This window comes from Impatiens glandulifera, chromosome 1, assembly GCF_907164915.1.
Source record: "Impatiens glandulifera chromosome 1, dImpGla2.1, whole genome shotgun sequence".
Lineage (NCBI taxonomy): Eukaryota > Viridiplantae > Streptophyta > Magnoliopsida > Ericales > Balsaminaceae > Impatiens > Impatiens glandulifera.
The window spans coordinates 139,155,934-139,228,022 of NC_061862.1; the positions used below are offsets into that span (position 1 = coordinate 139,155,934).

A 72,089-nucleotide genomic window follows, 5' to 3' on the forward strand; every position below is an offset into this window, starting at 1 on the left:
TCGACTTGAAGCAACACAACGAGATTAGAGTAATACAATAGGAAAGAACACACGATACAAAGGATGTTTATGGATGTTCGGAGATAAAGCTCCTATATCACCCCTTCTTTTCAACCTTGAGAAAGATATTCACTAGAAAATTTGCTTGAATACAACACTTGTACACAACCCAGTCGAAGAGGCAGGACTTAGTTACTGCCTTCTTTCGAACTCCTAGCACACACTTTCTGTTGAACAAGAACAAATTCTGTCAACTTACAATGCTAACAAACTCGCATAGAATGGGTAGTATTGTAATACAACTTTAGAACTCTAGCACACTTGAAGGCTTTTAAGATTTGAGAGCTTGAAATAGTTGGTGGCAAAGATAAGATAGTATCTAGCTCGGTTGTCGTGTATGAGAAGATTGGCCTATGTCTTCTTAAGTAGGCAGGATATCAACAAATATATTTGATGCTCAACGGATATATTTTTGCTTCATAGAACATCAGTCTTGATCTTGATTGGTTGAGATTCAGAATAATACTTTAAATGAGATATCCTTTGATTTTGTCTGTACTTGGATGATAATAAGCCAAATTGTCATTAATTAGATTATGATTTACGAGGAGCGTAAATCTCAGAAGCTTTGACTTGTTTTGATTCTTTTATCATATCTCTACTACTGTCAAAAAGGTCTTCATCAGTCATTGCACCCAAATGGAAACAAACTGCCTTGTCTATACAAAGCTGATATTTGTAGCTATCGGAAATGTGTTTATATAGTACCGAGGCTGATAGGTTTTGAGAGGCAAGAAGTGTACAGAAAACGCTTCTAAGTAAATATCGATTCTATTGAAAAACTAATTTCAATAAAATATCGGGAATTTACTTCTTATATAACCGAAGTTATATAATACCGGAAAATAAAAACCGGACACGTACTTTTCAAAATACCGATTTGTAAAAATACCGGACATGTGCTTTTCAAAATGCCGATTTGCAAAAATACCGGACGCATGCTTTGATATAATACCGATGTTAGAAAATACCAATTTGAGAAAATATTGGTTCCCGCTTCACAGAATACCGATATCGTAAAATTTTGATTCCTCTAAAATATCGATTTGGGAAAATACCAGTTTTGCTTTTGTAAAATACGCATATGTTACAAAACTGTAAGGTTTTGAAATACGCGATTGGACCGGCGGTCTAACCGGTCTGACCGCAAAACGGTGGAATAGGCGGTTCGCTTTTGACTTATATACGCTAACCTTTTGAACCGGTCATAATCCGGTCCGACCGGACGGTTCAACTGGAAAATAGAGCTAGAAAATTCCGGTTAGAAAGGTTACCCTGTTCTGATGGATATGTGAGGAGAGGAGACTTAAGCTCCGATCTCAGCTCAAATCATTTTTCAGTAAGAGGATCAGATGTTTTCACTTCGTCTGATCAGATCAAAGTTAGTCGATCCTGTTAATCGATTCTATGTCGTCTTCCTTCGTCTGATCAGATCTGTTAAAGTTTAGTTGAACTTTGTCATTCTCCATGTGCTCCTTCGTCGGATTTTTATCTTTCCTCTAATAGATCTGTTAAGCTAAGATGGAGATTGAGCATAATCTTACCTTTGCTGGAAGATCAGACAATATAAAATCGTGAATCTTCGACCTGAATATGATATTTAGAGAGAGAGACAACAATGAGAGAGATGATAAGACAATAAATTAAAGTTAAAAAAATATAATAATGAAGACAACATTGGGGAAAGATGATAAGACAATAAATTAAAATTATAAAAATATAATAATAGAGACAACAGTGGGAGTGGGGAAGATGATAAGACAATAAATTAAAATTAAAAAAATATAATAATGGTTAAGTTAAAAAGTAAAAGTTTAATATTTTGCAATTATAATTTATTAGTATTACTTTTAAATATTTTTTTTATTTATTGGTTTCGGTTCAACTAGTGGTTCAACCGGTTGGACCAGTCGGACCGAAGTTTGCCTAAAAAATCGGGTTGATAACCGAAACGGTTTTTAAAACCATGCAAAACTGATCTCACCTAATGTCGGTTACTTGTTTATAGAAAACCGATATTTAGAATGCTGATTTCCTGTAAAACCGAACTTTGATACAATACCGATTTAATAAAAGGTCGAACAACTTTTTCTTCCGATTTTTTTTAATCTGCATAGGATTTAACACAATTAAGTTCTTATTTAATAGATAATTACTACTACTAATTAATTATCTATTTTTAATTAACAATTTCTCATTTTTTGATTATTTAGAATAAATATTCAAAACTTGGTAATTTTATAACCGTTGGCTAATTATCCTAAGTTAATTAGTTAATTTTATCTAACAAAGGAACATACCAATAGCTTCCGTATACGTATTTGGACCAAATAGAACCAAAATACGAATACTAGCTATTAGTTTTAACCAATTCAAAAACATGTGTTTTTCACATTTTTGGTTTTGGTATAAACATACTTCAAACCGATTGGAATTATCCAAAACTACTCTAACATCTTTTAAAAGGTGTTAGGAAGCTTTTTAAATTGTAATTCTTGAGTTAGAGATCAGGAAAAGAAACCCAATTTTGAAAATTTTAAAATCAAATTTGGGTATTTTCGATTTAGCTTATTTATTCAAATTGATTTCGACAGAAACCTTTGAAATTATCTTAGGATCGAATTCAAATCAATAACACAAACAATTAATTAATATTCAAGACTAGTCGAACTGAAATGTAAACTTTTTAATTTGAATTTGTAAATTGAATTATAAAATGAATTAAAGTTTAATGTGAGTTGGAGAGCACTCATGAACTCTTTGTGAAACTTTGTGATGATCTAGAAATAAATCTTAGAGCGTTACAAAAAAATTCCAAAATTGTCAAAAGCTTGAGAAAATTTCATGTTGGATTTTATAAAGTTTGGATTGTAAATTCGGGATTTTGATCATTGCTTTCGTTTTGTCTAAGGAGAGCTATTTAAAACCAACAAAGTCGATTGGATAATTAAGTGGTTCGAATTCAAGACAAAAGATCATTAATGGCTTTTGTCCTTATTCAATCATTCTCATCCAATTAGGGAATCATTGCACTTATGATCATAGGTGAAATGATCACCATGTTAGGGTGATCATTTCAGCCTTTGAATCATCGAATTTGGTTGAGTATCGGTCAAGTTTTATTTTTTAAAAATCTAAAGTTTCGGTCGATTTTATCTAGTTAGTCGAAAGGAAAAATACAATCCTAAAATGTCATCATTTTAAGCCAAAGCGCAAACGCGTGTCTGGGTACAGTGTTTCGTCATTGTCTGTTGGCATTTAGGCATTTCATCTGCATTCGGGCTAACGACGTTGAGGCGCACGTTAGTTGATCCGATGATGCACGGAAGCGCTTAACTTCTATTGTAGCGGGCGACGCAATCTGTTGATATCCATTAGATAAGGCTTGGGCGCCCATCCGATGGTTGTGTGGTCTACTGTAATTGTTTCTTTTATTTCCCGTTGTACTGGATCATGACCATTTTCCAGCATTGGAACTTGTTTGAAATCAATTTTTCTTCACACTTTTTGCCTTTATTTTCATCTTACAAAATATTTAAATAGACATACATGTTTATTTTGTCTATTTATTTTATTTTTTGTGATTTAAATGGATACAACTTTTATCTTAAATTATTTATTTAATTTATTTGAGCCCTTTTAATTAATTTGAGATAAAATTAATACAAGATTTATCTCAAATTATCTTATTTTGGTTATCTTTGCCTTTATTTTAATTAATTGGAATTTAATTTATACAATAATTATCCAATTAATTATTTAATCTTGGTCTGGCCTTAATGTTTATTATTTTGAATTTATCTATTCAAAAATAATTATTTAATTCATAAATTGGGTAGGTAAAATATTATTGCTTACAGAATGTCTCTCTCAAACCGAGTTTAAATACAACAAACTAGTTTTTTGAAAATGTGGGTTCGAGTCTAACATATGGACAATATACCTTCTTGTCCAATTTTATAGCTCTACTATGAGGGTGATAGAAAGATAGAACTTGGAAGTGGTGTATGTCAGTGTCATCTTCAGGTTGATGTGTGATGTTTTTCCATGATTATAAATATTTCTTTTGGTAGTTCTCTTAACAAAGATTAACTTTTGACCAAGGATCGTCTTGATTTTTTATTCCTTTTATGGATCTTAACAAAATATCTGTATAAGTTAGCATATAGGATGATGGTACATAAATTACCATATATATTATTGAGAAATCAAATTTTATCTTGATTTTCCTTTGAATCAGATTATCTACGTCGGATGTATTATTTAGAACTTTTGGTCGATAGTATTTGATTAATGATTTATTTTTCCATTGGGATGATCATATACAAATGGTCGTAATTAATGTCAATAAACAAAGTATGGTTTGCCATAAATATCAATAAATTATGCACGTGAGTAAGTAACGTAGAGAGAGATCATGTATAGGTGATCGTAGTATCATATGTTTGATTTTAACGTGAATATTGATAAACTATTCACGTGAGTTACTAACAAGTAATGTTAATGGGAGATCGTGTATAAATGATTAAAGTACTATCAACAAATAAGTTCAGATTTAACGTGAAAGCCGACAAACTTATGCATGTGAGTTACCAATAAGTAACGTTTAAGGCGATCATGTATAAATGATCGTAGTTCTATCAAAATATATGTTTAACGTAAAAGTTGATAAATTTATTCACGTAAGTTACTAATAAATAACGTTGAGGGAGATCATGTATAAATGATCATGGTATTATCAATAAATTTAACTTGAAAGTTGACAAACTTATTCACATGAGTTACTAATAAATAACGTTGTGAGTTACCAATAAGTAACGTTTAAGGCGATCATGTATAAATGATCGTAGTTCTATCAAAATATATGTTTAACGTAAAAGTTGATAAACTTATTCACGTAAGTTACTAATAAATAACGTTGAGGGAGATCATGTATAAATGATCGTGGTATTATCAATAAATTTAACGTGAAAGTTGACAAACTTATTCACATGAGTTACTAATAAATAACGTTGTGAGTTACCAATAAGTAATGTTTAAGGCAATCATGTATAAATGATCGTAGTTCTATCAAAATATATGTTTAACATAAAAGTTGATAAACTTATTCACGTAAGTTACTAATAAATAACGTTGAGGGAAATCATGTATAAATGATCGTGGTATTATCAATAAATTTAACGTGAAAGTTGACAAACTTATTCACATGAGTTACTAACATGAAACATTCACTAGTAAAAAGAGGGTCTTTCGCGACCAAAAAAATTATTGGTATAAGGATCAATTGACATTATAAATATAACACCGATTAGTTTGAAACCAATCGGTATTATATTCATAATATCGATTGTTCTTTATATCAATCGGTGAACGATTGTATATAACACTAATTGGCTTAAAAACCAGTCGGTACAACCCCATAAAACACCGCAAAATAAATGTCGCCATCTTTTGGCGCTTTTATGCAACATTATTTATGTCATACATTTATAAGGTGAAGGGGAAGAATAACGCATCTCTCTATCATTGCATTTGGGGAAAGGTTTCAAGGCCTCATGGAAACTGCGGTATTGTTCGTGCTAAGTTCAAATCCAACATTCCCCCTAAATATATGGTAAGTAATTGTATACCTAATGAATTTTAATTTCATTAGACTTGAATATGTGAGAAAAAGAAAAGTATAATGTAATTTTTATATGAAATGAGATAAAGGGAGTACATGTTAACACTACTGGTGTTGTCCCTCCATTGTGATGATTTCATATCAAAAACATGAAGTCAAGTTTCTCAAATGAGTTTTGGAGTCTTTTATTCTGTTTTGCAATGAAATTCCGAAATTTATTTACAATCTATTATTTTCTTATGAAGCTAGTTAATTGGTTAGTTTTCTTGTAAAAGTATGTTGTTGGGGTTAATTTGCAGTTAGGATTGAGATGGCTTATGTTCTCTCTGCAATGAGCGATAGTTTAGTTGTTACCTTGTTTCTAAACGACAAACCTTCTGTTGCATCTTTTGTTGCACTATTTTGATTTATTGGCATTATTTTGGGCTTGCTGCCTTATGTGAACAATGTTGGAAATATGGGCGGATTTATATCGGGTTTTCTTTTGGGATTTGTGCGGCTGTTTAAACCTCAACTTGGGGAAGTGACTTAAGGAAAAGGTGCTTTCTTTGAGTATGAAGTAAAATGTTCTTTGAGTCTTGGATCCTTTGTTTACTTTTGTTTTTGTTTTTCTATATGATTTAGGTTTGCTTGTTGTGTGCATAATGGTGGGGACTATTGTGGCTGTTTCTTGTGGTGTTAATATAAGGGAGTATTGTTGGTGGTGTAAATATTTAGAATGTGTTCCTTCCAAGTGGTGGAGATGTAATGGAGATCAAATGAAGTATGAGGTATTGATATAGTGATTTTGGGATTAATAATTAATACATGATTGAAAATGTTTATTCTAAATATGCATATGGGTGTGAGTACATGGCAATTGACACTGATTTGCATGAGTAATAGTGATAGGTATATGGACTCTCCATTCACTAATATATTGCAATCTAGAGTCTAGGATTTGTGTGATATGATATGATCCTCTCCTTGTTTAGGATTCTTCCTTTTCTTTCTTTCTTTGTATAAGAATTTGTGACAAATGACATGCTCTTAGGTTATACAGGAGTTTAATTTGGCCATATACAACAGATTTATATAGTTAATGACATATAAATTAGACAAAAAAAAATAATATTATTTTATGATGTCTTGATTGCTTGTTCTACCTCTTCATTTGATGAAGATGATCAAAAATAAGAAGAAGATTAACCAGCCATAAGAAAAAGATTTTTTTTATTTGTAAAAAGTCTATGGTGATTGGTTAAATTACCAATCGTCATTGCCTTACTAAGAGCATCCCCATCCTTGTATCCATACATAGATACAAATATGTGTCACATCAGCAGCCACATCACAAATAAATTATATCTCTCAATTTATATCTCTATTCCCCAACCATCTCAAGTACAATTGTGGTCCCACCATCCACATCATCTAATTCATACAATATTTTTTAATTCAATAATTCAAGTAATCTTGTTTTATTTTTTATTATATTAATTTGTTTAAATTAATAAAACTAATATTTATAAATTATATTAAAAAATTAAAAAAAATCAATAATTTTTAAAAATAATTTAGGAAATTATCATCACAATAATACTTGAAAAAAATAGACTACTAAATCATATTTTGTTAAATAAAAAATTAAATAAAACGGTTTATTTTTTAAAATTTTTAAATGTTTATTTTTTTTGTATAAAAAAGTGGGGGTGGGACCACTTTTTTTGACTTTTTCTCATTTGTACCCAGTAGCAAAACTTTGCTACTCAATTTTTTCTCTCCTGATTTGTACCCATCTCCCCATTAGTGTACCCAGGTACAAATTTTGTCCACATTAGATTTGTACCTACCGATGGGGATGCTCTAAGCATCACCTTTTAACCAATCGTCATAGCCTTCCTGAGCAGCACCGATTGGTTGAGTAAGCAGCACCGATTGGTTGAGTAACCAATTGTTATCACCGGTTGGTTATGAACCAATCGTTGTTACCGTAGAGGGTAACACCGAGAGAGAACTTTCCCTTGATGCCTTATAAAAGAGAATAGGATTCTACCGATTGAGACCGATTCGAGTAAAACCAATCAGTATAGGGTAATACCGACAGGTAACCATGGTAGTATTGATTGGTAAACCAGTCGGTATAGACCATTTTTTTACTAGTCATATAGAGCGATCATGAATACATGATCGTGGTACCATCAACAAATAAGTTTAACATGAAAATTTACAAACTTATTCACATGGGTTATTAACAAGTAACATTTAGAGCGATCGTGTATAAATGATCGTGATACTATCAATATATATATTTATTTTAACGTGAATGTTGACAAACTATTCAAATGAATTACTAACAAGTAACGCTTAGAGCGATCACGTATAAATGATCATGATACTATCAATATATAATTTTTTTTAAAAAATTAAAAAAGAACTAACATGACACCCCGCAACTATGGCCCTCCGCTTAAACTCACAATATATATGTTTATTTTAACATGAATGTTGACAAACTATTCACGTGAGTTACTATCAAGTAGCATTTAGAGTGATAATGTATAAATGATCGTGGTACTATCAACCGATAGGTTTAACATGAAAATTAGTAAACTTGTTCACGTGAGTTATTATCAAGTAACATATGATGATCATGTATTAATGATCGGAGTACTATTGTAACTCCCGGAAAAACCCCTTTGCATTGGTTTCCGTGAAAATCTCGAGATTCAAGAATTTCAACCTCGGTTTGCGTTTTAAGAATTTTTTTTAAATAAAACATTATTTTTAAAAGATTTATTGATTTCTCACAGATTTTAAAATTAATTTAAAAAATAATTAATTTTAAGATTTAATTTTAAATAATCTGAAAATTTATGATAATCAGAATACAATTTCATTTTTTTTAAAAAAAAATTAGTTTAAATTAATTAAACATAAATAATTTAAAAGATTATTTATTTTAAAATAGAGTTTTCAAAAATGTATTTTAAACATATTCCTTTTAGCTTTTTTCATTTTGTTTTTCTTTAACATATAAATAAAGATCGAACCTTTACAAATTCAACTCAACACATTATTTGATAAATTTATTTATCAGGTTACTTATTTATTTATATAATTAAAAATATATCAAATCGTCATTTTAACTTAAACTTAATTTTTTTCTATTAAATAAGACTCAAACTTTAAATTATGTTACGTGGGGTTCTAACCATCACAATTTTAACAAATAAATAAATATTTGTCCTTTTATATTAACATAATATTTTATTTTTCTTAATTAATTTACAACACTTGAAAAACAATATAATAATTCTCTCCTTTTCAATTTTTTTAATTATTTCTACACATTACATATTTTTTAAATTATTCAAACCGTATTCGATAATTTTGAACACGTATATATTAAAAAAATACTATATTTAAAACACAAATACGTTTAAATTAGTAAACAATCCAAAAAAAATTGTCGTTATAAAAATATTTAAAAAATAAATACAAAATATATCTATATTCAAATTTCCTCAAATTTTTTCTTAGATTACCCATTGTTTTTAGTCACATAAACTAACTTCGATAAATTATAATTTGTAATCTCGAAAACAATAATAAATTTTAAAAAGTGTGTCGTCTCTAAATATTATTTTATTTAAAAACGCGACAAATTAATTAAGAAATGATTATGATACGTTAAAATAAGACAACATTTTATTCATTAGAAAAAAGTCTCAAATAGTTAATATTTTGATAGTTTAACATAATTTAAAGTTCAAATCTCATTCCACGAAAACGACACAAATTCAACTAACGATAGCAGTGGCCATAAAAAAAATAATAATTAGGGATAGGGTAGATCAATTTTGTGGGTCTGCACTAATATGAATACGTAACGTCTCATTTCTTAGGTTGTTCCATTTTAAGAAAATAAGGTCTTATATATTAGAAAGGGTCAAGGCCAACTATAGTTGATTAACTGTGGAGCTCCACGTGTCAAAAACTAACTCGTAGTGGAGGAGTTATATATGATTTTTATGATGTGATAATTATTTTTGATTAAAATATTTAAAGGTATTAATATATAAATAAAATAAAAAATAATAATTTAAAGTAATTTTAATATTTTAGTTAATAAATTAAGTAATGTAATAAATAAATTAAAAATTACATGTGTATGATCATTTATGCCTCCTAACACTTCTCTTCTCTTCAAGATCTAATATTATTTGATACTTTTTGGAAAATATTTATTTTTGTCAAAATCATGTTAATTTTTAAAAATAATTAAAATAAAAATAAAATTTATTTATTTGCATTTGATATAAAAGATATAATTGAATTAAATAAAAAGTTGAAAAAGTTACTTTCTCTTCTATAAACTTTTAAATCATTCTACATAAAAACAAATAATCAAAATATGTTCTAAATAATTTTTGTGTGATTTTTTACAAAATGATAATTGTTTATTTTTAGATATTGTGAAAATCAAATTTAAGTTCAAAATAACATCTTGTAATAAAATTGATTATAATATAAGTGTTTTCAATAATATAACATAAGAACAAGTTAATTATATGTTGAATTTACAATACTTTGTTAAAAAAAAATAAACACTATATACTAAATTACAATAAATAGGAGACCTTAAATATTTAAAAAGATATATATAATCCAATTATTGAAATATAACACAAATTCACAATAATTAATTAAAAATTATTAGCTTAAAAATAAAAGCATAATGTTATAAACTCTAAGTATTTGTGTCTATACTATTTTAGAAAAAAAAAACAAATTATTACAAGTGTTTGATAGATTGGAGATATTTTAGTTTAATTTTAAATAACTCACCGAACTAATTATATATACTCAATTATTATTAATTAAAATATTATTTATTTTCTTAAATAAAAAACTAATTCTTTATCTAAATATTTTATTTTTTAATAATATATACCGAATAACTTATTTAAAAAGGACATACTAGTTACATAAATAATTCAAAACCGACACCTAAGATAACAAAGTTAAATAAAGTAATCTTAATGTGGAAAATAAGTATTAAAAAATGTGATAATAACTAATAAGACAAAAGTCTATACCAGACAAAAGAAAAAAGTAAAAGGAAGAGAGACTTGAAGGAACTATCAAAGAAGTTTTGTTTATGACTATTAAAAAATAATATTAATTTTGTATCTTCATTTAAATCAAGATATAAAAGCAATTAAAAATTATACTTTAGTAAAAAAAAAAGCATTTTTTTATGTATCTAAATTTAATAGATAATGAAATCTAAAATGTGTTCAAAACAATTAATGTCCTTTGAGGATTTTGAGGGATTTTGTTCAAAACAAATTTGATTAAAGAAAAAGTAACTTATTTGAATTTTTTATTTATTAAATTATTATAATGTCTTTTATATTTAGAAATAATTTTTTTTAAAAGAGAAAGTAAGAATATTTTAATATTTAGTTGAAGAAATTAGTAATTTATATAGAGACTTGAAGGAACTATCAAAGAAGTTATTGTTTATGACTATTAAAAACAATATTAATTTTTGTATATTCATTTAAATCAAATATAAAAGAAATTAAAAATTATACTTTAGTAAAACAAATCATTTTGTTTATGTATTTAAATTTAATACATAAAGAAGAAATAGACAGAATACCATCCCCATCCTTATTAAGAAGATGTGTTCACATAGGATTTGTATCAGTTGGGTTATTTAATTTGTAAAAATAAAAAAAATAAAAAAAATTGTTTAACGAGAAAGTAAGTTATTTGAGTTTGTTTTTATATTAAATTACTAATGTCATCTTATTTAAAAATTGATTTTCATAAAGATGAAGTAATAATATTTTAATATTTTAATTAGTAAAACAAGTAATTTATATTTAAAATTAATTTTTTTAAAGATAAAATAAGAATATTTTAATATTTTAACTGATGAAATAATTAATTTGATTGTTAAATGATAATGACGTAATAAAGAGAATTTATAAAAAAATTTGTGAAATCCAAAAGAACTCATATCAAACAAGCTCTTAATCTTATATAAAAGAAGGCAAATACAAAAGTACTACCATTTATATTATTTTTTATTATTGTTAAATTTTATTTTTATTTAAAAAATTAGCTAAGTTATCCTCACATTATTTCATTTAGAACCTTTTAAATAAGAGTTGATTTATTATTAGTGAGTTAATTTTTTTTACATGTTCTTTTAGTATCCATCCAAATCTAAAAAAAAAAATCAAATGACCCAAAATTATTCTGACCCTTAGTTAATTAAATAAAAATTATACAAAAAAATTAGTTACCATTTATGTTTGTTACATGTACATTTATCTTAATAATTAACTTTTTCAAACTATGCCTACATCATTGTATGAACCGATTTTCTCGAAGATATGGACCGAATCGATATTCTAACCGACCAAACCGACGTGATCGAACATTCGACGACCCTAAAATCTGGTTTAAAAATGAAAAGAATATATAATAATTTAATTTATACCGGACAATATTGCCCTTCAACAGACTCAACCAGTTATATGTGGTGGAAACTAATAAAGAGATCCGATGCAATAGAAGAAGATTGGGGGTTTAAGGCCACAGTGTTTGTTCTTTTATTTTCATTTAAAACTGTTGAAGGGGTTTTCTAGAGAGAGAAAGAAAGAGAGAGAAGAGAAGACAGTTGTAAACTGTTTTCTTGACGGAGATTCAAATTCTCTTTACAGAACTCCACCGCATTTGTACAGAAGAATCACAAATTTACATGTATAATTCTATATATATATAACGATATACACATCTAACCGAAGATCGATTTCTCACAACTGGTAAGCAAATCGATTCTCGATCGATCCGTATATTCAGAATCTCTATTTGCTTTCTATTGCTTGTTACTGATCTGGATTTTCTTTCATTTTTATTGGATTTTGATCTGATCTGATCTGATCCGATCTATGTTGATTGCTTATCGAATCCGTATCTGTAATAAAGGTTTATTTCTCTGATGATGAATTTTACTTCTGGATTTGGAGATCTGATTAGATTTCTCTATCTACTTTTGTTTTTCGATGGACGACGATGATCGGAGGGGATTTGTGATTATATATTATGTCATGTTTGAAGTTCTTTCCGGTTTTTTCATCTGCATGCATGATTGAAACGTAGAAATCTCCTTAGGTCAACATTCAGGATTGTGTCTGGATTGGTTCAGCTTCGGTGGAGATCTCAAGTCTCAATTCATCGTGATAATACACGGTTTAATCCTGTAGCATCTATTTGGAATGTTTTATGTTTCAGTCAATCGTGGAAGTGTTTGAGGATTTGTAATGAAAGGATAGTATGATCTTGTTATGAAATTTGATCTTCTCTGCTGTTTTGATTTCTGCATCCAAATTTGATCAAAGTATATTTATTAGAATATGTGTCCCTCTGATTGATAGGCTTTCCATAATAGAACTCGGAGCTTTCACTTGGATTATCTTTCTATAAGAGTCTATATGTGTTGTTGATCTAGGTTTTACATGGAAAGAAATGGGCATAAACATCTTTTTTATTTATATGTTGGTGCAGATTTATTGGATTTCCTAAAATAACTGAAACTCTTTCCTCGAGCAATGATGTTGAATAAGAGGCTAAATTACGAATCTCGTGGCTATCAGCTTCCTTTCATACCTCGGGCTCCAAGATCTATTAGAGTAAGTATATGTGCACAATGCTTGATTATTCTTATTAATTCATCTTTAGGTTTAATCATTTATACTTATTGCATTTCTGTATTCAGCGGAGGACTTCCCAGAAAAAGAAATTGGAGGATGGCCAAATTTGTGCATTTGAACTATTAGCAACTGTTGCTGGAGAAATGCTGCTGGAGTGTGAAAGTTCTGCATCTAGCTTTGAGAGTGTTAAAGCTAAACAGGAAGATTCTAAGCTTGGTAGACCTGAATACCTAGATCAGACTAGTTGCATAGAGAGTGGATCAGTCGAACAAAAATCTCGAAAAGGCAATACAGAGAAAATTTCCAGTGTCATACCTAGTGCTGTGAGTCCTGAACCTTCCAATAAAGCTGTTAATTATCTGAAACTGGAGACTCTGAAAAGCCAAGTGGGAAGTAGCAGATGCTACAGTGATGCCCAATTAGGTGAAGGAACCATAGTTAATGTAATTAAGAAAGAGCATAACACTAAAGACAATAGTAAACCAGATTTCATATTGGGTGGTACAAGTGTGAATAATAGTCCTCTGGTTAATTCTAGCAGTAATGTACAGTTTCCATCATGCTTCGATCATGTTCCTAATGCTTCTTTTCTTAAGCAAGGGAACCATGTAAAGGCAGGGCGTAGAGATGATGACGAAAACTCTGTTGGATGTAATGGGCGTAGTGTCAAGCCAAGGATTTTTCGACCACATTCGCGGTTCGGATACAGAAGAATCCGGAGGTTACTTACATCCAAGTATTGGAAAGTGGCTCCAAAGTTGAAGGATTGTGACTTCTCCTTAACCAGTAAGTTATTGCATTTTCATTTTATGTTCTGCTGATCTTTTGCTAGGTTCTGAACTTGGTTTTATGGTTGAATATTAAGTTTTGAATGATGAATACTGAACCAAATGAAAAGATTTAGATTTCAAGTACTTTGTATAATAAACTCTAGAACTGATGTCGGAAAAGTACTTAAAAGACTATTTTATGTTAAGTCTATCATAGCCTACTAAATTAAGCCAGATACTTTAGCTTAATTTGAGCTGAATCTAAGTGATCAAGTGTATTCATTTTAAATTAAGTGATAAGCTGTGTTACTTAATCTTGATGGTAGATAAGGTACTGAAGCCTATTTCAGCAAATTGGAATACTAACATGAATGTGAGAAGTAAGCTTGAAGGTCCTTCAAGAAAAAGGAAATTCTATGACCATAGATATGAATGTGAGGGTAGCAGTGAAAGTCTTTCCAATTCAACCGAAAAGAGTATGAAGAGAAGCAGGAATAATGGGTCGCAGATAGGTTGAAACCTAATTTCCTCTCCAAGTTCAGGCTAATGCTTGTTTTCTCAGCATTATCCTGACTAGTCTTCTTTGTTCTGGCAGCAAGTGGACCATCAGCTGTTGTTAGGAGTCACCAACCATCCTTCCAGAAAAGAGATTCTCATGGTATTTCAACAAAACTTAGTAAGAATGTGCATATATTTTGGATACTCCTTAAGTTGAATAGGGTTTCTAATTTTCCTTTGAATTTTTAACCTTCATCTAGTGAAGCTTAGCATCAAGTCCTTCAGAGTACCAGATCTGTATATTGATGTCCCTGAAACTGCTACTGTTGGCTCACTGAAGGTATGTTAGATAGACCCTTTAATTTTTTTTACATGAAAGCTTTTAGTAAACACAAAGATCACGGACACCCTTGATAAGATTCGGACAAAAAATGGATAAGGGTAGAGATAGAAACATCAAGATAGCCCTCACCCCATTTAACTGTGACAAGATTTGTCTTCTTCCCCATTTTGATTTTGATCTGGTTTTCAATTAAGAAATTTAAAATTGCCATTTGATATGATGACAGATGAAAGTAATGGAGGCAGTGAGTGCAATTCTTGAAGATGGGTTACATGTTGGTGTACTCCTCCAAGGGAAAAAGGTGAGAGATGATAATAGAACTCTACTGCAGAGTGGTATTTGTGGCAATGGTGATCTCGATGCTCTAGGTTTTATTTTGGAGCCTCTCTCTTCTTCCTTGGCACCTTCATCTGTGTCGCCCAAAGATCCACCACCAGTTCTGGTTCCATGTGGAACAACACATCATGAAATCTCTAATGCTGCGATTACTCAGGAAGATGACAAGCAGAAGAAGGTTCTGTCATCATCCTCATCATCATCTGTTATTGATGAAGTAAAGAAGATTGAGGTTTGTGAGGATTCAAAATCATTAGTTCCTGTGGTTGCTGCTGAAATGGGAATGATGGAGGAAGCACTTGATATCACCCCCATAAACCAGAAACTTGCTAGACGATCTGAAATAGTTCAGCCACGTAGAACTCGAAGACCTTTCACTGTCACAGAGGTAGAATCATTGGTTGAAGCTGTTGAGAAACTTGGAACTGGAAGGTTGGTTGGAAACTTCATTAATCATTATTAAAAACACTTTTTTTTATTGTTTTTCTGTTAGATATCTCTCATTTGGAGTAGTATTTGGAATCGGTACTTAGTCAAACAAAGATTCAACAATTTATTGAGGGTTTCTGAATCTGGATTTGAAACAGAAAGGGTCAATAACTTGTTGAATCTGTGTCTTACAAACTTTTGTATCCAAACGTGATCTCATCTGGATGTGTTATGGATAAGATCACGTTAGGAATCAGAACTTAGTGATACACAGATTCAATAATTTGTGAAGAGGTTTCTCATCTGGATTCAGAAACATAAAGATGTTTTTGGATATGGATTTTGAAACAGAAACTGTCAATAAATTATTGAATCTGAATTGGTGTTTGACTAAGTTTTGTTTTCAAATGTGATATGATCTAGAGGTACTTAGTCATAGACAGATTCAACAAGGTTTCTCATTTGAAGCCGGATTCAGATCCAAATGTTTTTGGTTCTCGATTTGAAACAGAAACTGTCAATAGATTGTTGAATCTGTGTTTGACTAAGTTTTGTTTTCAAATGTGATATAAGTCATATTTGAAGTTTCAGTTGCTTAATATAATGGAGTGGGGATTGTTCTAAACTGTATTGTGGTTTATGTTGTTTTTAGGTGGCGAGATGTTAAAATGTCTGCGTTTGAGTATGCAGAATATCGAACATACGTGGATCTAAAGGTTTGTAATTATTCAATGAGAGTCGAAAACAAAACAAATATGGTTTTAAATTTGGTGTTTGTTTTCTGCAGGACAAATGGAAAACATTGGTTCACACAGCGAGCATTTCTCCGCAGCAAAGAAGAGGGGAGCCGGTTCCACAAGAGCTATTGGATAGGGTTCAAGCTGCTCATGCATATTGGTCCCTTAATCAATCTAGGCCACACATCATCAAAAACCAACAGCATTTCATCGTCGAAACCTAGGAAAAAATTGATTTCAAAATCAAATTTTAATAAAAAACAGTGTTCAACTTGTACATGGACAATCCAAATAAAAATATTTGAGTCTTTCTAACCACCCCTTCTACTACTGGTTATGATGACTTTGACAGTTGGTGTTACATTTTTACCATTTGTTTTTTTTTTTATCACTTTTTTATGATGAAAGCTCCTTGTAAGGAGAAGAGAGGAGGGGATTGATGTTGATTTTATTTTATTTTTGTACATTTCATCATTTATAATTCAATAAATTATTATCATTTATATTGTTCTTATTCTTTTGTTAGATTTATTGGTATTATTATATTTTTTTATGTTGTCATAACTTATTTGTACTTGTTTAGTTTTTTCTATGTTTAATATCACACTTTCAAAAGTTAATATGTTCATTCATTGAAGTAGAATGAGTATTGACTAAGAGATCAAAAATGTCGGTTTGATTATCACTAAAAAATGCTCTAAATTAAAGTCGGGACCATGAGGTCATGATTTAAGAGATAGTGTATAAAGTCAATTTTTTTAGGCTATTGATTATAACTTCTATGTTCATCTCAACAATTTTGTAAGAAGAATATAAAGATCAACATATTAGAAGTTTATATGAACTTGTGAAAAAACATGGAATATGATTATTGAACCAAGAATTTGGTTGAGTTTTGATTTCATAAATGAAATTGAAATGATCAAGAAGGTAGATTGAAGTGGAAGAGCCAAGATATTACAAAAGCAAAAACCATACATGCCAACAAGAAGTTAAGGAACCGATGACCTTTCCAAAAGCTTCTCCTATCGTCGGTTTGCTGACGTGGCAACATCATTGTCGAGACCTCAATTGCCACTGCCGTCGAACTTCCCACGTCCAACTCTGCCTCGCGTCCACCACCCAAACCACCCAAGACGTTACATGCCAATGACCCGCAAATCTCACATGTCCTGCAATACCATTTTTTACATGTTTTAAAAGATATTACATAATGGCCAATAAGCAAAAGTAGAAGTGAAAAAAATTGTGCAAGATAAAATATTGCAACAAACCAGAGAAAAAAATATATATATTTGTTGGCTTAGACATTATTTTGGATGGGGCCAAATTATATGAAAATTGAGATTATTGGACAAAAAGACTTAAAAAAAATATATAAATAAAAATATAATATTTTAAAAAAAGAATAAAAAGTATTTTCATAGTTTGATATCATATATAATTAGTTTATTGAAAGAATATATATGATTTGGTTGATAATGTTTGTTTCCAATTAATTAAGAATATTAAAATGATAAGTAAATTTATATTTTTATTAGAAAGTAGAACTTCTCCAGATAGTAAAAAAACAAATAACAAAAATGTAAACAAAATAAAGGTGAAGTGGTAGTTAGTGTCAACCCTAGATTTGGTTGCCTCCGCCTTGGATAGAAAAAAATTGATATTTTTGGTGTTGCCTTAAGTCTAATTTAAAAAATGGAATAAAAAATAGTTTTGGGTGAGATTTGAATTCATGATAACTAAAATATTTAAATACTTATGTTTCACCACTAAGCTATAACAAATTTAATAAAATATCTTACTAATTTAATAATTTGGCTGCCTTTGGGAATGGGCTGCCCTAGCCCAAGTGCTTGCCGTGCTTACCCTAGGGCCGGCCCTGGTGGTAGTGTATAATCACTTTAATTGAAATTGAAAGGGAATTTATTTTATTTTGTATCTAAAACTAATCACAAATTATGATGAGTGTTTTTTTAATAATTTATTATGATAACGTTATTACCTATATTAAACTTAAAAAGAGAAACAAATTGGAGATCTTTGATATCTTAATTACCAACTCTTATTACTTAAATTATAAATTATGGTGGAAATTGAATTTGTTTTAGTCTCTTAAACCAAACCATTTTCTTTAAACTTAATCTATTAGTGTATAGAAAGAAATCTTTATATAATCTTTTCTATCTAATGGGGGGATAATTTCAGTCTAATTTTTGAAGGTAATAGAGTGAATTATGTAGAAGAAATAATAATAAGAAGTTAAAAGAAAGTAAGAAAGAAACAAACTTGTTGCCTCTAATGTTGAACCAAGTTTGAGCACAATGGTTGTGTGCAAGAGCCAAATCACCTTTACAAGAACAACCCAACTCAGAATTTAATCTTTCTTCATCATCATCAAAGCTCAAATGGCAAATCCTACAACCCCTTCCTTTCCCATTTGAAGAATTCACCAATTCAAGAAAATCTACCTTTCCATCTAATTCCTCATGATCAACATCAACTAAACCACCTTCCAAATCCACTATCACCTCTAAAGATGCATACAAATCAATCCTCTTCTCCTCCTCTTCAGTTAAATCCACAATATTGGTCTCAGAGTTGTGATTAATGCCTCCTCCTTCCTCCAAATCAACATGGGTTTGGTTTGTAGTTTCCATTTTTTCATGACCCAATGGATGAAATTAAAGAATCTATCTCCCTTTAGTAGCCAAAATTAATCAAAAGTGTGAACTGTTGTTCTGTTTTGCAGTAGGTATGAGTTTTCAGGTGTACTTCATTCAGTCCATATATAGATAGATATACACAAAGAGTTTGTTTGATCTTGGTTATTTGAGTGTTTTTAATGGATTTAAAAAAAAACATTTCACAAAGTTTTAGATTATTTGGGTTTTTAATTAGTTATTTTATTTCAAAAATTAAATTTTAAAATAATAAAGTAAGTATATTTTAGTTGATAATTGAATTTTGGATAAAATAAAATAAAAAACAAATCAAACAAGCTCCAAAGTAATGGATCAGGATGAGAGGATGTGGACCATCTTTTTTAGTTTAAACTCAATTTCTTTTTTTTATTCAACTAAAATTCAAAATCTAAATATAACTTGTGATTCATAGTGGATTATTTATCCTATTTAAATTGTGTGGGCCTGAATTAAGAGCTTTTGTAATGTATTTATTTATTTTACTTTTAAAGAAAAATTATTTAAGTGAAATAAATGAAATAAAAATATTTTAGTTATTATTTAAATAAATTTATCTATGATAATGAAATATAAGATAAATTCAAGGCTTACTAGTATTAATCTTAAAGTTTGAATTTGAATGAATTTTATAGTATATATTCAAACTTTAAATTGTATCATTTTATATCAAATTTTAATAATTTTTTATTTTTTTGCTAAATGAACTACTAAAGAAAATCATATATTTTTTTTAATTAATAAAACATTTGATATTAAATATATCTAGTAAAGAAAATGACATATTAGAGCCCATAGATAAATGTCATTTAAATGACTAATGTTAAATTTTGTACCACAGAAGGAATCCAAACCCAATACTAAAATATTAATTTGACCGATATTCTTTGCAATAAATAGGTCTTTCATCTTTATTAAAGGAAAATAAACAGGGATTTCGTGTTAACCATAATCTAAGAAAATCTTATTCAAATATCAACAAAATCAAGAAAAAAATCTATGGAAAGTTTTTGCCCAAAAGTGACATTATGGATTATAAGTATCTCAAAATTAGATTATAACATAGCTAGAGATAATAGTAAGGATAAGTTGTTGACAAACTCTGAAAATTTTTAGAGAGACCTGGCTAATGAAATATAAGATTATACATTGTGTTTTTAACTTCTTTTTTATCTAACAAACAATTTTAATTTGAGATAAAATACATTTCACTTGAATTACCTGATAAATTTAATAATTAATCAAAAATAATAAAACTCGCTACACTAAGTTTTGAGTAAGGACAAGAAAGTAATTGCGGTATCTTATTAGACTAACATATAATTAAATTATGAGACATGAAAGTAATTATCCTCTAAATAATAAAAAATATTACTAAAAAGTAATTGTAAAATCAGAATTGTATAACCCTTATATACATTATAATCAAAACATTTGATAGTTATGAATTTTTTTTCCACTTCAAATATCCTATATGTTGTATTTACATTACACTATATATAGATTTAGTCCCAAATTTTAGGGTGTCCAAAGTAAAAAGAAAAACTATTCTTATATATATTTTTTAACTTATTATATTGAAAACATATAATAGTAAATATTAGTTTTGTATTTAGATTATCAAAATAATCTTGTCAATTTAATTAAATACAATAATAACACTATTAAGGTCACGGATTCAAATAGAGAGTATTTTTTTTAAAAATTTAGGGGGACGAGCTAGATCCATGAAGTCTAGGCCCCCCATCCTTTATAACATCTAACTCTAATCAAATCTCATGACTCAACCCTATATCTATTGAGAATCACATATGCGTGTATCAAACATAAACAAGCTTCCAATAAAATTCACGATAATGATCATAGTAAAACAAGTTTAAGTAACATTGACGGGAAGTAATATTAATCCATGAAAGTTTTCTCACCATTAGAGAAAAATGAACAATTTGATGTACCAAACAAACAACACAAGATTCCAAACACAAAGTGACAAAGAGAGCCCACATAATAATCCATAAAGAGAATACCAAAAGATGAAGAAGATACACACAATTTCACCATATGAAGGAATGCCCAAATCATGGGAAAAAAAATCTCAATTTTCGAAATAAGAGAGAAAACCTGATCAAGCATCTGGAACAACAGATGCAGCAGCTGTTGCTGCTGTTGCTGCTCGCTTCATGGATGCGCATTTAATAAGGTGGTTGTAGCTTCCCTTCTCCTTGAAAAGTTGAGAGAAATGATGCTTGCAGTACAATATTCCTTCAAGAGCTGCATAGCTTGATGGAGTTATGGCACATCCACCGTGAGAGCATTTGAAGCATGACTTGTGATATGTTAGACTCTCCACGGTTACCTAATTGATCATGAAAAAACAAACCAAGAATAAGAAAATGATTTGTGCATGAAATAACATAAACAATAGAATGTCTAGTAGTATGTTGGTTAGATGAATGAAGGAGTGAAAGATGTCTTTTGGGAGACTTCAATGCATCTTTTGGGACTTGTTGTTGAGTACAATGTAGGTGGAATGGATTGGGTTATTGATTTCAGTTATCATTTGGTGGATATCAAAGAATTTTCACAAACAAGTATTGCCCGGATAGAATTCTTCAGCATTTTTACTTGTCAATGGGAAATGAAGAACTCATAACAAAGAAAACCTTTCTGGAACACACCCTACTAAAGATAATATGGTCATATCATATCCATAGACGAATGACATTTCTTTAAATTTTATCAATTGTAAGATATGGTTAACTTATAATACCTTCTCCAATGGATAAGCTGTCTTAGCACAAGTAGCACATTTATCTTGAGTACCAGAAAACATGCTCGCTGCTTTGTTAGGCGACCTCGTCTGAGAAAAGATATAGCGAAAGAAATTACTAAACATTGTATTATTGAATGATCAAAGGGGAGAATGATTTCAGAAAAAAGTTATAATATACCTGTTCTAGACTTAACTTCTCAGCTGACTTTGCAGCTACAGGAAACAAAGAAAACAAAAAAGCATGAACAAGGGATTAACTAACAAAAAGAAAATCAAGAACCCCATAATAAACTAAACCAGCTAAACTGATAATACATACGTGACTGAAAATTCTTGTTGAAGTTGCCTGTCTCCTTGAAGAGCTGCTCAAAGTGAGGCTTGCAGTATAAAACACCTTCCATTGAGGAGTAATTGCTCAGCTGCAGAGAGATTTAGGTTAAATTGAACAAAATGAGATCAAATCGCCCAATCTACATCCAGATAACTCATAAAACCATCATACTTTGAGATTTATTCGAAAAAAACAACTTCTTTCACATCTGCAATTCGATCAGGATAGATTGATTCATTTACAACAAAACCATCAAAGAGATTTAACAAATTACCACAAGAGTTCCCTTGCAATGGGTGCACTTGAAACAAGACTTATGATAAGGAATTCCATCCGCAGACAAAAGTTCAACAGGATAAACAGTCTTCTCACAAGCCTTGCACTTCTCCTGTGTGCCGAGAAAAGACATTCTCACTTTTTTCCCCTAAAGATCTGATACAAACACAAATAAAAACACCCTTTACATCTTATGATCCGCCTTAATAAACTGCTTAAATTCAGGAGCATTACATTTACAGCAAAAGAAACGGAAGAAGAAGTTTGTTTGACTCGTTTCTCGATCTTAAAGACGTAATGCAGAAGCAGAACAATGGGTAAATAAAGATGAGAAGATCTAAAAGACATTGGTGATTGATCAGATATGCATACCTTTGCGAGAATGGAAGATGATGATCCGTAAAGTAGTTGAAAAGGCGACAAATGGATTACGGTTAAGGAAGCAAATAGTAGAAGGAGAGAGGTGGTGTTGTTGTCTTTGGCGATGAATGTGAGAAATGAAGGAGAGAGAAAGTAGTGCTTTTTGGGATTTTGCTGTGCAGGTGATGGAGCATAGTGGAGGATGACAGCCAGAGATGATGATCATAGAATAAAGGAACCGGAAGCGCACTTCCTTTTATTCCTTCTATTATTTTATTTTCTTTCATTTTTATAACATTCTTTATATATAATACATAATGAAAATTATTATTATTATTTTAAATATTGAAAACTAAATTATTCTATAGTTAATTATGACTCTCATTTTAATTTTAAATATTTAAAAAAAATTATACAACAAATACTTTAAAATTTACAATTTAGAAATGTGAGAAAACTCAAATTAAAAAAATAAAATCTTATATTCAATTTCTACTTAAGAATGGTCGCCAACTTCTCATTCCAAAAGGTTACAGGGTCATCCATTAGGCACAAAGTTGTATGTCATTACTATGGTGTCGATAGATTAACTACTGTAGTGCGTACATTGGACACTAGACGTAGTATCGATCCTGAAAATTAGGTTTTCTTAGCCCATTTAGAAAAAAACGTGAAAAATAAATTAGTTGCCATAATTTTAATTATTTTTGTGTAAATTTGCAGTAGGGGTTGTCTGACTAAATACTATAGAAAATAAGATCTTATTCACATTTTACGAATTTATTGCTTATTTATAATAAAAACAAAAATAACCAAATAAAATATTTTATTTTTCATTCTAAACTAATATTCTACACACTTTTATACACACTTTTATGTTAAAAAAAATTAATAAATTTATCTAATATTTTTATTATTTATTTATTAAATGAGCTAGGTTTGGATAGGCTATTCTAATCGGTAGACATTAGACTTACACAGAACTGGCTCTGAATACACACGGAGCAACTATTTCTCGTATAAAGTGGAGATCTAACATCAGAATTGACTGAAAATACGTCCTAACATATTAAATCGACCAAGAATAACTCATCGGTTAAGGTGGTTAGTATATTTCTAGAGTTCTGAACACCTTAATTGCACGCGTTTTACTATTAAAAAAATTACATCACCTTAATTTTAGGTGTTTCACCATCCAAAAACAAACAAATCAAACTAAATTGGAGTTGAGAATTAAAACTATTGTCAATTAATGTGATGAACCATAAACCCTTAAAGTTCTTAAGCTCAATTGCTGAAAAAGTTAGCATAAATATGATCCTCATTTTAACTCTAAATATTCTAAATAAAAATTGAACTAAATTATTAATACTTTTAGTTGAACTACTCTAAGAGTAGTGGATGATCATTAGTTTAATAAGAAACCCTTAATTAATATAAAAATATGAGAGTTGTTTTAAATTCAAAATTAGTTCTCAATAATTTCTCAAAAGTACATCCAAACACTAATGAATTTATTGAATAACTATGAAAATTTAAATATATAAATTTAAGATATATTATTAATGTTTTGGGTTTCATTGTTTTATTAAAAGTGCTCCATTTTGGTGGAGTTGTTGTTTAATTATTTTTTATTCAATTTTAATTTCATTTGAAAGTATATTTGAATATTAAAAACGGTGAAAATAACATTTTTTGGGGACAGAACTAAGATTTAGAGCAGAATTATTTGAATTAATCCTGAGTTTTTTTTTTTTCTAAAAAATTAGTTTTTTTTTTTAAATTTTATTCTTATTATATCCACCCCTATCTCATATCTCTCTATATATTATGATTAACAATATTTTTTAAATGAAATAATTTAATTTATATTAAATAAAATTTTAAAATATAATAAAATAAATATTATAAAAACTATAAATAAGTTAATATTAACTTTTATTAATACATAAATAAAATTTAAATAAATAATAATTTTATAAATCACTACTATTATAATTTAAATATTACATAAAACAATATAATATATTATAATTTTATTTATATTGTGTATTTATTTTTATTTAATATAATTGATATAAAAATTTTAGATGAAATAAATGTTATAAAATAATAACCAAAATTCAAACAAGTTTATTTGAATATACATTTAGAATAATTGTTAAAGTTATTATATAAAAAAAATTAAATAAATTTCTTTATAAATATTTAATTTAAATGAGATATATTTATAAATTAATTAATATTTTTATTTAAATATATTTTAATTTATTTTCTAATATAATTATTTATTTAAACTATTTAAAATTTAAATGGTATATAAATTTATTTATATTTAATATAAATTTTTTAAGTGAAATAACTTATTAATTTAATTTATATGAAAATGAATTTTATAATGTAATAAAATAAATATAAGATATACATATATATTTATTAATATAAAATAAAATATTCAAGTAAGGGTAATTTGAGTATTTTTATTAATAAAATAATTGATTTGATATATGATGGGATTGTTGGGTTTTGAGATAAAATTTGGGTTTTATCTCAAAACCCAAAAATCAAACAAGCTTTTAGAGTTAGGGTAGGATTGAAAAAAATTTAAGATAAACTTAAAAAAAATAATAAGAAAATTTTGAAAAAAATAAATAGATAAATATAAGTTTTACCTTTTGTAATAAGATGAGTGATATGGAGAGGAAATAAGAGAGAGAATATGAGGAAATAACTTATCGGTTATCATCGCATCACTGGTTCAATAAATATATATATATATTTCAATAAATAGATTGCTCGTAGTACATAATCCGTCATGGGGCATGTTCATACCAATAAAGTAAGAAATACATTTTATAAGATTGTACAAAATATTCATTTTATTTATCTTTTAAAAGTGACAATAAACATTTTATTTTGGGTTAAAAGTTTAAATAAAACTATCATCCACTTTCTTTATCATCCTCCATCTCTATCATTATATTTTAACTATTTTTCTTAAATATATAATAATACATATTATAAATATTATCAAATATTATTAAGCATTTTAAATATATATAATTTTATATATCATTCAATATAACATTTATCTCATTTTCTTTAAATTCTAGCATGATATAATGTTAACTTATATAATATTATATATTATAAATATTATCATAATATTGATGCATATATTATCACAATATTTATTAAGAATCTTAATAATATTATTATCATATTAATTAATTTAATTTGTATAAATTAAAATGAACATATATAATCCCATATGATTTTAATACATTACTATTTTCTGTTTTTCTAAATTTTATCCCTTAAATTAAAATTTTGAATAATTTTATAAGATAGTTTAAATAAAAAAATAATCTTACAAAATTCTCCTATTAAATTATCCCTATAAAACATTTTAAGTTTGAATTGAGTTGTACTACATTTTTTTTATGAAAACGATTTATCGTCATTTTATTAAAAAAACTTCTCAAAAAGAAAAAAATTTACATGAGTTTAGGCAAAACAAACATTTGCTTTAATTTCAGAATCAAACAACAAATGAATAATCCAAGCATGAAAAAAAAGAAATGAATACAACATTGAAACATCCAAACAACAATTAGTTTATCATCTCGCCTTGAAATTGTTAGGTTACGTGGCTTTATCATAATCAATGTTTCAATTTTGACATAAACACCAATTTGCTCATTCTTAAGTATTCGCCTTCAAATACAGATAATGGAATTGCAATCAAACATAATGCTCCTCCAAACTTTATTAACATCACATCGCACCCTAGAAAACGCTCTTGAATTTCATTCCGCCCAAACATAATAAACAATATAAGCAAATCAACATTTAAACACATTCGAATGAAATTGGTCACCCTTTGCTTTCCTAATAACAACTTCCTTTATGTACATCCACTTCTTAGGAAAATTGAGAGAACCATGAACTTAGCAAATTTACCTCACAAATTCAAAGAAAATGGACAGCCCCAAGCTTATAATTCAAAGTATCCTCATTACTATCACATAAAAGGTACTTTGTATCCGAAATGTTCATAAATCCTTTAAGTCTATCACGAGTAGAAAGTCTTTTCCGAAAGGCCAACCAAAAACTGAATTGGTGCCTAAGATAAATCTTGGAGGACCATACATCATGAAACCATCGAACAATATCCCACTTATCCCGAATAAGATCCCAAGACAAACTCACAACAAACTTTCCATCATACACAACCGTCCATCTATGAGAATTCCCACGATCACTAAAATGTAAAGCTTGTATAAATTCAAGGATTCTTATACTTTTGAAATTCTCCTTAGAAGGGTATTCCATTCATCATCTTTGATTTCACACACAGTAGCAACTTGACATTCATGTCTTATCCGTGTTCTTTCAAACTTCTCCTTAAGAACAATTAGATTTTTCTTACACCAATGATCATGCCAAAATAAAGTTCCACAACCATCACCCATTTGTATTTTAAATATGAACCCAGCCCTTTCTTTAAGGTTTAAGATTTTCTTGAGCGACCATGCCATATTTATTTTGATCTTATAAGTTCAAATACTTGTTTCATTTCTCATGAATCTCGAGTGAACCCAACGAACCTATAGTGAATCCTATTTCTTTTCAATAGCCTAAAAGTGCCTATAAATGAGTACCTTATTCCATTCCACGTAGCTTTTGAGCCCAATACCACCTTCTTCCTTTGGCTTATAAACATCAAATCATTTCACCTTTTGCCTTTTTCCATTGACTTCCTCAAATAAAATTCATCATCAACTGATCAAGCTCTTTCACAACTATTTTTGGAAGAACCATTTGCTGCACCCAATACCCAATAGTGCCCATTGTCACCTTCATGACCAATTCAATACAATCCGAATAGGATAACCTCTTTCTAGTCCATTCCATAATATAATTTTTTTGATTAGTGACCTACAATGAGATATTTGAAATTGCTTAGACAAGAGCGGAATTCCTAGATAATGGACCGATAATGTGCCTTCCTTGATACCCATGATGCCGAAAATATCTTCCTTTGTTTCCTCCTTTACACCATCATATAACGTCAAATTTTTTCCTTCATTGATAATCAAACCTGTAACACTAGTGAAAACAATTAATGCTTCCTTAATAATATTAATGGAGTTAACATCAACGTGTGTCACTATGAATAAACCGTCCCAAAACTAATATGTGTAATATTTTCCTCCCTGTATTGTGGATGGTAGATGCATGAATGATTCCTTAGTAGCATTATAAGAATGTAGTCTAGGAACTCCATTATGAGGAGAAAAGGGTATGAAGAGAGAGGTCTCCTTGTCTTACCCCGTTTTCATCTTTGAAAAAACCTTCATTAATTCTGTTAACGCTAACAATGAAATGGGGAGTGGAGATGCACTATCAGATCCAATCAAAAAGAATAACAGCAAAACAGAAGCACTCAATCACGAATAACAAACCACTTAATCGAGTCAAAGGCCTTATGAATGTCAATTTTAAAATACACACGAGGTGAAATGGATTTCTTACCATAGCCTTTTAGAAGCCCCTACATAAGAAAGATGTTATGCGATATAGTTTTACCTAGAATAATTGTAGATTATCTTAACTAACAAAATTATGCATAATAGTCTTAACACATTTATAAATGATTTTGAAATGATTTTATAAACAAAATTGCAACATGAAATAGGTCTAAAGTCTTGAATTATCTCGGGTATGAGGCATTTCGGGATCAGATTAAGAACAATAACGTTCCATTTTTTGAGCATTCTCCTCTTCTGAAAAATTCAAGAACACCTTCACATACGTCATATCCAACAACGTCCAATTTTTCTTGAAGAACCTTGCATTAAACTCATTAGAACCCAGTCTTTTATCCCATTCATATTGATCAATGCTTGTCTAATTTCCTCCCTACTAACAATCTCAATCATCATTCGACTTTCCTCTTGGCAACAATCTGACATAGCAAATGAGTCTGACTTATGGTCTCTTTCTTAGTCCTAATAAGCTCGTGAAAAAACTGAATAAACTCCCCCTAACCAATTGTTGTCCCTATACAAAAACACCATCATTCTTCTTGATTTTGTGAACACAATTCCTCATATTCCTTGTAGAACATTTCTTGTAGAAGAATGACGTGTTTTTATCACCAAGAGATAACCAACTTTGTCTTAACTTTTGCATGAGAAACTCTCTTCTTGTGCACCAAGAACTCGAAAGTTAGTTATCGTCTCTCTTTTACCATAATCAACCGATTGGACTCCTCATCACCAAGAACCCGCTTTTGGATATTTTCAAGAACAATTCTAGCCTCAAAAACTCTTGAAGAAATATTGTTGAACTTTTTCCTATCAAATTTATGAAGCTGACCTTAAGAATCCTTAGTTTCTCACTAATTTGATACATATTTGATCCTCGAACTTGTTTAGACCACACATCCTTCAAAATGACATTGAATTTGTTCGTTTTCATCTAGAAATTAAAGAACTTGAAAAACCTCTTGATTCTTTCATCTTTTCTTAGAACAATTTGATAAGATAGTGATTAAAATTGCCCGAATTAAGGATATAAATGTGTCTTCTTAGAAATCTCAAAGCCAATTCTCATTGATTTTTTCCTCATTTTCTCATTTCCCCTCGTAGAGGACCAAGTGAATGCATTGCCAGAATTGGTTGGCTTAATGAATCCATTGTTTCTTATGCAATCATTAAAATCAATCATAACTTGCGTAGTATCAAACTCCAGATACCTCTCATGACCAAACCTAATAAAGTTAAAATCTCCCAAAATAGCCCAAGTTATTATAATCAATTGAATTGTTTAAATTCCTCCATAATTGCTTCCTTAAACACTCTTAGTTGCTTCCATAAACCATTGTCCCATGAATATTCACCAATGTAACCCTGCATGTCACCTTCATCATGATAACCTGATCACTTGAAAAGATGCTCTTTACCTCCACCAAATCAGTGTTCCAACCAACTCAAATTCGACTAGTGCTTGCATTTGAATTATGTAAAAACTTCCAATTTTCATCAAAGCAAAGAGCCCTAATTTTATCCACATTCTTAAACTTGACTTTCGTTTCTAGAATTCCAAAAATTGTAACCTTATGCATTTGAATGATCTACTTGCATTTAAGGGGATCATTAAGACCCCTTATATTCCATGTCATAATGTTCATGAATGAGAATACAAATTAGTCTCTCTATTATACCCTTCCACACCATGTCGAGCTCTTCTCTTCCTTTCCTTCTTTTTAGATCTTGCAATTTTTTGAAAGATAAAATCTTCACCATCAATAATCCCCTCAATGGCTTAGTATGTTTGAGGCTTTGGGCCTTAGAAGTCGGGAATTATATCATTTACTTGAACATGTTTTATTATAGGAATATGACTTTAATCACTAGTTTGTTCCTCATCTTCATATTCTTGAATCTCACAAAACTTGATGAATAGTGATTGTGGACTTTTTTTTTGAAATTAAAAGAGATAACTAGCATGACACCCCACAGTCATGGTCCCCACTTAAACTCAACCCACTTAAACTCAAAGTGATTCCAGATAGAATCGAACCCGTGACCTTTTGAGTGATTGTAGATTTTCAATCATACTTTTCATGGTTATTGGTCCATAGCATCCGGATCCATAGAATCCGGATAAAATGCCTCTTTTGATTCGCTTTTACCCATACCATTAGAATCACCATTTGTCCATTGCTGTAAGAAATCACTTGGCTTCACACGAATTGGCTGTTATTCCATTGCACAATCTGCATGGTCAATGCTTTATCAATACCAACCAACAGTTGCTCATCACTAATCAAATGTTGTCCTTCCTTATCCAATTTCTTCCCTACTATAATCGTGTTGTTCCATCATAACCTGTTGTTGTGCCAAACCCGGTTGTTGCCCCCACATTAATCGGACCCTACCTAAGAAAAACATTCTCAATACTGCCCATAATCTCCATGATTGACTACTGTAATTTTTCTAAAATTTGCTGCTTTAGAATTGAGTAAATACCCTCCTTAAATTCCAAATTCTTCTGCTGCATAATAGTGCCCTCTCCCTTCAACTCAGTCGAATCTGAAACCTACTGTTTAGGGATTGAGACTTCTTCATTTTGAACCACTTCCATACTCTGATTTTCAATCTGAGCATCACTAACCAGTCCTCTCGGGCACTTAAGTCCATAATGTGTAAAGTACCGCATCTTTTACATCTATCAGGCCTCCATTCATACTTAATCTCAATTTGGTTAATACCTCCATTTCTATCTTTCAGCTCAAGCGTATTAGGAAGAATGCTGCCCGAATGTACTTCGATACTCACTCTTGCAATTGACGCTCTTTCATAGTTGTTTATGGTCGGATCATATCTTAAAGTCTTTCCAAAAAGACTTGCAATATAGCTTAGGGCATCCTTAATGAAGTAATATAATATAACCCAGAAAACCCAGAAAACTAGATGATTCTTAATGCATAAGAGATCATGGTTAGAGATTTGGGAAGTCTTGCTAAGAAGACGGTTGAAACTGGGAAACATAGAGTTTTTACATTGGTATATCGGTTGATTGAGTTAGCATTAGTTTTACCTGTTACGACTGCTTTTGTTGAAAGGGTCTATTCTGCGATGAAAATTATCAAGACTGATTTACGTAATAGAATGGGTGATAAGTGGATGAACGACCATTTGGTATATACATCGAGAAGGAGATTTTTTGCCACAATTGAAAATGAACAAATTTTACAACATTTTCAACAAATGAACACCCGAAGAACTCATTTGTCTCCATTTGTTTGTACGTCTAGTAGTAGTTGAATTGTAAATGATAAATATTTTATTAGTATCGACGTGATTTTGTAACTTTATTATTATCATTATTAATTATACGTTTATTTTTTATATAAATGTTGTATATTAAAAAAAATTATACTTGATAAATTTTGGAGCACCGTTGAAATTTGACTGTCTATTCGCCACTGCCTATATTTGTTCTCTGGAGGCCGACAATTTATCTCCATTTTCTCCTTCCAATGGCTAATTTTGAAACCATGGTTAACAACAAAGGCACAATGCAGTCAAAATTGAAGTAAATATATCATGATGGAAATTTGTAATAACTTGTTCTAGGAATATTGATTTAGAAAAACAAAATTTTGATTTAACACTAATTGAAAACTAATTGCAACTTTTTTTTTTTTTGTTTTTTTTGGGTCAAAATGACATTTAAAATTAGTACTACTGTTGTATTATTGTATATGTATTTTTTTTATGTAATCAATATTGATGTTAGTGTTTGATATATTAATCTATAAATTTCTAAAAATGTTAAGCCTATATGTCAATAATTGTATCTCTGGTATCAATAATTCTGATAAAACAGGTAAAAAATCTCATTTTTAGAAAACGGACATTTTATTGTCTCTATTTTTAGACCAGACATTTGCAATTAGTATCACTATTGTATCTGTATATTTTTATTATTATATAATACAATTTTTTTGATGGGTTAGTGTTTGATATATTAATCTATAAATTTGTAAAATGTAAATAAATATAAATATCAAACTGATCAAATCGATCGAAGGCAAAATATATATATATATATATATATATATATATATATTTTGTAAACAAGAGTTTTTAAAGATTATATATTGTTTAGTTTTAATACTTACAAAAGCCTAGGTCAATGCATATGAGATCCTCTGCTACCGGATCCCACCTGTTCCGGTGTTTCCTCTCACATATATTTGAATATTAAAAAAAGAAAACATTTTTTTTACATTTTTTTCCTAATTTACCCTCTTCCTTGTGAGGAGGAATAGATGGAACATGGTTAATTAGTAGCAGATGATCTCTATCCAGGTCAATGCGGTATAAAATTAGTTATTTTGTTTTCTTACTATCTACAGATAATTTATTCATAATAATAATAACTTTGTGAGATATCAATAATAACAACTAAATGTTGTAACAATAGAAACCGATCAAATCGTTTATTCGAATGAATTGATAAACAAACATTAGTAAATTTTATAAAATGATATAGTTTCGAATTTTTTATGGAAATATTTACTTTACAAAAAAATAATAATTCAATCTCATTTGGAATTTATTGCACTATATGAAAACCATTATTTTATCTCTGTAACAATTAAAATTCCATAAAAAATAGTCAAAAGTTAAACTTCAAAATAATTTGTATAATATTTTTTTTTTAACTATGGTAAGTTTGTTTTTTTTTTGTTTCATTTAATATAATTTTTTATTTTGAATTAAATTATTATAAATTTTGAGGACAAACATGCACAAATAAAATGCTCAATTAATATAAAAAAGGCCATTTAGCAAACTGCCAATATATTAAAAAGAAAAGGGTTAAAAAGTACTTTTCTATTTATATGAATGAAGCAATAAAGTTTAGAGTTATATTATTCAAAATTTTGAAATGATTAAAATAAATGCATAAGTATTAATCTAATTAAATTTTTAAGAATTGTTGACATTCTCAAAATATATTCTAATGTTTGAACATTGAAAAAGTTTGTACAATTATTTATTTATTTTTGTATAGTGTTGTATTTTTCCACTTCTTTTCATTGGTAAAGGGTCTATTAACATTTTAAACAAACGTTTAGGGGCTCTTTTTGATAATTTTATCAATAAAAGCACATTCCAAATGAAGTAACGTACGTCTATTTCGTGAGAAACTAACATGTTGCAAAGTAATAGAATTATTAGAAACTAATTTAAAACAAAGGAAAAAAGAATGCTAAATTAGAAAGGGGAGAGATTAAGGCATCTATAAATTATTGAAATTTTACATGAGGTTCTATTCAAAAAAAAGAGAAAATTGGAGTACATTAAGAAAACAACATATGGTTAGACTCTTCATAAGTGATTTAGCTGCAGCTTGCGAAAGCAAAGGTTGTGCTGACTTAGCTTGGGTTTCGTCTCATGGTGGCATGTTCTTGACCCTTTTCATGGTTTTACTATCTCTTTCCATCCTTTCTATGGTTATATTTGCTTGTGGTAAGTCGAATCATCATGGTAAGAGTGACGAAGCTAAAACACGAGGTATTAGAAATGGTGGTGGTGGTAACAGTACTTTTGTTGGTGGCGTTGTTGTTGGTGGCGATGTCGTAGGTGATGGTGGTTGTGGTGGCGGTGGTTGTTGTGGCAGTGCCGGTGGCTATTGTGGTGGTTGTTGTGGTGGTGGATGTGGTGGTGGTGGATGTGGTGGTGGATGAAAATTCTTTAACTTACCTATGGGTTGTCACTTGATTTTAGTATTATAAACTTATTATTTAGAATAAATTACTATATTGTTATTAGGTAAGTTATGAATGTGTAACTATTTATGTAATGTGTGTGCATGTAATGAATATATATATATATATATGATCAATTTTAGTTTATTCAATGAGGTGATAGCTTAATTACCCCTTATCGATTAATTTAAGTCAATTTTTTATTTTAATTCTTAGATTTAACAATTTAGTTAATTTAAAATTATAAATATTTAATAGAGAATTCAATTTTTAATTGAAGTGTAATAACTTAAAATCAAGTGAGGGTGCCTTTAAAAAACGGTTTAATATCTAATTTTAAATTAATATTATACCATGTAATATTGTCAAGTATTTGAGATACTAATATATAAATTCATAAAATAAAATATTATATAAAATAAAATATTCAATAAATTAAATCTACTAAAATTGTTCAAGTGATTGGAGGGTTCTTGTTTGTGAGATTAAATTCCTAACAATAACAGCTTAAGAGCTTAACATTTAAGTAATTTTTTTTGTATTAAAAAATTTGGAATCATCATTTAAATTAAAGTATAATATTTGTTTCTTTGGTATAATTTTTATTTCTTAAGATCCAAATTATTTTCTAAAACATAATAAATTGGACAAATTTGTACCCTTTTTTTTTGTTGTTGTAATGTCTTATATAATTTTAGCTATTTTCAAAGGTCAAAAGGGAGAGAATTATTAGAAACTAATATAAAACAATGAAAAAAAGTAATACTAAATTAATTAAGACATGCATCTATATAAATTAATAGAATGTTACATCTTCTATGATCACAATTAGAGGTAATATTAGAGGAGTAAAGAAACCAACATATATATGGTTAGATTATTCTTCACTGATTTTTAGCTGCAGCCGGCGGCAGTAAATGGCCACGGCTTAGCTAGGTTTTGTCGCATGGAGGCATGTTCTTTACCCTTTGCGCGGTTTTACTCTCTATTTCCATTCTATCTATGTTTATATTTTCTTGTGGTAAGACTCATCATTGTAAGTCGTAAAGGAAAAAAAAACATAAAAGATGTTGTGGTTGTAGTTGTGACGGTGGTTGTGGTGACGATCACGACAGCGGCTGTGGTGGTGGTGGTTGTGGAGGATGTTGTGGTGGAGGATAGGTTTAACTTGCACTAGAGAAATTAAAGTCAATGCTACCAATTACATATATAATATTCAGTACTAGCTAAGTGAGTTGTCACACATGCTTTTGGTTTATGGATGAATTATTAGCTTATTTTAAAAATAAATTACGAGATGGTTATTAAGGAACATGAACATGTCCAACTATTTATGTAATTAATGTGTGTTCACGTAATATATATATATATATATATATATATATATATATATATATATATATTATCTGTTTTATTTTGTGATAATTTATAAGTGATGTTTATTATTATTATTATTACTATAACAGGACAGATCCAAGGAATTGGAGTAGGACCTTGAAAAAAATTGAGATGGGGGGCTTAAAAGAAATAAAAGAAAAAATATTAATAAAATGAGGTGAATAAACCTAATTAATTTTGTGTATTTTTTTTGGGTATAAATTAGAGAAAAGAAATAGTGAAATAAATTTTTTTTTTAAAGAAATTAGGAGTGATGTCATTTTTATCGTAAAAAGTATATATTATTTTTTTAGGGTAGAATTCCGCCCCCTAACCGACAATTAGAGATTACAATGTGGCGGGGAATGCAGTTACCATCCCATTTCATTTTTTTCGAAAAATTTTAATATTATCCCCGCCCTGCTCGGTTACAGGGAATCCCCGCAGGGCACCGTTTATAAAATATATTTTTAAAAAATAAAAATTTATACAATAAAATTATATAAACAATTTTTTTAATATAATATATATGATAATATATTAAAATTTGATATTATTATAAAGAAATAAACTTAGAACTCTTATAAAATAAAATGAATAAATAAATATATTGATAGTTTTATATATTTAATTATGTTTATAATGTTCGGGCAGAATCAGAGAGAAATCGGGACGGGGACACAAATACTATCCCCGTCCCATCCCCGTTCGATTTCGAGAAAAAACCACCCCAAATAGGACAATTCGATTACCGCGTAACAGTTTCAAATTGTCATCTTAGACTATAAGTAAATTAGTTCCTTAATCTCAAATTAAATATATATACAATTAACTTCATTCAACAAATTTGTAGCAATTTTATTTTTGTATGCATGGCATCTTTACTTCAAATCAAAACGTTTAAGTGATAATCGAATCTATAACATTTAAACTATTTTTGTCACTTAAATTATTTTAGTGCGTTTTTGTAGTATTTTATTATTGACAATTATAAAAATGAGTTTACTAAATGTTTATTTATGTAAAAAATAACTTTATGAAAATGATTTATAAAATATTAAAAAATAGAATTCGTTTAAACAAAACAAAGTATGAAATATGAAAAAAATTAAAATTAAATAAATACAATTATATATTAAAATTAAAATACTAAAAGTTTAAAATAAAATTAAAATTAAAATACTAAAAATTAGTTTACTAAATCTTTTTATATATATATATATATATTAATTATAACTATAACTATAACTATAACGAAAACAAAATTTTACAAATTAAAATAGCAAATTATACCTGACAATTTAATTATAAGTTAAAATTGTGAAGTAAACACAAATTATGAATGAAAAATTGTTATGTGAGAATGGTGTTTAATATATACAAATTTGTACCTTTTCTTTATATAGTATAAATGTATAAGCTGGTTGGATTTGTATTTTTTTAAATAATTTTAAATAAATCAGTTTATAATTTTATCTATTATTTCAATAATTTATTAATTAAAATATTAATATAATTTATAATTTAAAAAAAGACTTATTTATTATTATTCAAATCTACCCAACAAACTCTAAGATTATATAGTTTATTTTTTCACAGGTCACAAATTTTATAAAATCATACAAATTTGCTTGATTTTTTACATTTTTTTGACAAATGTTTATATAAGCTTTTTTGATCAGTTTATTTTTTCGAAATAAAGGAAACTCCAAATGAAGTACTAAGTGAGCAATTATCTTATTGGCAAGGTAATAGAATTATTGAAAATAGAAACTAATATATATAAAAAACCAAAATAAAAAAGTAATAATACATTAAAAATGAGATATTATCTATATATACATATATATAAAAAAGAATAGTAAAAAAAATGAAAGAATGATACAGATTCTAAATATGCGGAAAAGAGTGGAAGAACATGCATGGCTAGGGTCTTGGTTGATTTAGTCCGGCCAGCTGCTAGCAGCAACAAATTGGGTGGCATGATCTTCACCCTTTGCACCATTTTACTATCTCTCGTCGCCCTATCAATGATTATATTTGTTTGCGCTGAGTCTCATAGTCGTCGTAAAAGAAGAGGCGGAGGTGATACTTGTGGCGGCGATGGTGGTGGTTGTGGCGGTTGTGGAGGTGGAGGATAGGTAATTATAATTTGTATATATATGGAATTTTTTTTTGTGTGTGTAATACATGATCAATATGTATTAATTAAACATATCAAATCTGATATTATTATCACATAGTTGAAAATTTAGTTAGCTAAATGTTTTGTTTGCGATCGAATTGATTCAAATCGAAGACGGAGCTAAATCACTAAATATTTCTTACAAAATAATTAATCAAACAATAAGAAAAAATATATGTGTGTTAAAACTAATTAGCATTGTTATATATATCATTCGCTATCACTTTCAGAATGAATAATAACAAAGTGTTTCTTCTCAAATGCTCGGAAAACTCATAGCAAGATAAACTACATCCAAGAGTTTTCTGATTTGTATCTTCTCAAATAATATTTGGATTATAGGTTTGGTTTGTCTAATTTAAAAAGGAAGAAAGAATAATGTAAAATCATGTATGTATGTTTTATCAATGTCAATAAATTTGATCTTTTCTTAGTAAATATTAAAATAGGAATGTAATATGAAACTTTGAAGTTACTTTTTTTTAACTAGTTAACATGACATGTAACCTCTACTTTAATTTAAGACGTTCAAAGTAAGAACCAAACTTGTAACTTTTATCTTGTATAAACCACTTTGATACTTGAGTTACCTTTAAATTTGTGAATCGTAACTGGGTAAAATGTATAATACAAAAATATCGCAAAAAGTTAATTGGAAACATTTGGTCTAAATCTGAATAATGAAAGATAACTTAACTTTAGTGGTTTGTCCTTTCTCATCCAACTTCTCCAATTATTATGCATTAAAAAGATAAGGATGCGCCAACTTCTCTAATTAAAAAGATAATCTGAATCCCAACTTGTTATTCTTATCTTTGTTTTGTTTGTTTGCCATTTTAAGTATAGTGGTTCACATGTCTCTTTGTTCCCATTGCTCTCCGATGTTGAAAATACAAAAAGCTAAGCTTTCCAACTCAATTTACACGTATTTTCAGATTTAGCTAAACACTTTGGTCAAGTCATTTTGGATAATCAAGTTTATTGGAAAGGAAGAAAAATACATTAACAATGTACCCTTTGTTTTTAAAACTAAATCGATTGTATTTATCTAGCGGATTTGTTCAAGAATTTCAATGTTTCTCCATTTACAATGTATCACTGTTCACAACATTCACGGTTTCATCGTGGTTAACTTTATACACCTCAAAGTCAATCATTTTAATTTTCACTAAAACTGTTTTAAATAGAAGTGGAGAAAGAAGAAGAATCACTTTTAAAATAAATAAATTACAAAGTAAAAGTTAATATAAAATTAAAATTTTATAGAAATGAACAAATAAATAATCTATATTATCATTTCAATTATTTTCCACATAATATTTCATCAAAATTAAAAAATGTTAAGAAGCCTAATACTATGACTATAAATAAAAATTTACATTAAAATTTATTTGCATCTTGAACTCTTAATCCAAATATGATTGAATTAAATAGTGGCTTTGGTTTGGTCTATTACCTTCTTCCCAATCAATTCAGGCTGCTCGATGAATATCGGGTTTGGAAGCTTGAATTTCTGTCCTCCCAAATTCAAACCAGCAAAGGTATCCATATAGCTGCTTATAGTAGCATAAACGCGGAATCCCTCATCCAATAACAACCTCTTTTTTCTTGAGAAGTACTCATGGTTGTCCATTTTCGATTCATCTTCTGACCTGCACAACAATTTTCATTCCTATTGATGATCCATTTCCAATAAGGTTAATCTTTGGATATGTATCAAATCTATGGATTTTCTTTGAAGTAGACTAGCTAGCATAGCGATCTAGGTGCTTTTAGTGATAACCGAACTTGAGACTTCACATTTGAGTTCTACTTTGGGTGAGTTGTTTGGAGAAATCATAGAATTACAATTGCGAAATAAGAATGATGTAATTAGAACTGTAAAAATCATGTAAATTTTCAAAACTTCAATTCTAATCCCAATTCAGCCCTAACAAAAACATAGCATGAGTTGTGTTGTTGTATACCTCATTGATAAAGAATGCCAACCGCCGAAACCAACAGAAACAAGGTCTTCAATTGTGGTGTTTCGCTCCTTCTCGTGTCTCCTAGTTAACAATACGAGTTGCCACCTGCCAGCTTTAAGTTTCTCATACAGTCTTAGAATCGAAATTCGATTATGGGTTTTCACCTTCTCAAGAGAATCACTAAACCTGCAATTGAATCAGATAAACATAAGTGTTTCATTGCTGAATGATCCTATTCCAGACTTTACACTATTATGTTAAAGATGATCATTACCATTCTTGCATAGAGTAAATATGAAAACTATTTGAAGGAAGAAATGAATCTATATCCATCAACACAAAACCATCATCATCAACTGATTTCATATTACCCAAGTAATTCTCAATCAACTCAATTGTTACATTTAAATCTTTAGCATACTGTCCTCCTTTAACATAGTCTACAGCAATAACCCTACAGACGACAGGATACTGGTGAAAATCCAAATCATTGAGTTCTGCGTGCAGAGAAAACACGGAGCAGTAATTGGAAACGTCTGATGAATTTGATATAATCTCGATCACTCCCTTGCTTCTAGCATCACATGATTGCAACATCACGGTTAGGACAACCAGAAGAGTGACTAATAGAAGTCCGAGAGTTGCAAGTGCGCCAACGAATATAGTCGCGGCTAAGAATGACATGTATATCCCTGGTTCCATCACATAACTGTTGCTGCTGCTGCTGCTGTTACTGTTACCTATGCTTCCAGTTTCTGTAAGAACAAATCAAAATCTCAAATTCTGTAATAAAAAAATATAGGTTAAATGTTTCTTACCAGATGGACCTCTACTAGATAAGGATTGGGAGGAGAATTCCCGATCCAATTGATGGCCGTAAGCAGACATTTTAATATTCTCACAACAATGTCATCTGTAATTACCAAGTCGATCAGATATCTGCATATTCAAATATTGAAGGTAAAAAGAAAGAAAGTAAGCAACTTTGATCAATTTCAATCTAAGAACCTAGGAATCAATCAAGTCTAACACTCTTATAGAGCTATATAGGATCATTAGTATAGTCACCAGCTCACATCTGATAAGGGTTCTTGTAGAAATTCAACTATTTACTAAGGAGAATTTGATCGGACCGATAAAGGGTAATCGTTTATAGATGAAGATGGATTGATTGAATGAATTTGGAAAGAAGAGATAAGATACCTGGAGAATCTGATAGAAGAGATGATCCAGTTGAGAGAATCCTCAAACTTCAACTATCACATGGTTCCATGGCCAAGGCGGAGAGAAAGAGAGAGATGTGAAAACTGAAAATCAAAAACAATTTTAATTTTAAACTAACCAGTTGATTTAACCAAGGGATGATAAATTGGGAAAGGGTAATTTTACAAGTGTCTCCCATTCCTAATCATTGCTAATATATGTGAAAGTATTTGGCATCTTTGAGGTGTTTAGTATAGATAAAAATTAATATTTTGTATATTTGAAAAAACATAGCATTATTTGGTTTTGGGTAATTCAAATAATTCAATAAAAATAAATTTAACATTACTTTATTTTAATTCTTATTTATCAATTCATTAGTTAAAGTAATAAAATATTCTTTACTTAAAATTAATATTCTTTATTTTATTTATTTATTTATATATTCAATACCTTCAAGTTTTTTTATAAAAAAAAAATCTATCACTTCCTCAAAATAATCACAAATTATCATTTTTTCTCTACAAGTTATTTAAATAACATCGACCTATAAGGTAATAGGGATGTAATTTAAAGAGTTGTTTGTGAGCGGTTAGAATTTTGGTTCTATAAAAAACTCTTTAAGTAATTAATAGGATAATATATTAGACGTTTATATTTTATTAAATTATGTCACTTAAATATTTTATATATTTTACACAATTATATTATAAAAATAATGATATTTTATATTTTTAATTTAATAAAAAAATTAAAATATTAATCCTAATTTTAATAACAAAATTATATTTATAATATTTTCTTATAAATCCAAACATTATCAATGAAAATGAGAATTAATAAAAATTTTAACCAAAGACTACACTTCTATCAATCATACCCATTCTCATTCCACACATCTATCAATCTCAATCCTATTCATATTCCCTTATTTGAACCAAGCACTCTCTTAGTCTTAACGAGTCAATCTAGAGCTTTTGGATATTTGACGAGACATTTAGCTTGTCAAATCACAAACATGTTCGTTAATGGGTTCGCGAATATGTTCGATTAAATGTTAGTTTATGGGCTCGCGGACATATTCATTTAGAGTTTCGTAAAAACCTTGTTTAATATTTATTAATAAAATAATATTTATAACCCTAAAAAAATTGTGAAACTCTTAACTTGAAGCCTTTCTTTTAGGTTGTAAATGAGCTCTTAACGAGTTTTAAATCGACTCCTGATATAAAAATTTGAGCCCAAATATATGTTAAACGAACTGAGCTTAAACCAGCAAAATTGGTGCATATATTTACACTTCGTTTGGATGAAGTGAACAAAGATAGCTAGACTAAAAAAGTTTGGAAACTAATTTTTAATTTATGAATATAATATTATTTTTACATTTTTTAAAATGTATATTTTATTATTCAATAAAAAAGATAAATTATCAAAATTTAATATTACTCAACAAAAAGATATATCGTTTTTTTAAGATATTTTTTTTTATTGCCACAATATTGGAGGCTTTTAATGCTAATGAGTAATGCCCAATAAGTATATTATTGCAAATGACATCGTTATCTATGTGGTCATAATTTTAATATGTTATCCAATCTTCAAATACATTCAAAAATATTATTATAATCATCATTATATTAGTTGACATTTACGTTAAGACCTTCATAAATCATAAATGACATTCATTCCAAAAAAAATTTGTAAATAAATAGTTGTTACAAAAATAGTAAATTGTTATTGAAAATTCACCCCAATATTTCATATTTTAAATATACATTATATTTAGTCCCCTAAAAGAGTTTATATTTTAAATATACATATCCTAATTATACTCAAGAAATCAAACATATTTATCAAATTAAATCAAACTTTAGAATCATCACAAATGAATTCAAAATCAAAATCAAACCCTAATTAATTAATTAGATGGAATATCTAACATAAATATTTACAAAATATAACATAAATCTAACAAAATCTAACCTAATTAAAACATAAATTTAGCATAAATCTAGTATAAATCTAACATAAATCTAACCATAATATAAACTAAATTAACCTTGAAGTAACGACATTGAAGAGAAGGAAACAACGGTAGGAAGCAGCGACACGAGGAGCTCAAAGAGGCGGCGGCGAGAGGAGATCGACGTTAATCGGTTGGCATCGGTGGCGAGAGGAGATCAACGTCGGTGCGTCGTCAGTCATCAATCGCCTGTAGAGAGCTCAGGAGAAGAGAGGGAAGCGCAATCGGGTAATCAGAGAAGAAAGGGTTTATACAAATCTCTCGGTATTGACCTCATTCCAAAAACACGAAAATAATATTAAGTGTTGGATGAGGTCAATAAGTAGATATTTATATAAATCTCTCGATATTGACCTCATCTCAAAGACACGAAAATAATACTAAGTGTTGGATGAGTTCAATATGGAAAGATTTATACAAATCTTTTAGTATTTACCACATCCCTAAAACACGAAAATAATATTAAGTGTTGGATGAGGTCAATAGGGAGAAATTTATACAAATCTCTCGGTATTGACCCAGTCCCCAAAACACGAAAATAATATTAAGTGTTAGATTAGGTCAATAAGGAAAAATTTATATAAATCTCTCCCTATTGACCACATCCCAAAAATACAAAAATAATATTAAGTGTTGAATGATGTCAATAGGGAGAGATTTATACAAATCTGTTAGTATTGACCTAGTCCAAAAAATACGAAAATAATCTAAGTGTTGGATGAGGTCAATAGCGATAGATTTATATAAATCTCTCGCTATTGATCTCATCCCTAAAACACAAAAATAATATTAAATATTTGATGAGGTCAATAGGGAAAAATTTATACAAATTTCTCGGTATTGATCTCATCCCAAAAACACGAAAATAATATTAAGTGTTAGATTAGGTCAATAAGGAGAGATTTATATGACCACATCCCCAAAAACGAAAATAATACTAAGTGTTGGATGAGATCAATAGGGAGAGATTTATACAAATATCTCGGTATTGACCTAGTCCCAAAACACAAGAAAATAATTCTAAGTGTTGGATGAGGTCAAAAGCGAGAGATTTATATAAATAGAGAGGAAGATATTCAAGTTAATCAAGAGGAAGAAGAGAATTCCAAGGTTGATACAGAGAAATCTAAAGTTGTTGAGGATTCCAAAGCTGAAGTTGATAGAAATAAAGACAATGATCTCGAAATTCAAGTTGAGAACAACAAGGTGAAGAGCCCGAAAATCCTGAATAATAATTCTTCCTATCAAATCAGAACGGGTTCATATAAAGAAAGAAATCAAAATGAGAATATGCAGTATTCATCAACCTCTTCAGTTGACTCCCCTTTCATTGCAAGAGGAAGGGGAAGAGGAAGGATAAATGGAAGAAGAAGACAACATGTTAAAACATCAGGTTGGTATGAAAATAAAAATCCTGATTGGGATAATTAGGATTTAATACATTTTGTAATATTTGTTTGTAATCTCTGTTTCTTGTGTGTTTGATTGCTACTAATTAGGTTTTTAAGGTCGTTTGATTGTCATCATTTAATCATAGCTAAAATTTGTCTAGTTTTGATTCTTGACCCTCCCACTTTTGAGATTTTAATGAATTGATTTTAACCATTTTCCCAAAAAAATATTAACTCAGTGAAAGGTTCAACAGTTGAATCCTACATAAGATATATATGTGTAACCCTTTGAACCCACATTTATGAAAATATATAACTTTAGTAGACTCGATGTTTTAAAACTATTGTGTGAATGATTACACATTTTCACATAGAATTTTTTCTGATAAATGTCAGGATCTCATGGTTGTGTTCTTTTTTACCATGGAAAATGTGTTTGGTTCTATTAGAGGGTCTAGAATTGAGCCATATAATTCCTTCAAAGTGGTCTCACTTCTCTCTCAAACAGGTGATCTTTTTGCTCACAAATAATCATTAAAAACGATATGCTTATCCTTGTAAAATATATATTGTTTAACTATAGAATTAATTTCCAACAATAATCTTTCAAGTAAGTAAATTAGATTGTTTCATTGAACCTAGTTCTTGAAATTTCCAGTCTTTGACTAACATAGTCAAATGTGATAATCCTATTAGAGAGTATAGTCTAATAAAATTATGTCTAAAAGTTATGTCTAGACTTGTCGTTCACTTTAAGTTTGTCCAATTTCAAATTACTATCACAATAATTAGAAATTTCCGTTGTATATTTTTAGATAATCTTAAAATAAATTTAATAAGAAGCATTATCATTTGTACATTCTTATCATTTAAACATTTTTTTATGAAAAAATATATTATTTACTTTGCTTAACTAGTAGAGAAAATGTTTTTGAACTATCATGTCTTCGTGTAAACAATTACATATTTCATATAAAGATTTTATATTTTAACATGTGTCCAAATTTATGAATGCAGATTATATCGTTTAATCTATCAATTATATTTTCCTTAAAAGATTTTCATACGCATATTGTACTTCTAAGTATAAAAATATTCACTTGTAGTTGTAAAGTCTTTCATTTAATAATATCAACATGTCATTTGATAACAACATAATCTTTCGTGAAGTGCAATCCACATCTTTAGTTGACTTAATCATTTTTATCGTAATTTTAAATGATAAAAATATCGTACAAAAGACATATAATGAAATAACAACTTTTATTGTCTTAATAATATACCCCCAACTGTCAAATTCATTGACTTAAATCCACTTAAAATGATAGTATTATCAATTTTTCATGCAATTATTGTAAAGTTTATTATACAAACATTTTATAAGCCAATTTTTCATATTAATCTATTTTGAAGATATTAATTCTTTAAATTTGTATGAAAATAATGTCAAAATATAGACGTTTCTTGATTTCAAACCCTCAATTTGAAATATCGATTTAAACACCAACTAAGCAAATATAAACAATACATTTTCTTGTTATGTTATTTCTTTATGTTAGTTACACAACTTATTTTGTAGAGAACATATTTCTCTAAATTCATCTTTTTTATTTATCATAATATACACAATGATATTTGGTGTTATTATTAATAAAAATATTTGTCTCCACATTTGTGTTGGTACCCTATAAATCACATACATTTATGTAATTTAAATAAATAATTTTCTAATCAAGAGATTGTCAAGCAGATCTCTTACAAAATATTTTTTTGGTTATACTTTAATTCAATAAATAAGATAATTGTAAATATTTAATTGAATAAGTTATTCATTCATAATTTATATACAAGAAATTATAATGTTTATTCATATCAAAATTATTCTTCACATAATCTCTACATAAGAAACTATAATGTTTAATCAATTAAAATATTTATTTCATCATAATTATAATATTTAATCAAATAAATATTCACCATGTCACATGATTTTTACAAAACAAAATCAAAAAGTTTCAAGAATATTTGGCCGAAGTCGCTTGCACATTCGTTTATGCTTGCACGTTTGCATCTAATAATGTCGACACATATGTAACATAGCTTCTCAAATCAATCAAGATTTTTTTAAGACCAAATCAAACAAGTTCTAATTATTTGAATTTGGAACCAATCACACCCTCTTCTACCAGTGCCGTATAATTAAAAGTCTCCCTTTTGTCGTTTTAAATCAAAGCTAAACATCTCATTTATCTTATTGCCATTTTTAATCTTTATACCGTTGTTATGATCCTCTTTTTTCTTTATTAAGACGAATATTTTTTTTTCTTTCACTCAAATCTATAAAAATAAATCAGATATATTTATAATTAATTATTTTGAAACTGAAAACTATATAATTAATTTTATATAACATCATTAATTAATTATATTAATCATTAATAATTTTCTACAAATTAAAATTCTATTTTTTTTCAATTAAATTATATACTATCTTAGCATTATATATATAAAGAAAATAGTGACGATACTGCCCATTTTCATTCGTAGTGTTATTCAACCATAACTAATGACAAGTTGATCCCACATTTTTAAGCATTTTGAATCGGCTTCATCTTTGATCAACATTCATCAACTCTTGTGTAATATAGCGCAAACTATATTACACAAGAACAAAAAAAAATATAGCGCAAACTACTAAATATAATAGCACACTGAAACTGTTTTAAGATTGTTATGTATTTGTTTTTTAAATAATAGAAATTATGTATAAATACAATGTTACAAATAAATGAAATAAAATAAAATGTATGAAGAACAAAATCACCGAATAAATGTTGATTCGAGGCATATGATTAACACATTTTTCTTAAAATAGTTTCATCGTCTTTCCTTGTGTTGAAGTTTATCGCATATGGCTGACTTTTAGGGTACAACAAATTGAATATTGATTCAGCACTGGAATCACTACGCAGTGAACTTGACAAAATACCAAATTGATCACTGTATTTCAGTAGAAAAACATTGCGGGAAGAACTCGAATAACACTAAAAAAACAAAGAATTTTTTTTCGAATTCTCACATATATATATCCAAATTAACTACAACTCTCGACCCGATAATCCGGACACTTTGGAAATTAAGTATCATTATATAATATATATATACATATATATATATATATATTAGTTAGTTAAAAAGTTGAACTTATATTGTTAATAATATTTCGCGTCATCAAATTTGGTGTTGAATTTAAAATATAAAGTTTTATTATCCTAGTTGGTTAAAGGGGTATACTTGTTTTGTTATATTACAAGTTCGAACATACATATACAATTTTTAATTTTATTTTTAACCGTTTTAAGTTTATGGACGGGTCAACCCACAATCCGACACATATATTCATTTACTCTCACATATATATCCAAATTAACCACAACACTCGACCCGATAATCCGGACACTTTGAAATTAAGAATTATTATATATATATATTAGTTAGTTAAAAAGTTGAACTTATACTGTTTATAATATTCCGCGTTCATCAAATTTGGTGTTAAATTTAAAATATAAAGTTTTATTAGCCTAGTTGGTTAAAATGTTGTACTTGTTTTGTTATGTTGTAAGTTCGAACATACATATAGAATTTTTAATTTTATTTTTGACCGTTTTAAGTTTATGGACGGGTCAACCCACAATCCGACACAAATATCCATTTACTCTCACATATATATCCAAATTAACCATAACACTCGACCCGATAATCCGGACATTTTGAAATTAAGAATTATTATATATATATATATATATATATTAGTTAGTTAAAAAGTTGACTTATACTGTTTATAATATTCTGCGTTTATCAAATTTGGTGTTAAATTTAAAATATAAAGTCTTATTAGCCTAGTTGGTTAAAAGGTTGTAGTTGTTTTGTTATGTTGCAAGTTCGAACATACATATAGAATTTTTAATTTTATTTTTAATCGTTTTAAGTTTATAGACGGGTCAACTCACAATCTGACACAAATATACATTTACTCTCACATATATATACAAATTAACCACAACACTCGACCCGATAATCCGGACACTTTGAAATTAAGCATTATTATGTATATATATTATATATATATATATTAGTTAGTTAAAAAGTTAAACTTATATAGTTTATAATATTTCGCGTTCATCAAATTTGGTGTTAATTTAAAATATAAAGTCTTATTAGCCTAGTTGGTTAAATGTTTGTACTTGTTTTGTTATGTTGCAAATTCTAAACATACATATAACATTTTTATTTTTATTTTTAACCGTTTTAAGTTTATGGAAGGGTCAACGCACAATCCGACCCAAATATTCATTTACTCTCACATATATATATCTAAATTAACCACAACTCTCGACCCGGAAATCAGGACATTTTAAAGTTAAAAAAAATATATTCAAAAGATTTGATGTAAATTCAAATCTAGCCCACTCTAAAATATTACAAAAAAATCTTTAAAACATACCAATTATCATCCACAATAATATTGATTCTTTATGTCTACTTTTTTTTTAACTTCTTATATTTTTGGCGAACTTGTATATTTTACCATTATATACCCAACGTGTTTAGTATCCCATGTCTTTTGTAGATTGGTTCTAACATGGCCTTGTTCGATAATGAATTTTTTAAAAATTAAGAGAGAGAAAAATTGAATGAAGGGTAATGATTTTGAGGAGATAATAATTATTTTTAGTAAAAAGATTTAAAGGGTATATTAAAAAATAAAAAATAATAATAATTTAAAATAGTGAGTATTTTAGTATTTTGGGTAATGAATTGAGTGATGTAATTGATAAGAGTGAGTGAAATAATGTTTAATATGCAAAACTAATACTATAAAGTTTTAGTTTTATTTTAATTCTCTCTCCATCACATCCAGGGAAATTTGGGACCTATGCAAATTTAATTTTGGGCCCCTCAAATAGTAATTTTTTTTCTTTTTAATTTTAATAAAATAAACTGAAATATAGATAGTTAATATATTATAATACGGAAATAAAAGATTAAAATGAAGATAAAAATGTTATATATATTTAATATTAAATTAGAAAAAAATAAAAATAAAATATTTAAAATTTATAACATAATAATATTAAATATTAAAAAAAATAATGGGCCTATAAAGGTAAGGACCTATGCAACTTACCTAGGGCCTGGGCCTGATAACATCACAAACATTCTAGAAAATTATTTCATTTATTAATTAAAATGTTTTTATTTTATTTTATTAAATTTATATTTAAAATAAAAAAATATTTTAAAAAAATTATAAGAATCCATTAGTTATAAGAGATAAACATTACACCATTTTATTTTAAAATATTCAAATAGAAAAAAAAAAAAGTTTCAAACCAAAAGTCAAATAAATATATATTGATGTTTGGACAATAATTCCTACGTCATAAGAATCCACTAGTTATAAGAGAAAATCACATTACATCATTTTTTTTTTTAATATTCATATAAAATAAATAAATACTCAACACAAATCAAAGAAGTTCCCAAACCTAAAGACAAATAAATTTTGTTTGGACAATAATTCCAACATCATTGTAGAATTATGCAAGAGTGATTAAAATTTATTTGTTAACAGTTTGTTGATCTTGTTTTTTTTTTTATTTTGAGATATTGTTTTTTTTAAGAATTATAAAAAAAACACATATTGTTTAATAAAATTAAAATAAAAGTATTTTAATATATTAATTAATGAAATTATTGTTTTGATAGTATTTTAATATGATAAAGATAGAATTTATAAAACTATAAAAAATAAAACCAAGTCAGCAATCTTATTTGAGGGCACAAGGATAGATCGTAATGTTCATTAGATGTGAAATTGAATCAACGGCTGAGATGGATTTGAATGCGCTTAAATACCTTCACCATTCCTACAACCCTGTATGCTTGTCCGCCGTTACCTAAGCCATGAAAAGACGTATAGACGGTTTGCCTGAATGCTTGATTCTTGAGTGTCTTGCTCGTCTTCACCTCAAGGACTTACCTGCCGCATCCCGAGTATGTCGTAGGTGGCTTCATCTGATCAAATCTCGTCATTTTTACTCCCTCAGGAAACAACTCGGATGTACGAATCAGGTGGCTTGCTTGCTCCAGCACATACCTCCATCAAACTCCCTTAATATCAAATATGTAATCAACATGTTTGACCCGATGGATCGGGAGTGGAACCGACTCCCTCCGATCCCTGATCTCACAAAGGAACATACTTGGCAAACTTGGATTGCTAGCTCAGAAGGGAAACTCGTCGTTTTTTGCGGTAGCGATACTCTCCCAATGGAGTCTGTGATTGTATTCGTGTTGGATTTTGCGACTCAACGGTGGAGAAAAGGCAAAGACATGCCTTTAGTTAGTAGTTCAAGGTTTTCCACCGTGTCTTCCCCCCAGTGCCAACGAATATTCATCAGCGGTGACCACCGCCAGAAGGTGGATGCACCTTGGGACTATGTTTGGGAGTATGATGTGTTGAAGGAGGAGTGGACCGTGTTGTATCAGATCAGAAGTTTCAAGATCCGAGGGCTGCGGATAATTGGAGAGGAGTTATGGGTTATAATTGGACACAAACACATAGGAAAATGGACAATGCCTGAAGGACATGGTGCAGTTGTGTACCATCTTCGAACTAACAAATGGAGGGAAGTTACATTGACTTTGGGAAGAGTTAATAACTTATTGAGTAGTCGCCACAACTCTGACTTGAAATTGTATAAGTTGATGAAAAAGTTGTATCGGAATGAGTTCGATGTCATGAAAAACTGTTGTAGTAGACTCCAATTGGGTAAACAAAGTTTACTAATGACCACATGCGGTAACAATGGTGGGAAGGAATTATTTTGTATGCAGGATCAAGAAGGTAAATTTGATAAAATGGAGCCCCCTAGTATTGAGTTTTCTGGATATGTGGAATCAAGTTATTGTATTGAACTCTAAATTTTGTAAAACTCCATACTATGTAAGAAGATGATCATATTTAGTGATGAAATGAAACTTTATTATATTAAAAAGTGTGAATAATTTCATAACATAGTTCATTGGCTTGGCTTGGCCTGATGATAAGAGTATTTACATAATATGAGTGGCCTAATTAGGCAACTGTTTTCATATCTTAGTTGTTTTTGCATTTAACTAGTGAGATTATATGAGGGCAATAAAATAGAAACTAGCAGAGTCGGTCCTAAATTTTGGGCTGCTTCAACCCAAAAAAACGTGATTTTTTATAGTTAAAAAAATGGTGATAGTGAATTAGAACCATAACTAAATAATAATCTTATATTTTTATTACAATCCATTAAACTAAATCTTTTTATATTTAAAGAAATACAAGAAATATCTTCTTTATTTTATTAAATGGGCTACCCTAGTTCAGAGTTTATTGGGTTTACCTCGGCCCATTAATGGGGTTGCACACACTTTTTTTTTCCTTCAACTTTTCCTCAAATGGTCACACATTAACCTTAGTTGCCATGTCATTGTTATCCAATCATATATATAATTCCTATATTGTGTTGTCTATCTTCTTCACTTTGCTCATTTTTAAGTATAGTACTTCTTCTTTTTTTTTTTTTTTTTTTTTTTTTTTTTTCTTTTTTTTATCTTCTTCACTTTGCTCATTTTAAAGTATAATACTCCTTTCGTCACCATATTCTCTATCTCTTCCTCATTTATTATTATTGTCATCTCATCCTTCTTTGCCTAAGCTTCTAATATCTTATCTCGAAATCATATATTGATGTTAGAAAATTTCATACATCTTAATTATTTTAAGCAAGTTATTGTTTTTCGTAATTGCTCTCTCATCCAAAAAAAACATTCATATCCATATGTATATTTTAAAATATTAAATGTAGATTAAAGAAAAATAATAAACATCTCATAATTTGTATGTGTTTCTTACTTGATCATATATGTAGATGATCCATCGTCATTTAGTATGACCTTTTATGACGTTATATATAAACAACCATCGGCTAAGCCAGGGACGGACCTAAAAATTAAATTTGGGCTGGGCTTGATTTAATGTAATCTCAAGCTTTAGCCTTAATTCTTCTATTTAGAGAACGACTAAATTGAAAGATGAAATTAGAAAACTTTCAATAAATTGATTTTGGATTATAGAGACAATGGGGGAGGACTTTCATTAGTTTTATTATCTCTTTTCTCAAAAAATAAATAAAATAAATAAAATAAAGATATTATTATTTTTTATAAGTAGATGGATATGTTTTAATTTTTATCTATATATACATAATTTATTATATAATGTTATTTGGATAAATAATTAAATGTTTAACTCTAAAACTATATTTATATTGAATTTTAAGATTAACTCAATTACTCAAGTTAAGTGAGTATTTTATCGAACAATTGAAATGTAAAGATAAAAAAAGAAAAAAAAACTATGTAAACATTTTATTAAATAGTTAAAATGTAAAGTTAAAATAAAAAAGTAAACGATTTTAACGTAATAATTTTTAACGATGTAAATTCAATTAAACAAAAATAAAATTATTTTTAAATATTATATAAATAATTGAGTTGATAATTATACAATAAAGAAGATAGAATTAAGTTAGAGAATTAAGAAAATGGGATTCAATTTGTTTAGAATTAAAAAATATTTATTAGAAAAATTAGATAAAAATAATTAAAATATAAAAAATGAGTGAAATATTGCAGAAAATTAGAGGGAGACTAGGAGCTATAATTATAGATAGAATATGAGACATGCATTGTAAAGACAAACTTTGTTTTTAGGTGTGGGTTTAAGCCCACCTCAGCTAGGGCCAGCCCCGAAAATTGGGAGGCCCAAAATCAAATTTTGGGACCCCAAAAATTAAAATAAATATTATAGTTGTATATTTTATCAAAAACATATTAAATATACAAATTAAATATATAACTAACTAGATTATTTGTTAAAAAAAAATAAAAAAAAATAAAACATGTGTGGTCGTATAAGTATTGATATGCTTTTTTGGTGATTTTGAAACCACCTTTAGTAATATTTGTGATATATTGTGTATGATGTATCTATAATAAAAAAAATGATAGATATTTTAAAATGGAAAGAGATTATAAGATAAATATAAGATTATGAACAAATAAAAAAATAAATTTACAAGTATTAAAATTTAACCTTAAAGATGATTTTTACAATTAGGTGGTTGAATTTTTGATAAAATAAAATAAATATTAAAGATAGAAAAACGGCTAGATTATAATTAGGTTTAGTGATATAAAATATAATTATAGTTAGTGATATAAAAAGGGTTATGGAGAGATAAATTATTTTAATATATTATTAGAGAAAAAAATTAATATATTAATATATTATATATTATATATAATATAAAAAAATAAGTAATATATATTATTATATAATATTGAGTGGAAAAAGAGGAAAAAGTTTACATATTATAAGGAAATAAATATAATTTTATATATTTTTAAAAAAAGTTAACGTATTATAAAGAAATAAATATAATATTATATAGAGATGGAAAAAGTTAGCGTATTATAAGAAAATAAATATAATATTATATAGAGATGGAAAAAGTTAGCTTATTATAAGAAAATAAATATAATATTATACGGTAAAATATATATTTGGGGCCCTAAATTTACAATATACCATATTTAATTAATAATATTATATATTAAGAATTTAAAATTTGGGGCCTAAAAAATGGGGCTATGCAATTGCTTTGGTTGCATTACCTGGCCTGATCTCAGCCCATGACTGTATTTGTCTCTGGGCTAAGCTAATATTTGGTGGAGATTTTTTCAGTAATGTTTCATTGCTTTGTTTGTTTGTTCTATTTCAATCTTCCTCATTTATGAATTCAAGTGAGTTCGTTTTTATAGTGATCTTCAACAAATTGCATTTTTATTGGATCTTCTTTCTTGAAAATTTTAATTGTGTAAATTATTCATACAATTTAATATATAAAGTCAATTGTTTGTATTAATTTTGTTCTACCTCGGTCGATGCCCAAACGGTTAAAGTGGACGATATAAAATGAAAAACTTGTTATTTAATAGTATAATTAATTTTGTTTATGTGTAACACCCAATTAAATTAAAAGAAATATATATATATATATATATATATATATATATATATATATATATATATATATATATATATATATATTTCAACAATCTTATAAACATTGATTAAGATTAAATAATACTTTTAGAATATAGTTAATTAGTTATATATTAATAAATTTTCATTCAAACAATTCTATGTTAGTAATTAAGTTTTATAAAATATATATATATTTTTAAATTAGTCATTCTATTTCCCAAAATGTGAATATTGACCAGTACTAAATTTTAAGTAAATTAGTCATTCAATTTTAAGTAATGATATACACCACCTTATACAGTACCTTCGCATATCACCTACCTCATTTGGAAAGAAATAGAAAATATTTTTCTCTCTCTTGTATTCTTTTAAGATATATTTTCTCTTTCTTTTCAAATGAGGTATGTGCTGTGTGAAAGTGCTGTATGTATTATTACTCATTTTTAAAGAGAGAAACACTACAAAAATTCAAAATGAAACTGAACAAACAACTAAAAAGACAAGTCTCTTCTTATTATTATTGTGCCACATGCTAAAAAAAAAATACAATTACCCAATTATTGCTTAAACATATCAAATAAACTAAAAAAACTGAGAATAACAAACAAAATGGAAACATTATTCTTGAAGCCTTTATTGGTTTCGGAAAAAAACATAACTCCAAGTAAACAAGGATTTAGTTCTTAGCTTGAGATTTGACCATGGCTTTAATCATCTTAGCCACTTCCACTGGTGCATCTGGCTCTGGTATGATACCTTTACAGTTTCATGCGAAAGGAAGTTATCTGCCCAAACCAAGAGTTTGGAAACACTCGATTCATCTAGAAAACTCACTTCCATCAACTTTTCAACCGCCTTCAACCACCCCAAGAAGCTTCCAAACGCAATGTCGATGGTAAGTTTATTAAAGCCATGGTCGAATCCAAACGCAGGGGGAGACGTGTCATGGCAATCCAAGTTGAAGAAATGTGTGGCTTTGTCAACAACAGAAGCATAATACATTGCAACAACTGAAGCTGGTAATGAGTTATTGTGGACGATTAGATTTTCATAGAGCTTGGTATGTAACAAGAATATGCAATTGTTTTCTGTGATAGCCAGAGTGACATAGATTTGAGCAAGAATGCTACATATCATTCCAGAACTAAGCATATTGATGTGAGGTTTCATTAGTTAAGAGATGTAATAGAAAACCAACAGATGAAGCTGAAGAAAAGCTCAAGCTCTATTGTCAGCTTTTCAGCATGAATACCAAGTGATGACTTGAAGATCGGTGTGCCCCTCTCCGTGGGTTGGAGGGGGAGATTGTTGGGCCTTTGGGTCCAGCCTAATCAGGCATTTAATTAAACAAGCAAAACCTAAGAATGTTGCTCATTTTATCACTGCTAGAGAGAGAACATTCTGTAAAGAAGAGAAGAAATAGAGGAAGAAGAAGAGAAGGAGGCAGTAAATCTCTTACATTTTCACCTTCAGGTTCTAATTTCTTGTTGTATATCTAGATTAACTTGAGTCTAAATGAAATTGGTTTTCTCTGTTTGTATAACTCAATTTTGGGTTTAAAGTTGAGAACATTTGTATCCATTTCTTGTTTATAGTTAAATTTGTCGGTTGGCTCCGTGGTTTTTTACCCTCTAGGTTAAGAGGGTTTTCCACGTAAATCTAGTGTTGTTTTATTGTGTGCTTGATCTCCTATTTTAGATTTGGATAACTTATGCATTTACCCATCTCACATCTCTTGGTTACAGTATAAAAGTATTATTTGTTTCAAAATTCCCAACAAGTGGTATCCGAGCGGTTAGATTTATTTTTGAAAAGTGCTTTTGTAGGTTGAGATGGAAGGCAATAACACAATGATCAGGTTGAAAAATAATAACTGACAGATTTGGAAATCCAAAATGGAGGATATCATTTACTGTAAAGACTTGTATGAGTCGTGTTGTGATCGGGATCGTCAAAAGAGACTGGGTTCTCACAAAGGTGAACGCTTACACACACGTTGGTTGATAGTAACCCTGTTAGAGGTTAGTATCGGTCTCTATACTTTGCAAGTTGTTACAAACTCTTGAATCGAGTTCAAGTGCGGAAATGTTTGTTTCAACTTGAAAAATGAATGCACGGTTTAGCTGCAATGAAAGGACACAAAGTAGTAAGAAGACACAACACAAGATTTATGGATGTTCAGAGATAAAACTCCTACGTCACCCCTTCTTCTCAAACCTTTGAGAATGATATTCACTAGAATATTCAGACCGTTTACAGCGCTTATGTCGAACAACCGAGGCTTATTAACTGCTCGTTTTTGACCTCTAAATAATTTCACTCTATTGAACAAAAATAGATTCTGCCAACTTACAATACTCATAACTCACACAAAATAGATGAAATTGTAATACAAAGTAACATTTCAAGGAAGAGAGATAAAAACTCCGGAGATACGATTGGCACGATCGGCACGGTAGACACATCACAATCGACGACACGATCAGCACAGCTGGCACAACACAATCGACGACACAATCGACACGAATGACACGATCAACACGCACAAAATGATTCACGAAGTAAGTGTCGATAATCCTAAATCTTTCAGAATTTCGTTGGTAGCTTTTCTGGAGGTTTATTTCCTGATTGTGAGCGTTGGTGTGTTCTCTAATCTTTGGTGTTCTCGGAGGTTGCATTTTGAAACAATTTTGTCGCTAAATCTTTAAGGTTTCTTAATTGCCCTATTTATGCATTTATTCTGCTTTATTATTTGTTCTCTTCTTCAACAATTTGAAAAAATAGTAATAAAACTTAGGAAGTCAAAGAGTTTGTTATGGAAGGTCTCAAAGAGATTGCTGAAAAAGTCATTTAAGAAAAACATGACAAAAGAAAAGGAAAATTAAATGTTGTGGAAAATTCTGAAAAAAATAATGTAGGAAAGCAAGGGAAGAAGACTTTTGAAGAAAATAATGTAGGAAAGTAAGGAAATAATGGAGTCTGGAATGTTGGTTACAATGAAAGAGCCAATCTGTTTGACCTCAAAACCAAATCACCAAGCTTCTGACGCATTCTAAAAAATGAGACATTGTTCTTAATTAGGAGAAAGTCCAGCATATAAAAATTCAACTCAATATTCATTATCTTTAGGACTAGAATTAGTTGAAGAAGGAAGAATATGAAGAGATAGTAAACTGGTCAGTGGCTATAATGAGGGAGCTGATGAAGACCCCTAAATCAAAGACCTACAGTACCAAGAGAAACTCTACTTGGAAAGTAAATGAGGTATGGAATAAAAATGCAGGAAAGAAAACTAAAGACCATGTCTACAAAGGGAAAATCTTCTTGGGGGATGTTAAAACAAAAGTGGAGGTACTTAATTCTCCTTTTGAATTTAAACTTCCCGATTAAGTAGAAGAAAAGTGCATAAATGAATGGAAAAATGTGGTGGTAGGGAATTATATTGGAAAAAACAGAATATCATTCTCAATCACTAAAGAAGCTTTAATGAAACAATGGGAGGAAAATGGGCTGGAGAAGATCTCTGTAAATATTCATGATCTCTACTTTCTTCAATTCAAGAACGGGTCGTATTTGGATGAAATTCTGGAACATGGGCATACATATATTGGATCCAACTGTATGTAATTGGAAAGATGGTCTGAATATTTGAACTTGTTAAGTAAACCTAAGGAGACAACACAAATATGGTTCAAGCTTTGGAATATCACTGCACACATGTACAAAACATAAGCCATTAATTATTTTGCAGGGTTATTGAGAACACCATTATACAAGGACCAAATAACAGAAGGATGAGAACATTTATCCTTTGCTAGAATTAGCATAGAGGTGAATCCTCATAGCACATTGCTGAATAATATGACAGTGGTCGACAGAAAAAGGAAATCTAATGTCATGGAAATCACTTATGAATGAAGACCGGACAGATGTACATTCTGTAATACTTTCAAACATGCTAGCACGAAATGTGCTCAAGCTATGAAAGATGAGCAAAAGATACTAAAGGGCCAAGAAACAAAAAATCAAGAAAAAGAAATAGGGGAGTCTGAAAGAAAAGAGAAAAATTTGGAGGAAGAGAAAGAAGTAGAAACCAAGGAGGACTCTGAAAATGAAGAAAATAATGAAATTGAAGAAAAGATATTAAGAGGGTTTCTGTTGAAGAAGAGAATAAAGGTAGTAATGAAACAGAGAATGAAGAAGATGAAAGAAGTTGATTCTCAAACAAGTCAAGATGTAATACAAGAAACCATAGAGGAGGATATTCAGAATAATCAAGATGAAGTAGATGTTACCAAGGTTTATTACCGAGGATACCATAAATGAAGCTGAAGGAAGCAAAGACAAGAATCCTGAGACTGATCTAGAAATTTAAGTTGAGAACAACAATGTGAAGAGCCCAAAAATCCTGAAAAATAATTATTTCTATCAAATCAGAACGGGTTCATATAAAGAAAGAAATCAACATAAGAATATGCTATATTCATCAAACTCTTCAATTCATCTCCCTTTTATTGCAAGAGTAAGGGGAAGATGAATGAAAAGGGGAAGAAGAAGACAATCTATTGATACAACAAGTTGGTATTGAAATAAAAATCGTAATTGAGATAATTAGAATTTGGTACAGTTTATAATCTTGTCTGTAATCTTTGTTTGTATGTTTGATTGCTACTACTCATTTTCTTTAGGGTCGTTTGATTGTCACCCTTTAATCATAGTTAAGGTTTGTCTAACTTTGATCATTGACCCTCCCACTTTTAGGATTTTAATGAAATGGTTTTAACCGTTTCCCCCCAAAACAATTGTAATACACACTTGTAAGGTTCTAACACTTGTGGATATTGAATAGCTTGTCAGAAATATAGCTTGAGTAAACGTTTGTTCAAGAAGTATACAAGATTTTTCAAGGTTTTGCAAAGGATGCGAGGTTAAGGCCTTTTATCCGGTTGAGCTTTTTTTCTCTTAAATAGAAATATGACAACAATCATATTCTTCTTCTTTAACGTATATATTTCCTTGATAGTACTTCATTTATTGAATTTGATTGGTTGAAGATCGGTGTAGTACAACTTTGGGATATCTTTTGATCTTGTTTGATAATAAGTCAACATGACATTAATTTGATTAATGATTTCCGAGAAGCTGAACAACATACAGTTTTGTCTTCTAATGTTTTGGCTGTTTGGAACAATGTGGCAAGCAACTGCTCTCAAAATGCTTTATTAGACTTGCACTGAAATAACAATTAAAGTTAAATTGGCAGACATTTGCTTCCAAGAATGTTTCATCAGACTTGTATTAAAATGGCAATAATACAGTCTGGACATGTAAAGACCGCCTTCTGCATTTACCGAAATTATTTTGCATAACACTGAATAGGAAACTGCCAGTTGCGCTTCGTATAAAACTGTTTTAGCATATCACCGGTTGCGCTTCTGGAGATAGGACCGAAGATATTACCGTTATATAGCTGTTGCCGAGTATATAACCGATATGGAGAGTAACTACCGATTGTGTCTTTTGTGAATAGTCGGGCAAACTACCGTTGGATAGATACTATCGATTCCACATATACTAATACTGAAGTAAGGATACTACCGGATCTGCTTATTGGAGTAAAAGCTGGTCATTCTACCGATTGCGCTTCATGTATAAGAAACCGAGATACTACCGGTCAGACTACTGGACAGTCTATTGGTTGCGCTTTATAACATATAACCGATAAGTTTGCCGATCAATTTACTGAGCGGTAGAGCCGATTTCTACTACCGAACCGATCCACTACCGGTTGGTCTACCAGTTCCGCTTCTTATGAATGATCGAACATATAACCAATCAGATTACCGACTACGCCATCTTTATAAACCGAAGAGATAATACCGGTTGCGCTTCTTCAAGTAAATAATCGAGAAAATATCCAATCATATTAACAATTGCGCCGTCTTTATAAAACCGGAGATATAATACCGTTTGCGCAGTCTTTGTAAAAAAACGGAGCAGTTTTAATTTCTGATTTCCTGCACAAAATTAACTTGGTTAAGTTCTTTAGATAATTAATTACTACTAATTAATTATCTAATTTATCTAACAATTTCTTCCTTTTTGATTATTTAACCTAAATATTCAAAACCTTGTAATCGTTGGCCACTTATATTAAATTAATTTTCGTTTGATTCTAACAATTTTATCAAGGCCATTTTGATTTATTGAAAACGGTGATCTGGTTTCTTGCAATTTCTTCCTTTTTGATTGTTTTTAACCTTAAACTATCAAAACTAGCAATTTTAAAACAGATTTATCATGAGGCATTCCTATTGAATAAATATAATGATAGGTAGAGTTAGTAACGTAAATCAGTTGTTCAACCTAAAGGTACATAAAGTAAAAGCAAAATAGATAAAGAGTAGATAGAAGAGAAGGATTTAGTGTCTCCCTCTTTTTAGTTTTGAAACCGGTTGTGAGAGGTCTTCTTCTATCCATGTTGACTTGAAGCCCTGATTTGGTTGACCGACAGTGTTGGTTTCAGGATCGTTGTAAACTAAGCTCTCACCACCTCTTCTTATTCTTCGGCTTGACCGAGCACTTCTTGGAATTTCTGGTGGGGGAACGTCCGGTTGAGGCTGATGTTTTGCAATTCTACATCTTCGTATCAACGGTGCGTCATCCTCCGGTATTTCATCATCTTCCGGCATTTTATTCTCCGGTATTTTATTCTCCGTTGCCTCAGATTTCTTGGACTTCTTTTGTTAACCGCCTTAGACTTTTTGGCGGTAGGTGCTGGCACAGTTGTATCATCTGCATTAAGTTCCTCCTGAAGACGTCATGTAGCCTCTTCATCGACTTGTTCAGCGACTTTAGCTTTAACGTCTTCTTCTTCTTGAATACGACAAGAAACTTTTTCATGCTCCCTTAGTTTTTCAACATCGGCAACACTTTGAGATTTAACCAGTTCGAAGAGTTGTGATGAGACGACTTCAACAGCCGAGAGTGTCTTGGTGATGATGGGCGTTATCTGTCCCAATTCCTGCCTCACCTTTACCAATCCCTAGTTGTGAGACCTTGATGAGGATGCTCTCTCTTTGTCCATGTTATCCAATCGGGCTTCTATAGATACTTGCCATGGAGCTAGAATATTTCGAAGCATTTTCTTAGGGTCCGACCTTGAAATTTCTTCAGAGGTGGATCGAGTTGAGTCGAGAACACGAGATTGAAAAGGTAAAACACCGTGAGAATTGATTTGAAGAGTACGTTCCGTGCAGGCAGGTCTCTCAACACTATCATTCTTCATCTTGTTATTATGATCAGAGGACTTATCCGATAAAGATTTAACATGAATTTTAATTTTTTTTCCGGCAAGTAGTGGGTTGGAGTTGGCGGTATCTTGCCCATCCTCATTTTCTTCTTCATTTGAGGTTGACCCTAGCAAACCAGAGTCTATCACGTCATCTAAAGTGACTTTCTGTCTTTCGGTAACCTCCTCCCAATCCTATTTAGAGAAACCATGGTATTGTTCTTTGACACATCGTCCTTTGACCTCATACCTATCAAACAGCTCTCGTTCCTCGGACGGAGTCCAGGTAGGCTTAGACGTTTGACCCTTTTCAATTAACGACTGCTCAACTTCGACAATTTGAGTTTCACCTTGAGGGGGAATATGACCTTTTTCAACCGGTACGAACGTTGAAGTACTGCTCTCAAATTTAAAGATGATTAAAAGGAAATCCTCCATGACAACCTTTAGTAGAAGAATTACATTTTTATCCGCTCTTGTTGTAGCTCCCTTTAGGTTGAACTCTTCGTCGCGTTTTTCAATGATCGGAAGTGATATTTTTCTTCTAGCGGAGGCCTCCACAAGTTCACTTCTTAGCAGACCTTAGTCACTGATGAATTTTTAGTCAAAGAGAATATCACTTGTTCCAAGGACAGGAGGGCAAACAACTTATTCTCTTCTAGAACCTCAGGGAATACTTCTTCCAGCCTTGCATTTGCCCACGCAAAGAAAAGATCTATGGTTTCACTTACTTTTTCGTTAACTTCTTTGAGAATAAGTTTAACAGTTTCCTTAGCTTCTACATCGTCTTTGTGAGGGGCCAGGATTGTATTATCTTCTATTGGCTTAACGGTGTTCAGAACAACTATCCTGACCGTCTTCTCCTTTAAAATCTAAGTGTCCACAGTATTGGTTGGGATCTTTTCCTGATTCTCTTGATTTATATCGGTTTGACCGGTAACTACCTTCTCCGACTGACCGATTTCTAGCACGGTGGACTAGTCGGTTTTGGTTGGAGATGATTGACCGGTTTTATCAACATTTTCTTGATTGGTTTCGGTCATCCGACTAGTTTCATCAATAACATTTATCCGATCGGTTTCAGTCATCCGATCGGTTTCCTCAACAACCTGTTGTATAATATAAGATACTACCGATTGAACCTCTAAAACTGTAGGCTCAATCGTAGTATTAAAGAGTACCGAAGCTTCCTTCTAAGGGTGAATAATAGTTGTGGCATCAAAAAGAGGTGGGATTGGAATATTTACCTCATGTTGAGATTTCGGTTTATCTGAGTAAATATCATTTGTCTCCTTCTGTCTTTTCTTAGTCAGGATACCAGCGCTAGTGGTAGACTCCGCGTTAAATTGAAGTCTTTGCATTGATTCCGATCAGTCGTCTGGATTGGGAAGCTTAGAACCGATATCGGTCTTTTTGCTAGTGGCTTCTACGCCAGTTTGTTGTTGGCTAGGGGTTCCAGACATGGATCTTTTGGCCTTGCTTATTTGAACGAAGCATATCTCCGTGCTAACAGCTGTTAAGATTTTGTTGAGGGGAAGAGGAGTACTTGGGCCGGTAGGGACGTTTAGGTGATTTAGAATCTAGCCGATCTGTATTGCATTGGCAAGGCTTCAAGTGGATTTGGGAGTCATCATCTCACATAGAATGTTAAAGAGAACGAGTCCCCAATTTATCATGTCGCCTTTCACAATAGCGCCCATCATATCAAACTTGGATCGAGTTAGGCTGTCGAAATTTACGCCTTTGTCTTGTAGTGCTTTGGAGGTGATATCGCATAGGACACTGTATTCGCATTTTAGGGACTTCTACTTCCCGTTAAACTATACAGGCATGTTGGTATCGGAAAATAGCATTTATAGTTTAGATGTCGAGGTGTGAGATAGTTCTTTTGAGAAATCCCGAACCCTTGTTAGAAGTTTTAGAACTTCGGTAAAAAGATTTTCTATGATAGTGAACTCAACATCGTTAACTTTGGTCTTGATAGAACCGTCCACTAACCTCGTCGTGTTGAAGAACTCACGAACCGCCTCGGACAAAAGAATGTCGGTCCGTCCAAAAAGTTTCTTAATCTAGATTCCTCAATAGACTGGAGTACTGACCGCATCTCGACCGATCCTCCACGATTGATGCATTCGAAGTTCACCTGAACAATATGATTAAACAAGGCATTATCTCTTCCCATTTTGCAGTTGAACGAAGAAGATGAAAGGGTATAAGTTTCTAGAGAGAGGTTAGAGCAATAGAGATATTCTAAGGTTTTTGGCTGATACGATTTTCCTAAAATCCAACAAGTTTTCCTTTTATATGATAAGTTATGTCGGTTGAGTGATTGATTGCCAAAACGGGTATTGAGCCGTCACTTTTAAAACGCGTGTCCCCACGCCCCCCTTAAATCGACAAAAATGGCTCCTCTTTTGAAAATGAGTTTTTTCCCAAGGTAAAAAATAAATAAATATAACCGTTCAGACTTAATTAATATTCTTAAAATAATATTCAATAACTGCATCTTAAAATTAACACGCCGATTCAAAAATGGTATGACCGGTTTTGAACTCTAATTAATATTTTTATTCAAGGAAATTTATTAAATGCAACTTAAGAAATAACTTCATTAATTAGTTAGATAAATGTCGATTCAAAGTAAGGTAATCGATTTTAAGGAAAAATGTCGGTTTACATTCATTTAGGCTAAAACAAAATAAAAACTTGAAAATCTTAGATTTCATCCCTTCTAATTTATGCTACTTCTATCCTATGAATCCAACTTTCGACCTTTTGTTTGGTCAAAATATTTGATAATCTCACGTATGTTCCTGGTCCAAGATTGATGTTGTGGGAGAGGAGGATGCTGCTAATTTTAGAGATATATCCAATCATTGTCCTTGGTGAAGAAATCATTTTCTTCATATTTTTAAAGATGATGTGCGACCAGTTGATTGAAATGCCATTGACTATGGCGATCATCATCTCGAATGTTTTCTTTATGTAGAAGTGAGTAGATTCTTTTGCCACGATGGATCTACCGACTATGTCACTAAGAATCTGAATGTGAGGACATGACCTGGTTTTGACTCCATGAGTTTCTACCGGAGTTAGAGAGTTCAAGAAGAAGAAGGACATCTCTTGGATGATGTTATTTGGGGATGGAAGGAATTCGGAGAAACCTTCGATGGGAAGATCAAAGAGTAGATTGAAGTCTTCCTCTTCAACCGTGAGAGACCCTCCTCTCACTTTTAATAGAATAAAACCATCAACCACTCTAGCATTTGTGAAGAAATCAAGAACTTCTTCTTCATAGATCCTTTGGGATCCATTAAGGAATTTTCGTAACCTAGTTCTTTCTAAAGGTTGGAACACTATTTCGAGAGTTTCACAATCTTCAAGGAATAGAACTGAATCGAAATTGACAAGAAGAGAGGTGCGAGCAGATCTTGGATTCATTTTTGAAGGATATAGATTGAGGAAAAGATTTATAGACTTTTAGAGAGATCTAAGAGAAGCTTCTTGTGAGTTGTTATTAGAAAGATCATTCTTAAATAGGCATATGAAACCGTTCAAGATCATCCTAACGTCTATTGGGTAAAATGATCTAGCCGTTATGATAGTCATAAATGTGATTGTTGGTGGACATAACTTTTCACGTTACTCGAGAAGTGACTTTTTGAAAAATGACATTTAATTATTTAAGACACCTTTTCAAAGGAACTACCGAAGCTGGTCAGTTTCTTCCCAAAGTGACCGGTCATTTATTTGAACGAAAATCCGAACCGATTGATTTTATGAGAAGCGACTACTTTCCCTGAAAGTATGTCCGGTTCTTATGAAAATAGTGTAATAAGGACATATATGAAAATCAAAGTTCTTACGTAATTACCGCTATTTCATTATACTAGTGGAAACAAAAGTTAAATAAAAGCATTGCACAAACGGTTCATGGAGCAAAATGACCGGTTTACTTTCCAAACGAAGATATTTGATGGATTTGGATCCTAACACTACTGGCTTGGGGATCCGAGAGTCATTTCTTTTCTGATTCTTTCTCTTTCCACCCTTTCGATATACACTTGCACTCTTTCCTTTGTGAGAAGTTGGGATGGATTAAGTATAGCTCCAGGACTGAGATAAATGTCGATGTCAAAGAAGAGACCACATAGCTGGGGTGCATAGTCAGTCATCATCTTATCTGAAGAGATTATTTTCTTCAGATTGTCAAAGATCACCTTCGACCAGTTTATGAGAATACCTTTTGTGATGACAATCATTATCTCAAAGGTCCTTTTGGAATAGAGATTGGTTGATTCTTTGGCGAGAAATGTTTTTGCCAACAATCTCACTAAGGATCTGAAATTTGGTTTGTAGGAGCGATTTAGCTCCATGAGTTTCGATTGGATTTAGAGAATGAGAGAAGTGGTGAAGCATCTCATTGATGACTTCATTTGAGAATGAGAAGTCAGAGAAACCTTTAGTCGGAAGCTCGCATCTTCGTGCGAAGTCTTTCTCATTGAAGACGAATTGTTTGCCTTGAACCATAGAAAGGATAAGGTCCCCATAGATCACATTTGCTTTCTTGAAGAATTCAAGAATTATCTCATTATTCATAGAATAACGGTCCTCAAGAAAGGGTCTTAAACCAGTTGCTTCAAGAGACCTAAACATAGAGGAAACCACTTCATCTCCACAAGATAGAACAAATTTGAAATCTACGAGAAGAGTGTTATTGGAGAGGGCTAAATTCATCTTTTGAAAATAATATTTTGTTGAGAGATGATTATTTTGAAGATTTTCAGATGTGAGTTGTTCGGTATTGTGAGATCGTCATTAAATAGAAGGAGTTGCAACTTGGAATACATCCTAGATACTATTAGATAAGAATGATTTTCATCCTAGATTTAAAAAGAATGTAGCCGTTTTATTTCCAGAAAAAATACTTTTTAATTGAGATGTTAATCTTTCCAATTTGAACGATGATAGACATAGGTCTTCACGTTGTTTGAGGAATGACTGTTTGTTTTTTCACAGGGAATATATTCAAACAAATACTGATAAACACTAGCTAGCTATCCCATTTTGAATGAAAAATGAAACTACCGAAATTTTCATATAAATAATTGGTCGGTTGTTTGTAAATTCGGTATAAATGAGATCGGTTATTTAATCCTGAAGAAAAACCGCTTCTACATGGAATTGAAGATTTTACTGGGCGATAGTTGTTCAGTAAAAAATAACCAATTGGTTCTCCATTTTACTTAAATCGTTTGGTTTTGTTTACATTTGTTTCGGTGGAGTGATTTTTCCAATTTCGAAAGGAGGGAATTGTCCGGTTTTATTTGTCTGAAACTTTTTCCTTCTAAATTAATGCACATGAGATGTTTTTAGAAGAGTGAAAAGTATGAATGTCCGATCGGATTTGGAAAATACCGAGATTTTGAAAAAGCCTATCAGTTTTTAAGAAAATACCGAAGTCACGGTTTTCTACTAAGACAACATTTTTGAGAAGCAAAATCTTCTCCCTGAGAATATGCTCGGTTTTTCATGAATGTAAATGCAAAAGGTTCTTCTTTTTGAGGAAGTTTCTCCCTAAACGCATGCCGATATTTTTATAAAATTTTAGTTGATATCAACAAGACCCAAAATGTTTCTAAAGTGAGAAAACTTAGCCTCTTGGAATGGCTTGGTGAAAATGTTGGCCACTTTTTGTTCGGTTGATACATATTCTAGCCGAATATGCTTTTGATTCACATGTTCCTAGATAAAATGATGTCGGATGTCGATGTGCTTTGTCCTCGAGTGCAACACCGGATTATATGTAATTTCAATGGCGTTTGTGTTGTCATAGAATATCGGGGACTCCTTAGTTGTAATACCAAAATCCTTTAACTGTTGTTGAATCCATAGAAGTTGAGCACAGCAGCTGCCGGCTGCAAGGTACTCTACTTCTGTCGTAGAGGTTGCAACAGACGTTTGCTTCTTGTTGTACCAGAATACGAGCCGGTCACCTAAGAATTGGCAAGTCTCGCTGGTACTTTTTCTGTCTACGTTACATCCTACATAGTTTACATAAGAATAACTCGTTAAATTGAAATTGGAATTTTTCGGATACCACAATCCCACATTTTGAGTTCCCTTAAGATATTTTAATATTTTTTTAGCAACAACATAATGAGATTGTTTAGGATTAGCCTGAAATCTCCCGCATACTCCAACTGCAAATAGAATGTCCGGTCGGCTTGCTGTTAAGTAGAGAAGTAAGTCAATGATTCCACAATATGATGTGATGTCAACACTCTGACCATCTTCATCCTTATCTAGATTGATCGAGGAGCTCATTGGATTTGACGCAGCATAACAACTTTCCATGCCAAACTTCTTTAATAGCTCTTTTGTATACTTGGCTTTATTTATGAACGTGCCTCCTTCGATCTACCAAACTTGAAGGCCTAAGAAGAAGCTCAACTCCCCCATCATACTTATTTCAAACTTCTGAGTCATTATTTTAGAAAATTTATCAGATAATTTGAGATTTGTTGAACCAAAAATAAAGTCATCTACATAGATTTGTACAAGTAATATATGATCATTTTTCTCAAATTTGAATAGAGTTTTGTCTACCGATCCTATGGTATAATCGTGATCAAACAGAAACTTTGTTAGTGTATCATACCACGCTCTTTGAGCTTGTTTAAGACCGTAAAGAGCTTTGTCCAATCTATAAATATGACTAATCAATGCAGGATTTTTAAAACCAGAAGGCTGTTCAACGTACACCTCTTCATTTATGATACCGTTAAGAAAGACACTCTTAACATCCATTTGAAAAACTTTGAAATTTTCGAATGTAGAAAATGCTAGAAAAATTCTAATGGCCTCTAGTCTGGCGACATGAGCAAATGGTTCTTCAAAATCAATGTATTTTTTCTGTTTGTATCCTTGGGCCACTAATCTAGCCTTATTCATTGTAACCAAACTGTTTTTATTGAGTTTATTTCGAAAGACCCATCTAGTTCCAATGACAAATTAATTAGCTGATCTTTGAACTAAATGCTAGACTTTGTTTCTCTCAAACTAGTTTAGTTCTTCTTGCATTGCTAAAATCCAATCGGGATCCAACAATGCTTCATCCACCTTTTTCGGTTCAATCTGTGAAATAAATGCTGAATTTGTGTATTCTTCTAATAGTTGATGCCTAGTTCTAATGGGTGCAGAGGGGTTACCTATAATTAGCTTAGAAGGATGATCTTTGTTCCATTTAAAGTTTGGTCCTGAAATACTTTCTGACCGACCGGTTATTTGATCAAGGTTAGATAGACCGGTAGGTTGATCAATGTTAGGCCAACCGGTTTCCTCGGCATTATCCGAGGTGTCAACTTCATATTGTGGAACAACTTGATCTTGCTGAACTTCAGCGTTATTAACCGGATGATCATAAACAAATCTTTGGTGGACTTGAACTTCATCTTCACTATCAGATTGAATATTAATATTTTCCAATCTGTTAGATAAGTCAATGGCTAAGGAAGTGTTACTTTCAATAGATTCATCAAATACAACATGGGATGATTCTTCAACAATAAGAGTCCTATTATTATAAACTCTATATGCTTTACTAACTTCAGAATATCCTAACATGATACCAACATTCGATTTAGCATCAAAAGCGGTCAAATAGTTTTTGCCATTATTGTGGATGTAACACTTACAACCAAATATCCTAAAATAATGGATATTACGAACCTTGTCATGGTAAACCTCAAAAGGTGTTTTATTAAGACGTTTATATATCATGGATCGATTTTGAGTATAGCATGCGGTATTAATAGCCTCTACCCAAAGTTTTTGAGCGACACCTGAATCGGTTATCATGGATCTTGCAGCTTCCTTGAGAGTTCGGTTTCTCCTCTCAGCTAATCCATTTTGTTGAGGAGTTCAACACTAGACAATTTGTGTCTAATACTGGATTCCTCAAGATATGAGGTTAAAATTCTATTAGTAAATTCGGTGCCTCTATCACTTATGAGTTTGTTGACACGTACATATTTTTCATTTTGTACTTTTTTAAGTATTTTAATCAGATTTGGGGTTTCTTGATCTTTAGATACTAAGAATATAACCCAGGTAAATCTAGAGTAATAATTAATAATTACTAGAGTGTAGTTCATTCCTCCTAAACTAGTTACTTTAATTGGGCCAAAAAGATCCATATGAAGGAGTTCTAAGCATCTGTCAGATTGAATGTTTCATTTACTTTTGAAAGTTGAATTAATTTGTTTACCCATTTGACAAGCAGAACATACCTTATCTTTTGAAAACTTCATGTTAGGAATGCCTTGAACTAACTCTTTAGTGAATATGTAGTTGATTGTTTTAAAATTCAAGTGGTTTAGTCATTTGTGCCAAAGTCAGTTTTGATCATTTTTAGCAATTATGCAAACATAGTTAAGACATTTAATTTTCCTGTTTACTTTATAAATGTTTCATATCTTATGCCATGTTAACAAAATACTTATCTGCTGGTTCTTAACTAAGCATGCTTGTTTGTGGAATTCAATAGTATATCCTATGTCACACATTTGACTAATGCTAAGCAAATTAAAGCATATATTTTCAACAAGTAATATGTTATTTATGGTCAGGTTTCCATGGACAATCTTACCCTTGCCCACAGCCTTACCCTTAAAGTTGTCACTGAAAATAATCTTTGAACCGAATTCTTTCATAATATCAGTTAACAACTTATTATTTCCTGTCATGTGTCTTGAACACCCACTGTCCAAGTACCATTCTAAATCCTCCAGTTGTTTAATCTGTTTACCCTACAAAATACAACTAGTAACACCTTTTTGGTACCCACATTTACTTGGGTCCATGGTTAATTAGTCCCTTGGAGGATCTATATTTGGATTATTTGAATGAATCTCCCTATGATAGTCTTAATAGTTCTACTTGTATCAGGCTTGACATCTCTCTATCCGCCTTTGATTACCTCATTATATTGTGATGATGATCTTTGATGAACCTTTTCTGCATTTTTGTTGTGTTCTCGTTTAACCGGTCGGTTGGCTTTCCTTCTCTCAGAATTAAGCACCGCGACTTGTCGTTTGGTCCAATATATGCTGGTTCCTTTGCCAGTTTTGAATCGTGACTTGCTTCATTTTCGGTTGAAGTTCTCTTGACAAAGATTATAAATGGAAGCTTGTTTTTACTGAGTTTCAACTCTTTTCATGACTTATCTAGATTTTTGTTATCATAGCTTAGACCGAATTTACAATTGGGAGGTCTTTGATGACTCATCATCTGGCTCACATCATCTCCAGATTTCTTCCATGCAACAACCACGTATTTAGTTCTTTCATTTTTTTAGTCAACAATTGAACTATCTCCTTGAGCTTCTGATTCTCGGAGGATAGTTCAACTGTTCCGCCAATAAGGTTATTTAGTTGGGTTGGTACGAGATTAGACAGATTCATGTACTCAATGACCATGTCATTGAGTGCAGTAATCAAATATTCTCGGGTGAATTCCTTAGAGGCAAAGTCAGATACATCTTCCTCATTTTCCATAAGACATCTGATTCCTCATCGTCACTGTCCGAATCGCTATGTGCCCACTGGCTTCCACCATCATCAGCTAGTAAGGCCTTTTGGATTTCCTTGTTTTGATTGTTTGACTAGTGATCTTCCCTTTGGTTCTGATCGGTTGGCTTTCTATCGTTTCTTCTTGACTTCCGGCACTCCGACATGTAGTGACCTAAGGCATCACAATTAAAACAGCAAACGTTAGCTTTGTTACCATTAGGGTAGTTGTAGTTGTAAGAGTTGGTGGGTTGGTTCTTCTTCATGAATTTTCCGAAATTTCTGGCCAGCATAGCCATTGCATCATCGCTGAATTTCTCGGTTGTCTTGACAGGTACAAGAGCTGCTGGTTCCATGGAGGTCACCAGAGCTCTGGTAGTTGTTGAAGTTAAGGCTTCATCTTCATTTCTTGAGTTCATTTCGAACTCATAAACTTTCAAATCTTTGAAGACATTATGCAACTTCATCTTATGAAGACCTCTTGATTCTCTCATCACCATGGTTTTGACATCTTAGGCGCTAGGAAACGATCTTAGAGCTTTGACGATTGTCTATTTATTGTCGTATTTCTTTCCAAGAAGTGAGAGTTCATTCACAATGCTTGTGAAATGATTACCAAATTCCTTTATTGTTTCTCCAGGGCGCATCTTGATATTTTCAAATTTTTGAGTAGCCACCATGATCTTGTTT

At 30.3% G+C, this 72,089-nt stretch overlaps 6 protein-coding genes across 7 annotated transcripts; 3 read left to right on the forward strand and 3 right to left on the reverse strand.

Moving 5' to 3' along the window:
- Positions 1–12,292: 12,292 nt before the first annotated feature.
- LOC124919911 (telomere repeat-binding protein 2-like) lies at positions 12,293–16,932 on the forward strand. Its single transcript, XM_047460277.1, has 9 exons — positions 12,293–12,507; positions 13,250–13,374; positions 13,461–14,181; positions 14,492–14,677; positions 14,761–14,823; positions 14,924–15,003; positions 15,233–15,774; positions 16,424–16,487; positions 16,559–16,932. Exons 2-9 carry the CDS (start codon positions 13,294–13,296, stop codon positions 16,730–16,732), a joined length of 1,911 nt encoding a protein of 636 aa, XP_047316233.1. The 5' UTR covers positions 12,293–12,507; positions 13,250–13,293; the 3' UTR covers positions 16,733–16,932.
- Positions 16,933–17,353: 421 nt separating this feature from the next.
- Positions 17,354–19,259, reverse strand: LOC124941384. The gene is made up of 2 exons (XM_047481698.1): positions 18,798–19,259; positions 17,354–17,680 (listed from the first exon to the last, which is right to left on the reverse strand). The coding sequence occupies exons 1-2, from the start codon at positions 19,166–19,168 to the stop codon at positions 17,431–17,433; spliced, it is 621 nt and encodes a 206-aa protein (XP_047337654.1). The 5' UTR covers positions 19,169–19,259; the 3' UTR covers positions 17,354–17,430.
- Positions 19,260–21,104: 1,845 nt separating this feature from the next.
- LOC124941394 (LIM domain-containing protein WLIM2b-like) lies at positions 21,105–23,137 on the reverse strand. 2 transcript variants are annotated; one of them, XM_047481710.1, is made up of 6 exons: positions 22,963–23,137; positions 22,589–22,746; positions 22,303–22,402; positions 22,162–22,196; positions 21,981–22,070; positions 21,105–21,566 (listed from the first exon to the last, which is right to left on the reverse strand). In XM_047481710.1, the coding sequence occupies exons 2-6, from the start codon at positions 22,721–22,723 to the stop codon at positions 21,336–21,338; spliced, it is 591 nt and encodes a 196-aa protein (XP_047337666.1). In that variant the 5' UTR covers positions 22,724–22,746; positions 22,963–23,137; the 3' UTR covers positions 21,105–21,335. The 2 variants fall into 2 exon arrangements, with proteins under 2 accessions (XP_047337666.1, XP_047337675.1); XM_047481719.1 differs by lacking the exon at positions 22,963–23,137 and adding an exon at positions 22,825–22,843.
- Positions 23,138–33,850: 10,713 nt separating this feature from the next.
- On the forward strand, positions 33,851–34,222 carry LOC124945228 (glycine-rich protein 5-like). The gene has a single exon (XM_047485624.1). It carries the CDS (start codon positions 33,851–33,853, stop codon positions 34,220–34,222), a length of 372 nt encoding a protein of 123 aa, XP_047341580.1.
- A 4,943-nt stretch (positions 34,223–39,165) lies between these two features.
- On the reverse strand, positions 39,166–41,073 carry LOC124941416 (uncharacterized protein At2g39920). Its single transcript, XM_047481742.1, has 5 exons — positions 40,976–41,073; positions 40,591–40,711; positions 40,047–40,527; positions 39,773–39,958; positions 39,166–39,457 (listed from the first exon to the last, which is right to left on the reverse strand). Exons 2-5 carry the CDS (start codon positions 40,658–40,660, stop codon positions 39,232–39,234), a joined length of 963 nt encoding a protein of 320 aa, XP_047337698.1. The 5' UTR covers positions 40,661–40,711; positions 40,976–41,073; the 3' UTR covers positions 39,166–39,231.
- Positions 41,074–50,359: 9,286 nt separating this feature from the next.
- Positions 50,360–51,379, forward strand: LOC124945237 (F-box/kelch-repeat protein At2g44130-like). The gene has a single exon (XM_047485636.1). It carries the CDS (start codon positions 50,360–50,362, stop codon positions 51,377–51,379), a length of 1,020 nt encoding a protein of 339 aa, XP_047341592.1.
- The last annotated feature ends 20,710 nt before the right edge of the window (positions 51,380–72,089 follow it).

What these genes read in the sequence shown, in the direction of transcription:
- LOC124945237 (XM_047485636.1), top strand. Translation starts at nt 50,360, where the DNA reads ATGAAAAGACGTATAGACGGTTTGCCTGAATGCTTGATTCTTGAGTGT.
- LOC124945228 (XM_047485624.1), top strand. Translation starts at nt 33,851, where the DNA reads ATGGTTAGACTCTTCATAAGTGATTTAGCTGCAGCTTGCGAAAGCAAA.
- LOC124941384 (XM_047481698.1), bottom strand. Translation starts at nt 19,168, where the DNA reads ATGGAAACTACAAACCAAACCCATGTTGATTTGGAGGAAGGAGGAGGC. An exon ending in TTCAACATTAGAGGCAACAA is followed by an intron (nt 17,681 to 18,797) that starts GTTTGTTTCTTT and finishes ATGGTATTGCAG; the next exon opens with GACATGTGAGATTTGCGGGT.
- LOC124941394 (XM_047481710.1), bottom strand. Translation starts at nt 22,723, where the DNA reads ATGTCTTTTCTCGGCACACAGGAGAAGTGCAAGGCTTGTGAGAAGACT. An exon ending in ATTGCAAGGGAACTCTTGTG is followed by an intron (nt 22,403 to 22,588) that starts GTAATTTGTTAA and finishes ATCTCTCTGCAG; the next exon opens with CTGAGCAATTACTCCTCAAT. An exon ending in CAGCTTATCCATTGGAGAAG is followed by an intron (nt 21,567 to 21,980) that starts GTATTATAAGTT and finishes ATGATCAATTAG; the next exon opens with GTAACCGTGGAGAGTCTAAC.
- LOC124919911 (XM_047460277.1), top strand. Translation starts at nt 13,294, where the DNA reads ATGATGTTGAATAAGAGGCTAAATTACGAATCTCGTGGCTATCAGCTT. An exon ending in CCAGAAAAGAGATTCTCATG is followed by an intron (nt 14,824 to 14,923) that starts GTATTTCAACAA and finishes ACCTTCATCTAG; the next exon opens with TGAAGCTTAGCATCAAGTCC. An exon ending in GAGAAACTTGGAACTGGAAG is followed by an intron (nt 15,775 to 16,423) that starts GTTGGTTGGAAA and finishes TGTTGTTTTTAG; the next exon opens with GTGGCGAGATGTTAAAATGT.
- LOC124941416 (XM_047481742.1), bottom strand. Translation starts at nt 40,660, where the DNA reads ATGTCTGCTTACGGCCATCAATTGGATCGGGAATTCTCCTCCCAATCC. An exon ending in ATTTACTCTATGCAAGAATG is followed by an intron (nt 39,959 to 40,046) that starts GTAATGATCATC and finishes ATTCAATTGCAG; the next exon opens with GTTTAGTGATTCTCTTGAGA. An exon ending in TGGCATTCTTTATCAATGAG is followed by an intron (nt 39,458 to 39,772) that starts GTATACAACAAC and finishes ATTGTTGTGCAG; the next exon opens with GTCAGAAGATGAATCGAAAA.